This window comes from Rhinolophus ferrumequinum, chromosome 21 (genome assembly GCF_004115265.2).
Source record: "Rhinolophus ferrumequinum isolate MPI-CBG mRhiFer1 chromosome 21, mRhiFer1_v1.p, whole genome shotgun sequence".
NCBI classification, from domain to species: Eukaryota; Metazoa; Chordata; class Mammalia; order Chiroptera; family Rhinolophidae; genus Rhinolophus; species Rhinolophus ferrumequinum.
This window is the reverse complement of record NC_046304.1, coordinates 20,407,073-20,463,008: the sequence shown is the minus strand read 5'-3', so window position 1 is coordinate 20,463,008 and position 55,936 is coordinate 20,407,073. Positions and strand designations below refer to the sequence as shown.

Sequence of the window (55,936 nt, the reverse complement as noted above, 5' to 3'; positions counted from 1 at the left end):
AATTTGTGTAAAATATTTATTTGAAGGACCTACTTAGTATGTAAAAATGATTATCTTAACTTGCTATATACCAGCTACAGATTTTTTTTTAATGTGAATTTTTTTTTTCTTTTCCATTTTTTACAGTAGAAAAGTGGAAAAGCAAGTTTGGTATTTTTGTAAGATAATTTATTTGGGGATTCAAACTCCCTGTTAGACAATCATGACCTTTTACCCTTGCGTTTTTATATATAAGTCGTCTTTCACTTGTTTAGTGATTGATTGTTAAGATGTGCTAGAATGTAGATGCCTCCTCCCGCTGTCTGACACAAAATAAAAAACTGAAAGTTAAATGTGTGCATTTTTTTCTTCTGTGAGACTTGATAAATCCAATTTTAATCTTTATTTTTAAGTAGAGCGAGAAAAGCGTTTCTTGTGGCTCATCATTTTAATTCAGATATCATTGTAACTTGCGAAGTTACTTGTACTTATATTCTGTATCTGATACCAAGCATAGTAGCTGATACATAGTACGTGCACAATAAATGTTTGACTGAATGTAGATGAGTTATTTTCTCCAGAATGTCATCTCATTCCATTCATTCAGCAAGTATTTATTGAACATCTTCATTTCTTATCCTTGGTAGGAGAATGGCATCTTAAATTTATACCTATACAGTCTGCCTGTTCATAGAAGTGACTTAAACCTAACTTAATTTTAGACAGGAGTGGGTTTTAATATTTTGAACTCTGAAATTAATTTAAATATTGATGTTTTTTCCCTTGTAATATGAACTGAAAATTTTGTTAAAAGCCAAGTCATTCTGTTTAAACATAAAGGAACATGGCATTCCAAATCTGTGTGCTTGCAGGGACAAGAGAGTCTGGGTGACAATAATGGTAATAAGAATTGATATTTACTGAGCCCCTACTATGTGCTGGGCACAATGCTAAATTTTCAAATTATCTAATTTAATCCACATATCATACTAATGATACTGATACTTTCTACTTTACAGATGAGAAAACTGAGGCTCAAAAGACGTATACTATGCGTAATTTGTCTAAGGTCATGACTACTACTTAGGATTATAGCTCAGACCTGTTTCACTCCGGAGCCACAGCTCTTAACCATTGTGTTCCTGGAAGGAGTGGATACTAAGGGGAAAGCCCCAGATGTAGATAATAACCAACCATGGGATAAATACTAGAAAATGCAGGAGTAGCACTGAGGAAGGACTGACTGAGTCTGCCCAAAGATCTCAGGGAGCAAAGTAGATCTTAAAAGATGAGTAGAAATTTGATAAGCTCAGAACTGGCATTTGAAGCAGAAGGGAAACAATTTGCAGTCATGATGGAAGTAAGAGTGTTTTAGGGCATCTCCCAGTATCACGGTGGCGGCAGTGGTATGTGAGAAGGCAGTGAATGTCTCAGGGGTGCAAAGAAGTTGCATGTTTTCTATTTTTTTTAAACTGCCAAACTTATTTCCACGGGGGCTGTACTCTTTACATTCCCTCTAGCAATGTGTTCTTTGAATCCTCCCCGTATTAGTTGTCACTATTTTTAACTTTAGCCTTTTTGACAAATGTGTGGTGATATCTCATTGTGATTTTAATTTGCATTTCTCTAATGGCTAATGATGTTGAACATGTTTTTACATGTTCATTTACCATCAGTAAAGTTTTAATAGTTCTTTGTGTATTCTAGATATTAGTACATTGTTGGGATGTGGTTTGCAAATATCTTGTCTGTAGCTTGACTTTTCATCCATTACCAGACTTTTTTCCAGAGCAAAAATTTCTAATTTTGATGTTCAATTTATCAAGTTTTCCTTTTATGGATCAGACTTTTGCTGTCAAGTCTAAGAACTTTTTGTTTAGCCCTAGATCCCAAAGATTTTCTCGTTTTTTTCCCTAAGTTTTTATAGTTTAACATCTTACATTTAAGTCTCTAATCCATTTTGATTTAATTTTCGTATAAGATGTGAGACTTACGTTAAAGTTTATTTGGGAACATATCTGTTCATATAGATGTCCAGTTGCTCCAGCACCATTTGTTGCAAAGGCTGTGTTTCCTCCATTGAATGGCTTTTGCACCTTTGTCAAAAATCAGTTGGGCATATTTGTATGCGTCTATTTCTGGGTTCTCTGTTCTGTTCCATTGATCTATGGGTCTATCCTTCTGCCATTACCACATAGTATGATAACTGAGCTACATGTTTTTAAATCAGACTGATTCCTCTCTTAGTCATCATTTTCAAAATTGTTTTAGCTATTCCAGTTCCGTTGTCTTTCTATATAGATTTTAGAATAATCTTTATCTACAAAACATCTTGCTGGGATTTTGACAGAAAATTGGGTTAAACTTGTATATCAATTTGGGGAGAATTGACATCTTTATTATGTGGAGTTTTCCAATCCATTAACACAGTACATTTCTCCTACTTAGACTTTTGATTTCTTTCATCAGCATATTAGTTTCCAGCATACAAGGTCTGCACATTTTGTTACATTGGCGTGTGTGTGATGATAAATGGTATTATATGTTTAATTTTGGTTTCCACATGCTCATTCCTTATAGAATTGATCTTTGTATGTATGCTGCCAAATTGGTAAACTCACTTCCCCTCGCCCATCTGAGATTTTTTCGATTTTCTAGAAATGTTTAGTTTCTGAGTGTTTTTGGATCTTTTCCTGTTATCTTTATTATTGAGTTCTAGTTTGATTATATTACGTTTGGAGAACACACTCTGTGATTTCAGTTCTTTTAAATGTATGAGGTTTATGTCCCAGAATATAGGCAATCTTGGTAGATGTTCTGTGAGTACTTGAAAGACTATATTCTACTGTTAATGGGTGGAGTACTTTACAAATGTAGATTAGCTCCTGTGGATTGGTGGTGGTGTCGAGTTCTACTATAGCCTTTCTAATTTTGTCTAGTTGCTCTATCAATTCTTGAGAGGCAGATGTTGAAGTCTCCAATTATAATTGTAGATTTGCCTATTTCTCAGTTTTCGACTCACAGCTTTTGCAGCTTGTTTTATGAATACACACTTAGGATTTCAATATCTTCATGGTGGATTGTCCACTTTACCATAACGTCCCTCTCTGTCTCTGGTAATTTTTCTTGGCTCCAAAGTCTACTTTGGTAACCTAGCCTCTGATTGTTTGCATAATACATATTTTTCTATCCTCCTGCTTTCAACTTGTCTGTATTATTATATTTGGAGTTTCTTGTAGGCAACATATAGTTGGGTCATGGTTTTGTTAGTGTTCTTTTGTTTAATTTACTGTCAATCTGTTTTATTTGGTCGATTTAGACCATTTACTTATGATGTTATTGACTATAACATAATCTTAAGTCTGCCTTTTCTTTTTCCTGTTTGTTCTCTCTGCTTTCCTTTTTCTGCATTCTTGTGGGTTACCTGAACATATTTTAGAATTCCATTTTGATTTATGTATGTTTGTGAGAGTCTTTGTATAGCTTCTTTAGTAGTTCTAGGTATTAATATATACATATGTATGTATAATACATAATGTACATGTATACATTAATGTGTATGTACATTTATATGTACATTATGTATATTACATATGTCATGTATATTACTTATCCATTATATGTGTGTGCGTGTGTGTCTTTTCAGTGTATTCAGTGACTGGTGTCATTTTACCAGTCCAAGTGACATATAGAATCCTCATCTATCTTTATTCTTCCTCCTTTTACAACATAATTTTCTTTCCAAAGCATTTTCTCTACATAGATCTAGAACCACATCAGACAATGTAACTTTTGCTTCAACCGTATTTCAGAAAACTGAAGGAAAGCCTATTTTATTTACCTATATTCTACTTACCATGTTTTTTCTTCCTTCATGATTGTCCAAGGTTGCTTTTTGTATCATTTCCTTTCTGTTTAGAGAACTTCCTTTAGGTATTCTTTTAGGATCAGTCTGCTGGCGAAAAAAAATTCTTATTCTTTCATCTGAGAATGTCTTTATTTCCTCTTCATTCCTGAAGGTTATTTTCACTGAAGATAGGATTAAGGGTTGACAGTTCTTTGCTTTGAAAGCTTGAAAAATGTCATGCTACTTCCCATAGGTTTCTGATGAAAAATCTATCATTCTGATTGTTTTTCCTTATAAAGTGTCATTTTCCTCTGGTTGCTCTATCTATAGTTTTTAGAAATTTAATGATGATATGTCTTTGCATGGATTTCTTTGGGGTTCTTGTTTTCCTCAGCTTTCTGGAATCTTCAGGTTTATGTCTCTTGCCAAATTTGGTAAGATTACAGCCATTATTACAAGTGTTTTTTCAGTCCTGTCCTTTTTCCATTCCTTATGGGACTCTACTGATGTAACTTTTACATCTTTTGTATACTCCCACTGATTCCCGAGATTGGTTTTTTATTTTTTATTGGGGAATATTGGAGAACAGTGTGTTTTTCCAGGACCCATCAGCTCCGTGATGTCTTTTTTTTGTTGTTGTTGTTCAATGTAGTTGTGGGGGGCGCAGCTCAGCTCCAAGTCAAATCGTTTTCAATCTAGTTGTAGATGGCGCAGCTCACTGGCCAATGTGAGCATCGAACTGGCGACCTTGGTTATGAGCACTGCACTATTAACCACTGAGCCAACCGGCCACCCATTTATTTATTTCTTTAAGTCTGTTTTGTGTTAAGATTAGGTGATTTTTGTTTTCACAGTTCACTGATTCTTTCCTGTTACCTCCATTCTACTGTTGGGCCCATTTACTGAGTTATTTTATTGTATTTTTCAGTTCTAAAATGTCCGTTTAGCTCTTCTTTACATTTTCTATTTCTCTAAGACTTTCTGTATTTGCTAAGACTTTCTATATTTGTTGAGGCTATTCATTTTCTTGAAGTGTGTTCATCATTGTTCACGGAAATATTTTTATCATGGTTGCTGTGATGGTTAGTCTTCTATTTGACTGGGCCAAAGGGTATATCCAGGTAGGTAAGCATTATTTCTGGGCGTGTCTGTGAGGGTGTTTCCGGAAGAGATTACCATTTGAATCCATGGACTGAGAAAAGCACCCTCCCCAATGTGGACGAGCACCATCCAATGTGTTGAGGGCCTTAACAGAACAAAAATGCAGAATGTTGAATTCATTCTCCGCTTGCTGGGCTGGAACATGGATTTTCTCCTGCCTTTGTCACTCCTAGTTCTAGGGACTTTATGTCTGACTGGAATCTAGGCTCTCCAGCCATTGAATTACACCACTGGCTTTCCTGGGTTCCCACCTTGCAGACAGATTGTGGGACTTATCAGCCTCCATTATCTTGTATTTATTCTGTTTTTCTGGAGAAAACTAATAGTTGTTTTAAAATCTTTGTCATATAATTCTAGTATCTTTTTCAGCCTAGTGTTGGCGTCTATTGTCTTTCTTCATTCAGTTTGATCTTTCTAGTTCTTGGTGTGATGATTTTCTATTGAAATGTGTGGATGTTTTTGTGTTGTTGAATCTGGATCTTATTTAAATCTTTTGTCAGCTGACTTTCTGACACACCAGCAGAGGATTGAGGGGAGCGGCTCTGCCTCATTACTGCCACGTGGAAGTAGACATGTAGCTCCCACTCAGCCTCCACTGACAGCCAAGAAGAGATTGCTTGTTGCTGCTGCTTTGATATGGGAGTTCTGGCTCCCTATATAATCTCTACTGATGCTGCACTTGGAGTGGCCCCCACTTTAGGCAATGGTGTAAGTCATGACTTTCCACCAGGCTTTTTTTTTTTTTTTTTTTTTTTTAAACAACCCCATCAGAGAGGGGGACAGGTGCCTTTTACTGCTAGTGTGGGTGGAAGTCCAGGTTTCTCTGTCATCACAGGGTAGGAGTCCTCATCACTGTCTGCTGAGGTGAAGTTCCTGTCTGCCTGCCTGCTTGGACTGTAGGAGAAATTCCTAAAGATGGAATTGTTATGGCAAAGATTAAGTGCATTGTGGTTTTAATAAAGTACCAGACTACTCTCTCTAGAGGTTGTACCAATTTATTTTTCCACCAGAAATGTCTTGAGTGCCCATTTCCCCATTTCTTGCCAACAGTGTTATTAGCAAACTTCCATTTTTAACAAGTTGAATCCACCTTTTTTTATCTTATTCCTTCCATTTTCTGGTAACTTGTCTTAGGTCTTTTCTGTCTCTTCCTGTCAGTCTATAATCATGCTCAACCTTCCCATCTAGTCTCCCTGAAATTCTTCCTTTGCCTACCTCTTGCTATGGCCCCATGTTTCACATACTGTGATAAATCTCTCCAGCTCATTTTCCATTTAATAAACTCATTAAACCTGTTTTCTGTCACTCTACTCCCTTGAAGTTGCCATTTTATTCGTTTTCTGTGTTATGGGATGGCTTCATTTTTGACTCTTCTCTCTCGGCTTCATCACTGATTATCAGTGCGCTTTCCCTCCTTTATACTGCAACACCAACAATTACTTCTTGGGCACTACCTGGACTTTTACAATAGCATCCTAATGATTCTCCCTATGTAAAGCTTCTCCCCTCCCGAATTCTTATGGCTGTGGCTCACCTAAAACACAAATTTGTTGGTGTCATATCTGTGCAGTAAATCTCCAAATACTTCCTACTTCCTGAAATGCAAATTTTTAGCATGGCACGTAAAGCCCTCATCATGTCACCAACTAAGACCATTAGGCAGTACTAAGGTCAGTGAGGACTTAAGACAAGTGCTGAAAAGAAATGCACATAGTAAACTTTGGAAAAACAGGGGCATTCAGCTCAAAGAATACACAGCAACATGTGTACAGGCAACACACTAACAGCAGTAAATAAAGCAAGAACAACTGAATTGTCAACTCTTCTGTAAAGTTTTCCCCAACTCTTCTAGAGTTAACTTCAACTACTGATCTCATGGAATGTAGTATATAATTTTATTACACATAATTACTTTATAACTATCATTTGTATCCCACTCTATCCTGAGCTTTTTGAAAGCCAAGGTAAATTCTTTCATTAAAAGTGAAAAAAAAAATCCACAACCAAAGATGGAGAGCTGTTAACTAATATTGACATTACTCTGAACTATAAATTTAAAATATATATTACTATAAATAATATAACATACTAGTGGAAACTTATGTCACTAAAACTAAAAGCAGGTTTCACCATTTTTTGTTTTTGCGGTTTTTGTTTTTTTTTGGCTTAAAGCAAGACATTTATTTCTCACAGTTTTGGAGGCTAGGAAGTCCTTTCTTCATTTCTTATTAGCTCTGACCAATGGTTGTACTTCTGGATCCTTACAGTCCTAGACAAGTCAAAGTTTTAGTGTACACATTAACAATGCATAAGATAAAAAAAAAACAAATCAAAACAGAATACAGCTTTTATATTATTGAACTTTATGTACAAAATCATTTGATTTCAAATAAACATTTAATGTAAAAACAAACGTTCTTTTAAACTGAATTTTTTTTACATCTACTGTACCATTCAAATGCTTTATCATCTTACATGATTTCTTCAAAATCTCTTATCAAGGGTACATATAGAAAAGCATTTTTTTTATAAATAGAAACAAAGGGATTTTTTTCAGCTTTTATTATAAGATGACATAAAAAGTTTACTCAACAGAAGTAATTTCATTACTATTTGGGGGAGGGAATCACCAACTTTTTGTGCAAACAATGCTAGCCTTCTTTTAAGCATTAAGAGCATAACTGCTTAGGAAATGACATAAGCAATAATCTACACCTACATCTCCCCTAAAATAATCTATTTTTATTTTTTACATATGTGCACAGCTTTAGCAAATTAAAGCCCGAGAGAAATGCTCAAAATCCACTATCCAAGAGGCATGATCAGAGTTTACTGTAACTCATCATTTGGAGAGCTTACCAATCAAGGAGTCTGTAATGAAGCTGCAGTTTCCCTCTTTCCTATTTTTTTTAACACAAAAATCAATGACTAAGAACTTAATACTGGATGACAAATCACATCCACACTATTAGTTAAATAGCCTCACAGTTAAACACATCTTAAAGACCAATCAAATCAGTATTTACATTTTATAAATTTCTGAAGACACCATTAGAAAGCTTATATATCCCTTCAATAAACAAAATAGGGAACTGCATCTGATGGTGGTGGAATGAAATTAAAAAATTAAAAATACCTGTATTTACAGCAGCATTGATCCTTTATAAATAAAGAATATGAAAATGCAATTATCTTTAAGGATAATAAAAAATTGAGGTGATGTTACTCAACCACAGTGCTTGGAGTTGGAATAAAAATCTATTGGTGCTTGTTAATGTGCCAGTAGTGAAACCACTTTCTGTTGGAGAAAATCCAACTGCAAATATGTGCATGAAACACATACAACACAGGGCAAAATTACTCAAAACAATTCAAGTCAGCTTATCTGTATTGGATATCCTAACTGTGAAATACATTACAAAGACATCCTTGCAAACAAAAAGAAGTTATAACATTTTCTAGTTCATTTTTATAGAACATTTCTTCCCTTGAAAAGTGGCATCTTAAAAATCTCCAACTTGTCCTTCCCTTGGTTTACAATCCTAATGAAAAGATGTGGACAGCTTAATTTTCCATGTGCTTTCCTAAATGGGGGGGAAAAAACCAAAACAGCAAAACGTTCAAGTTTAAAAACACATACTGGGTGAGCAATACACTAAAATTATCCACATAAGAACAAATGGTAAGTAACTTTATAAACCAACGTGACATTTCACTGTTGAATGTGAAAAATTAACATCTTCTCAAACAGGCCTAAGATGAAGAAGTGCTACTTTAAAATTGTAAAATGAACTTACGCAATGCAAAATCTCTTGTGTTGTAATTTTTCACTTCCAATTGATAAATGATTTCAAAATCAAGGATCAAGGTTTTGATTGCAAATAGTAATGCAACATAATTTCACAAAAATCTTCAATTTTTAAAAAAGCGAATCACATTCCAATTTTCCCTCCCCAAGAAAATGTCTCACAATTACAAAGTAGAAAAACAGCCAGTCACAAATGCAAAAAACATTATAATATATGAAATAATTTCAAGATTAATTTAATATATTTCATAAGACAATTGTTGAAGTTAAAAATACTTTCTTTGAAGTATTGCTTTTCATGCTCAAACAAAGAGAATGTTTTAATGACATCAATAAAACTGACATACATGTAACGCTGCATAATGAAATAGAACCCTGATACATATTATCCTTGTTGAAATCATTTACTTCATCTAACAATGCCTGTTTGGAACCTACAATTAGAAAACAAAAACAAAACTCTTCTTAGAGGCTGAACTCCCTAGAATGCAATTTCAGTGTTTGTCCATAATATGGGTTTAGGCCTTTTCAGAGTTTTTGTTTCTTGCTCTGTTTTGAAACCCCTGAGACACCATCTGTTTCCAAAGCTTTCTCTTTTGAGTTAATTTCACTAAATCCATTTGCTGTCCCATTTTGTTCTTCAGTGATTTCTTCATTTGCAGGGGAAGCAGATTCTCCTTTTTCTAATTTTTGCTGCATTTCACGGAGCTTGGTGACAGCTTTATCTATTGACATTATACTAATAAGATTAAAGTCATGCATGCTGACTAGATGAAGCATGAAGTTTCGACATAAATTCTTCTTAATTATTTTCTGTCCATAGTTTTCTACAAACAGCATACAGGCATGATTCATTTGATTGTCAGCAATAAACCTATTTAATAAAAACAACACAAAATATCAATAGCGACACAAAGCAAAGCATTTTTGTCAAATGCAACAATAACCATTATAAAACAATAAGACTATATCCAAATCTAGTAAATGATGATTTAGCAAGTAGTAAAACTATAGTGAATCTGAGATTCTATCACCTGAATGATCTTACCATTTAAAAAATCTGAAGAGATTTAATTTAACCAGAGTTTAAATAGATGTCATCTGTTTTTCCCAATGAAATTACAAATGGCAGTATTAAAAGTATATTTTCTCTTGTCAGCATCACTTTCATTAACTCTATATACACACTATCCCGTTTACTCTCTCCCTTGATCTTGACAGACTTTCCTAATTCAGAAGCAGTGTTTCTCTACATTTTTAGTTCATGGTAAACCTCTAAAAAAAATGAACACATTACAACAAATGTGGTACAGTATGGTTGTGTTAGCACAAAGTGAATAGGGTGCATATGTGCATATACAATGAATAAACTTTGAGAGAACCAAATAGAAGAATGGCTGCTCAGTTACCCACTAGCGCAGAGTCTAAGAGAGTCCATAAGACCTGCTTGCAGGTTTTTAAAAATCCAAATAGTTTACGCAACTACCTGCCATTTTATAATGCCAGTATACAATGAACCCAATAGTTGTTGTGCTAACAGATTTAGATCAAGGAATTAAAATGGAACTCAAAAAGTAATTTATTTAAAATTCTATCTTGAAACTGGCACATCAGGACAAAAGGGAAAACAGATTTAATCCAAGCCTTCACATATATACTTTACAAATAACTTGAGTTCCCCTAGATAGGGGACCAGACAAAGCCTTTATGTTTTCTATAAAAGGCTAGATAGTAAATATTTAAGGCTGTGCAAGTCATATGTAATCTCTATCATTTTAAAAAATTTTTCAATTACATACAGTATCATATTAGTTTCAGATGTACAGCAAAGATTAGACATTTATATAATTTACGAAGTGATCACCCCCATAAGTCTAGTACCCTCCTGACACAGTGATTACAATATCATTGACTATATTCCTTATGCTGTACTTTATATCCCTGTTACTGTTTTTATAACTGGCAATTTGTATATCTTATTCCCTTCCTCTTTTTCACCTATTTCCCTAAACCCCCCTCCCATCTGGCAACCATCAAAATGTTCTCTGTATCTACTGAGTTTTTTTTTTTTTTTTTTTTTTAGATTCCATATATAAGTGAAATTGTATGGCATCTGTCTTTTTTACAACTCACTAAAAGTGTGAAGACTATTCTTAGCTCAAGGCAGTATACAAAAAAATGGGCCATACACCCAGACATCTGAACTAGAACTTATGTAACAACAACTCTTCACTCCCCAAGAGTAAAGAAACAGAAGTGCTCCCTCCTTCCCATTTATCTCACTTATCGAAAAATGAAAAAACTTTGAATGCTTATGCTAAAAATGAAAACACTTTGGATGCCTTCAATGAGGATTTAATAATGAGAAGAAAAATATGTGTATTGACAAGTAAATAGTTCACACAGGGAAGGAGGCAGATCTGCAGGAAAAACAATGCTTTGGAATATATTCTTAACCACAAAGGTACGAGAAATAGGATTGTTCTACCTTGCCCTCTCTGGAATGTTAGTAAGACATCAGAAAAGCTACTTATATTTTATTTTGAATAATTAAGCAATATTTTAAAAACTGTGGTAATAACTGTGATAAGTAATTTTCAGGATTTCCAGGAATGTAGCACATGGCATATTATTTTTGTATTCCCTGGCAATAAAAGGAATGAAAATTGGGTCATTGAAAAGAAACACACTAAAAATAAAAACCTGTTAGAGCTAGCACCTTCCTTATACATTCTTTGAGCATCACCATTTTTCTTTATGCAATTATAATAATTTGGATTAGGATAAGATTTCAGACATGTTATATCTAAATTAACGGAATTTTATAAGAAATTCTAACAGATAGATGTGTCGAATTTGAAGCAGCAAAAAGGCTATAAAGGAAATAGAATATTTAAATTTAGAAATACCGGGGGGGGTGGGAGATGAGGGTAAGGAGGGTCAAATATATGGTGATGGAAGGAGAACTGACTCCGGGTGGTGAACACAATGGGATTTATAGATGATGTAATGCAGAATTGTACACCTGAAATCTATGTTATTTTATTAACAATTGTCACCCCAATAAATTAAAAATAAATAAATAAATAAAATAAATTTAGAAATACCCTACCCATGCTTCATGACATGGAGATTCCATAGTTTCATCACTTCTTTCTCTCCTTCATTAACATCAGAAAATTCCTCAATTTGCTACAAGAAAAAAGAAAAAATACCGATTAAGTGCAGAATAAATATAATTGGTATTTCTAAGAAAAAATTGTGAGAATGTCGAAAAAGAATTTTTTGTAACTAAAAATACTACAACTTTTATACAGCAAAGTGGAAATGTTTCTTAAACTTCTATTTAAGCAGTAATTTTAAAAAAGGAATTCCTAAGTTATGAAATAGTTACCTATAAATAAAATAAAAGAAGAAAAATATTATAAAGTCTTAAGAAGAAACTGTATTTTCTTTACTTGGTAACTGTTTAAATGACACAATTATAAAAATTATGGATTCCTGAATTCCTTAATTTAGAAAAAGGTCCTTTAAGTCAAAAGTTCAATTTATATTAAACAATTAATAGTTTTCAAACAATTATTTCATCAAAAAATTCTAAAATCACTGTCAATGATGATGATGATGATGATAATTACTGTAATTGTTTTTTCTCTTAGCCATTCAGGATCTTTTTCATCTTCACTGTCTACTTCCATTTCTTGTGGACGGAGAGGTAAACAGGTATCACTATGGAAATATAGACGATTGTGTCCACTACTGTACGTTCGTTGCTGTTCCACTTCTCCATCTTCAGATTCAAGAAATTCAGACATGCTTGCCTTTGTTCGTTTTGGCCTAATGAAAAGAAATGTTGATGTAATATTAAGTGACAGGGATAGCGTTCCTTATATTTCACACCACCCAAATAGATTACATTCCTTTCTTAGGGGTTTCTACCTAGGTGCACACAGAAACCTCCACCAGAATTCTTTAATGCCCCTAACCACTGCAGCACTAATGGCATTAACATTTAGAATTCAGGAAAAAGCTGTAAGGAAGAAGTGAGAAAACCCAACAAAAACAGGAGCTGGGGAGGGTTATACAGCAGAACACCTCCCAGAAGCTTAGCTAATACTGAAATAATTAATGATTCCCACCTAAAGAGTGCCTTTTGTCTGGCTCCCCTTGATTCCTCCAACATTATTAATAAAAATCAGAGAAAAAACTTTTGTTGTATATGATCTTTTTACCTACCTGCACACAAGAATGTGTGTGATAGGCGTTCTCTTCACTGGTCCATTGCGACTAAAAGCAAATCCAGGTTGGCGATGAATATCCTGAGGATTTCCTGCATAGGAGCCATCATAACACTCATTGATAGAAACATCTATCCTAGCACCTTTTGGATGATACTGTAACAAAAATGGCAAGGTGTTTAGGAAAAGAAAATATTAATTATTCTACCCTAAATACCTAACCCTCATTTTTAATTAATTTAAAAACTACTGTGGGTTCTTAATGTTTTGAAAACTAAAATAAGCCAGGCATACCAGCATGGTGAACAGGAAGTCAGAGATCCTAAGAGTCATAAAGACCTGTGTTAAAATCCTGGCTATGTCACTTATTGGCTTGGTAACTTTTTACAAATTATGTCTTGTCTGAGCAAGGATCAGGAAATTACCACTTAACTCAAAGAACTGGTGTGGATTATGTGAGTCAATATAGGTGCACTATGCAAATGTGTAAACTCTGAATCATTTGTTGTAATTCATGCATAACGCAATCCATCATGCAGAAATTTTGGTATTTTGTACAAAGTACAATTTTTGAAAGTCAGGTTGTCTTACATATATTATTGGTAAGAAAAAAATGAAAAATTACTTACAACATAATTGAAGATAAATCTGCTATGGCAGAGTTTAAGATGCTTGAGTAAACTATAAAGTTTGCGGCAGTTCAGAGTGCACCAAGGGCAATGTAGGTCATCTCTTGCTTCAGTTTGTTGTCTTGTATTGTTGTTATAAAGGAACTTTAAAACAAAAAGAAAGCAAATCTCCAACTTACACATCTCAAAATATTTTGTTTCAATATCGCCTTTAAAAAGTTAAAACAATTTAAAAGAAAAATCAAATTAGAGACATATATTTAATATCCAAAATATTTCAGATGTAACATGCAAAACAAAGGCATTTCATGATTACTTAAAAAAGAAGGGTCAGCTATGTTTACCTGATAAAATATTCTTAATTTTTGTCGGTTTTCATTGGTGGTATCTTTTTCTTTTCTTGTTTGTAGATCTGTAGTCAATGATTCTTTAACAGCTGAAAATATATACTTCTATATTTAATACAAATTGCTTCTAAATAGTGATATAATATTATCTCGTGAAAATAATTAAACATTAAGTTTCACAGAATTCTACCTGTGTATTTAACACAATTTTTGTTCTCACCCTCAAGGTAACAAAAGGTAACAATCATCTTAATCAGCACACCCATTAGCAGATAGTAATGATCTTTATTGGAAGGAGCCATACTTCTTAAAAAAAACACCTCATGTCTAAATCATTATAAAAGTAACCTCAGGTATGTAGTCACTGTAATGTTTTTAACCACTTTGAGGTCATAGTGTGGTTTTGATTGGTCTTTATATTCCTAGGGCAAAGCAGTGAGCAGACATCCACAAAATGTTGGTTTAACAGATATTAAATAAAAAATGATTATATTAATATTCCAAACCCACAAGATAATCAGCATTAAAATAATTTTGACATAGTTCTTTAGATTTAATTTTTTTTATTTTCCCTAACGTATTTCATATGTACACTTTCATATAAAACTTTTTTCTGTTTCTTTTAAATTCTTTTACCAACTTTACTGGCTGCAGAGTATTTTGAGACGTGTTTAGACCACAATTTATTAGGAAATCTTTTTTCTGACACAGGCCATTTTTTATGTCTTTTTAATCTGACGCTTATAATGACGTGCACACAATAAATGGACATGAGTGGTCAATGTCAATGACAGCTGTTGTAAGCCTTTTGCCTTCTTTAAACAAACTTAAGATAAAAACACATGGATACTCTCAGGTCAAAGATATTGGTCCTCTCAGGCAGATACAAAATGACAGACCACTGCAACTTGGACCTTAGGCTCAGCAAAGCTAACGCCATTTGTAAATGTTTTCCTCTTAAATTACTGCAAAATTTAATCTGGTAAAATTCAGGTTATGATGAGCCTCTTTGAGTCCTAAAATTATAAAAACAACTCTGAAATATTGAATTCAGTTCTACAAATATAAACACATACAAAGTTTTACATGAATTATAAAAAGCATACAATCCCAAAACCCTATAAAACTGAATTCCAAAATCTAAAAAGCACTGAAAACCAATCGTTTTCTCGTAAGTCTGAGGCAAATTTATTTAGTGGAAAAACTTGTCCTTAATTGACATAAAGCTATCTACAGAGCTCATTTGGAGGTCATACAATACATGGCAAATGTATCATATCATGTTTCTAAAAAAAAGAAAAATTCCCCGATACATCTAACACAAAGATTTTGGATAAAGGACTGTTGATCTGTACTTTAACACAAAAGTTTACATTTAATATAGGAGCATCCTAACTTACCATGGCTCATAATTTCTCTCTCTACTAAGTCAAATAATACTTCCCAAAGAATAATTATGGCGCAAAGCCTAATTATTCTAAAGCCTAAGTCCTAACTCTGCAAAGCATTATTTTGACAGTCATGTTTTCTTACCAATAGTTTGAGTAGGTTTAACTGAACCAGGCTTGTTTTCTTGATGGAGACTCTCTGAATTTCTAGTGGCAAGAGGCTTGGCAATAGGAGCTGTAGATTTATCATTGGTCTCTCCTGTCCAACGAAGAGTGAATTGCAACGTAGGTCCCTGAGAAAATGTTTCAAATGGAGGCAGCCTCTAAAAAAGAAAAGAAAAAAGACAAGTGAAGACTCCACATAATGAATTGAAAGAATTTGTATAAAAATAAAAAAATAGTATTTATTATAAGTTAATGTGGATTTGATTTAAATCAACAGATTTTTTTCCTTGGAAACCTAAAATGCCTACAGAGATGGCCAGGCAAGTGAATGTATGGCACAGTAGAGACGCAGTACTGGAGAACCCAGGTTGTCTAAAAAAGGCAGTAACTTATCAGTAATAGCTGAATTGTTGCCATGTGCAAACATTAGCCTAGCACAGATTTTTAGATTTTTCAAAAGTCAGAAATTCAACTTCTAATGGGAAAACTTGCCTTTTTTATATGTTGATAATCAATTTAAAATGTCTTTAAAAACAAACAAAAAACTGTAGTATCCAAAGCCTCCCAGTTTGCAAACATTTAGATGACCAACTTATTTCTTTTTCTAAATTGAACAATCACAGCAATTAATTAATTTTTCTTGACTTCTCTTAGCTTTACTGATGACTACCCTGCTTCTCTTTCTTTGGGTTTTGGAACACTGAACTATTTTGGCTTTCCTCCTCCACCTCTAATCACTTATAAGACTACTTCCTCTTCTCTTGGTCTCCTTAATTCCTAGCTAACATTTAGCCATATGTCCCTATCTCTTGCCCATCTTCAAGGATTTACCTACCGTGTTTCCCCAAAAACAAGACTTAGCCAGACCATTAGCTCTAATGTGTCTTTTGGAGCAAAAATTAATATAAAACCAGTTATCATATCATATTATATAAGAACCAGTCTTATATTAAAGTAAATAATATTAAAAAAAAATTTTTGCTCCAAAAGACGCATTAGAGCTGATGGTCCGGTTAGGTCTTATTTTCGGGGAAACACGGTATTACTAGGCTGATGATCCCAAATGGATTCTCCACTCTTTATACTTGAGTTCTAAACCCAAGTATCTCCAACCACCTCTGGAACATTGCCGCTTAGATGTATCGATGTCACCTTAAACTGTTAGGATGCGAACTTTTCTTTCCTTCCTAGGTACAATTAATTTTGTTCCTAGCCATTATCAATCTACTAGCGACCCTAAGCTAAACATTTTATAATTATATTTGACCACTATTTTTCTCGTTTCTCTTATACAATCACTAAGTACAGATCCTTACTACTACCTTATTACTGCAGTTATCTCAGCTCTCTTTCTGTTTCTAATTTGTAGTTTTCAATCCATATGAGACCAAATAATCTTCTCAAAGACTACTTTCATGCTATTCCCTTTTATAGAAACTTTCAATGGGCTCCTATTTATTTTACTGCTATACAAGCCTAAACTCCTTCTACATCTTTATTACACATAATCCTCTTAAACTCTAATTTTAGACTGGAGTGAGGTAAAAATATAAACTGCTTTTGACACATTAAGTCCATATCTAGGAATTTCTCTTATAAAAATATTTGCAATGCACAAAGATATAAGTGCAAGTTATTTTTTACATTTTTGAAATTGTAAAAAAATTAAAATAATAGGAGTTACCTATCCAAGTAGCCTTGGTTTAGTAAATTATGGGACATACATTTAAAAGAACCACCACAGAATTTTAAAAGAGAAGCAAATCTATATGATCTGACTTAAAAGGATGTCCATTTCACATTGCCTTGAACAATTTCTTGGGAAAAACCAACAACTCACATATATATATATATATATATATATATATCTTTAATATATATATCTTTATTTTCTCATGGATAAACCTAACGAACTTTGAGTAAGAAATTAAAACATAAAGATAATAAGTTCCTGTAAAAAATTCAAATATTGTACATAAGTATACAGAAAGGAAATCCCATCACCTCTAAGTAACCACTATTATCATTTATTTTAGAAAATGTGGGAGCATATATACTATTATATAAAAATTAAGTATCATGGAAATGTTCCTGTGAAAATATTTTCCTTTTTAATGGCTTTTTAGATTTAAGGTGTTTCAATTTTTCCATTTAAAAATTCTTGACAAAACCTGTTATCTACATCTTTTCAGTTATCAGTTACTATCTTGTGACAAAACTGTAGAAATGTAATTGTTAATGACTATATACACAATTTAAATTTTTACACATATCGCCAGTATGCCCTCTAGTAAGGTTGTACCAACTTTTTCTTATATTAAAACATTGAGATTATACGTATGTGTCCTCACATATCCAACTATAAACTGTTAATCTTTTTAATTGTTGTCAAACTAGTAGTCAAAAGTATTATCTCTGATTTTGTTTGCGTGTCTTTGAATATCTTTTTGTTTGCACGGGTGAATATCTTTTTAAAAGCTTGCTGGCTGGCCATCTATATTTGTTGCTTTAAGAACTGCCCAATTTTCCTTTATCCATTTTTCTAATTAGATTGCTTATCTTTTTCTGATTGTTTTATAAAACTGTTTAATAATAGTAGCCTTTTGTAGGTTACAAATATTTTCCCCAGTCTATCATTTGTTTATAAATTTAGATTTTAGCAGTATAGAAACTATTCACTTTATTCATTTTTATTTTATGCTTTCTAGCCGTTCTATCGTAATTGGCTTTCTTCATAGCAAGATTATATTAATACCTACTTTTTTTCTGAAGTTATATACTGTTAATTTTTACCTTTACATTTATGAGCCTTCTGAAATTTATTAGATCTAAGTTTATTTCCAGATGGCTAGAGATCAGTTCTGTCACAGTTAATGAACAGTCATTCTTTCTTTCCTACACAGATCTAACACCTATTTTACCATGACTCAATTCCAAATGTACATGAAACTATTTCCGGACTATGCGTCAGTGATATGCTTGTCTATTCCTATGCTTATACCATGTAATTGCTTTCCATAATTTTCCTTAGTATTATTACATATTGTTCTAGGTTAACTTGAGACTAATTTTAAGGCTTAAAAAAATCCTTTTAGGACCTAATATACGTAGAAATAAATGATGTTATTCTGTTGAGTCTGCCTACTCAAGAAATGTATGTATGCCTTATTTGTTAAGTCTCTTAGAAGAGTTATTTTAAAATGTGCTTCACGTAAGTTCTGCAGATTTCTTGATAAATTATTAGTCTTCATATGTTATCTGCTGTTACTACGAATGGGATTTAAAATAGCAGTTAACATTTATTGAGCACTTATTTTATGCCAGGCACACTGCGAAACATATTTCATGTAAGCCATCAATTCTATGCCTCGTTTTATAGATGAGAAAACCGAGACACAAAGTTTGAGTAACTTGCCAGATGCCACATAGCTAGGAGTGGAGATCTGAACCTGGTCTGGCTCCAAGGATGATGCCTTCCATTACTCTGACCAGATAAATTTACTTGTGTTTTTCAAAGTATAAAAACAAAGGACTCTTTACTTTCAACGTGAATTTGCATTTGAGGAAGAAAACATCAATGAAAAATGGGAGTTCATAACTACAATGTGCTCAGCCTTCTAAGCAGTCCATACCTTCCCATCAAGAATAGTCTCCCATGTTGCTCTTTTCTTGCTTATTGGACATTCTTCCATTTCCTGCATGGCTACTTCATACTCCCCATCTAAAAGCTGTAAGCGCCTGTTAGACAAACACACACACTTTAAAGTAACCTATATATTATTATAAGTACACAAATTCTACATCTTTAGATTTATACTAAAAAGCATTTATTAAATTTACAAACTAGCTTATATACCCGACAAAATTTTAAAATATACCTATACTCCATTCTTGACAAAAGCAATTTTAATGATTTGCACTAATAACTATTATTACTAGAAAATTATTTCATTAATGTAGCTACTCAGATATAACTTTAAACATTTGAAGTATAATATGCCTAAGGTCTCAAAACTTAGCAAGTTTTAAACATTAAGTATAAAGCATGTGTGCAGGCTTTATAATTTAAAAACTGCGTTAACAACATGTTCCAATACTTGCCTTATGGGAACAGTAAGAATTATGACTTTGTTATTTTTAACTATTTTGAATACTTGAACTAGAATTCTTTACTTTTATACTTGACCAGTAATCTAATTTATAATTGTAATGAAGACTATAAGATTCTGGGGGCACCTGGCACATATAGGTGCTCAATAAACATTTCATGGATGAATGAATACAAGTTCAATCAAAGAATCAAATTATACCCATACCCACAGTTGTTTTAATATGTACGTACATATAAGTGTGCACATATATATTTTTTTCCATACTTTTAAGCACTGGTAACACTACTACCCTAAACACCATTCTTCAACCATGCTCAATAATTAATTGTATATAGCAAGAATTTGGCTTCTCTTCATCAATTCTGTTAGGTGATAATAGCTAACATTTATTGAGTGCTTACGATGTGCCAGGCACTACTTTAAAGATTTGCACAGTTCATTTAATCTTTCCAACAGCTCTATGAAGGAGATGCTATTACTCCATTTTTTTCAGAAGAGAAAAATGAGGCACAAAGAGGTTAAGTAACTTGCCTTAAGATAACACAGTAAGTAACCAGAGCTAGCAACTGAATCTAGGTAGTCTGTTTCCAAAGACAGGCTCTTAACACCAAATGATTTTGAGACTTAAGTATTTTTGTCTTTATGCTGTTAACTGAATTTATTCTACTTCAATGATACATCAGCAAAGCTATTCAATTTCATATTTCAAAAGGCTAATTTTATTGTATTTGAATAGGTAATACACTCATATACTTCTAAATTGAAAAGGAGCTTCCCTCATGCATTTACATGGCTACATAATATTCTATTTTATGATTGTACATTTGACAGGTTCAATCCAATTTACTCTACTACCTGTAATGAATGAGGAAGCCCTTTTTCCTCACAGCCTCGTCAGTAGTGCTTCATCAAGTTTTTTGATTTCTGCTAAACCGGTAAGTGAAAAAAATGGCATCTCAGTGTACTTTTATATTCAGATGTCTTACCTGTGAATTGTTTAAGAACCCTGTTTTTTTTTACTTTGTAAATATTTTTATTGTATCTCTTGCTCATCTACTGGGCTGAGGTGTTTCTCTTTTTACTTAGTATGATCTTTTTATATCAGAGAAACGAGATTATCTATCTATACTATAAATTTAAATTATTTTTCCAAACTTGTCATTTTTATTTTGACTTGGTTTATGATGGGTTTTATTTTTCGTTTTCAGAAATAGCTTTTTATTTTGCTCAATTTTTCACACTTTTTCTATCTGGCTTTTGAATTTGGTTATTCTTTAAGGAGACTTTAATTTCTCTGAGATTATAAAAAGAATTTTTACATGTCTAAATCCCTAGACCTTGGCTTGCAAATAACTTTTCCTCTACTAAAAGGAACCAAGACTCCCTGAAGAAATGGCCAATTCCAGGGCAGAAGTAGGAAACGGAGAATGTAAGCCGGGAATATTTTACAATCCCAGAAAAAAAAAAATACTGTACATAAGTCAAAGAGACACAGGAGGCTGCTTAGAGGGGCTCCTCCTGGCCAAATTTGGGACAATTTGAGCAGTAAAATTAATAACCACATGAACAGATTAAACCAGGTTGACTAAAAATGGAATCCATTAATCCATACTGATTTCTTTTTTTTAAAGAATGCTCTTCTTTACAGGAAACTGCCAATAAATGTGGAAGAAATGATAGAAAGTAACCAACTGGCAGCTGACATAGGACTAATTTATTCAAGCAAGAATCATCAATGGATGATCAACTACTGGATAAAAGGCTGCTGGGGGGAAAAGGACATTTACCCAGTTTCATGTATTACCACAGAAATTACACATTAATTAATTAAAGGGAAAAAGTAGTGTTACACGGAGAAATATGGTGAATACCACCTTAACCAAGGGATCAAACCTAATATTATGTGTTTGTGGTGTGTACAAAGAACACGTCACCATGTGGTGTTCGTGCCCAAAACGTTTAACCTGATCTATTCCTTAAGGAACCAACCACAAAAGTCCGAATTGAGAGACATTCTGCAGAACTACAGGCCTATACTTTTGAAGGAGACTGAACAGATAATGGCAACTGACAAGTAGCTACAGATCAGTCCACAAATGGGGGAATGGGAAAACAGCTTTAGGACATTATTGGGGTCATTTGGGGATACAGTATTGTATTTGTTATATTATGTTAAATTTCCTTAATATGGTAAGTATATTGTGATTACTTACACAAGGAAATGTTCTTGTTCTTAGGAGATACACCTTGAAGTGTTTAGGATGAAGTACAGTGTCACAATCTAACTTTTAAATGGTTCATCACAAAAACAAAATACTCACAAATAAAGCAAATGTGCTAAAATATTAACTACTGATGAATCTAAGTGAAGGGTATGTGGGTATTATTTACCTATATTGTTCTTTCAATAGGTTAGGAAATTTTCAAAAGAAGTTGGGGGAAAATTCTCCCATGGTTTTTTTCTTGGTACTTTTTATCATTAAATAAAAAGCAGTATTTTACATGTACAAAGAATATGTTAATATATACTTGGTTCTTTCTCCTATACCTGACAGTGAAGTGTGTTAACCAACAGCAAGCAGCCTGGGACAAGAAATCGTAGCATGTGATACATTTCACCTCACTTGCTGTCAAAAAGAATGCTGCATTTGCTTCCTAGGGCTTTTTTTACTCTAAGATGTTTCACTCCCAAAGGAAAACTGCCAAGTTTATAAATCCAAGTGTTCTTTGCTACCCTGGGCCAAATGCACACAGCCATACAACAATGATTACACACAATTTTCTTCCTTATTTTTTGTAAATACATAATCTCAAGATTTGCACAGGGCCCACTTCATTCAGGTCTCTGCTCAAATATTACTGCCTCAGAGGTTTTCCTCTATAAAACAACCATTTATTCTCTTTTTCTTCACAGCACTCACCACTAAGTGACAACAATTGATATAATTGGGGTGGAGGTGTTTCCTCCACTAGAAGTTAAGCTCCACGAAGGCAGGGATTTTCTTGCCTTCTTCCTGCCTAGAAGAGTGTCTGACAGACAGTAGCCACTCAGAAAATACTTGCTGAATAAACAATCTTAACCGAGCCATTCAAATACTTCCTCATCTATGTTTATTGCTTTCTATGTGATGAAGAGAAAAATTCAGTACTTACAAATTTGTTTTTTCAGTCATTAGAATAAAGAGAAACCAGGAAATAGTATCACCACTGTATTCTGCTTCAGAATAAAACCTTATCTATCTAAAATATTATGGGAGCCTTAGTTGTCCCAACATTACCTGTTTTTATCAAATACTGTCATTTGTGCAACAAATGTCTTTTCACCATCTTCTCGATTCCGTTTTCTTCTAGCTGGAAGTTCTTCATTGACATCTGAATTTGACAAACATTTCTCATGAATCAAATATTCAAGCAAAAATGTTAAATTTATGATATACGGTCCCTTAACATATTACATTTATCCCAAATGACGTACAAATTACACTTAAGTTGCAATATACTATCCAGACTTACACTCTTCAATTTTGTTTTTACAATATGTATTTATGTCCTTACTTTTTGACATTCATTGACATTAACTCCACATTTGTGTAAATGTTATTTTTTGTTCGGAATGTTCCTCCTCATTCATGGCTACTATTCAAGAACTGCAAAGGTGATTTCTTCCAAGGTGCTTCTCCACTGAACTTCACATTTACCTCTATTATGTGACTCCTCGTTTTGCTGCAAATATGATGGACGCTTGAGCAACACAGGTTTGAAGTACATAGGTCCACTTATAACAACCCCGCGCAGTTCAAACCTGTGTTTTACAAGGATCAACTGTACTTATTTTATGTCTATCTCTATACTCTAGGTTTTGAGTCTTTGGAGGATAGAACTGGATGTTTTAATCATCTTTGTATCCCCAGCATCTGTATGTTGGTTAAATAATTACCTCAAAGGTAGATTCAGAAGTATTGGGATAGACAGGTGATAACCAAGTGTAATAAAATACTAATTGTACAATATAAGTGGTGAGGTCATAGTTGTTCACTATAAAATTCTTTTGACTATTTTGTATGTATGAAATTTTCCACAATAAAATGTTGGGGGTTAGGTGAATTTATCGTCTACTGAGAGTCTTTCCTATCCAGCGTTCAATTTATTTTTTTACTACATGAAATATGTTTCATCATGTACTAATGAGAACTTTACCAATTAAATACCTAGTACAGCACAACAGTCCATAGTCTAAGAGCCGGGGCAATCTACCATAAAATTATCTCATTAGGCAATCAGAGATTTGCAAATAAAGGCCATGCTGTTAGAACACATGCAATTTCTTTCTAGTTCTGCACCATTTTTTTCCTTGGAATGGCAGTCTTAAATAAATTATTAAAATAACTCAAAAAGAGGGGTGCCAGTTAGCTCAGTTGGTTAGAGTGCAGTGCTCATAACACCAAGGTTGCCAGTTCTATTCCCACAAGGGCCAGTGAGCTGCAGCCTCCACAATTAGATTGAAAAAAAACCAATGACTTGACTTGGAGCTGATGGGTCCTGGAAAAACACATTATTCCCCAATTAACAAAAAAAAAAAAATTAAACACAGTAAAATAAAATAAAATAAAAAACTCAAAAAGAAATAACTTAGTACAAAATATGACTATATGACAATATACTGGTTCAGTCACTTTCACTGACCACCTTAATCTCCAATGACAAAATCTAGTAAAATTATTAAAATAAAAATTACCAATATTTTCATTGGTTTCTCCATTAATCATTCCATTAAACTCTCTTCTTCCCGGACGAGTCACTCTAAATAGCAATGAGTAAGACTTCACCATATGGCTGTTACTAGGTTCAAATTCATTACTGGAAACTGCAAGGGATGGGAAATTTCCAGGTTTTGTTTGATTGAGGTCAGGATTCAAAGGCACCTGCTTTTTACCTGTAGGAACTTGCCTTATTGGACAACTTACATCCTGTAAAAGTAAAGATTATTAAATTATATTTATTTAGACATATGCAGTAAGAATTACAATAAAATTTGTAATCACAGCTATGGAAAACATGGCATAGGCACAGCTATAAGAAACAAATAACAAGCCAAAAATCTGAAAATTGTGATGAAGTAAAAAGAAAATTTGGAATAACTATATTCTAAATATTAACAAAAATGATTTCTCTAATATATTGAAAATGATGATATAATATATCCAATATTTAGCTGATGGTCATCTGAGTTTTAAATTAGAAATATGGAATTAAAACTATGCTTAAAATGTTCAACTCGTGTCAATTAATCTTTCCCCTTAATTTTCTACGTTAACAAAATAATTGATGGCACCATTAGAAATGAAAAAAGATAATTATAATAACCCCACTGTCAACATTATGAAACAGTAAATTAATATATTTAAATGTTGTTTAATAGAAGCAATATTAATCATCTTATGAGTAATGTTCTGTAATTATATCACTAGAGCTATGCTGAAAGAGCATAGTTGAAAAATTAGAAGATGCATGAATCCTTTATAACAAAAAAATATAGCACATATTTTATGGTAGCTTCTTTTTAAAATAAATACATGTTTATAATCTAAAAAAAATTATATTCTATATAAGAGTATAAAATGAGAAATGCAAGTGTCCCCCATGCCCCAGGTCTTACACTCCAAAGATGACTAATAGTAGTACATCCTTCCAAGAAAAGGTTTACGCCTACCATTTCTTTTGAAACACTAAAAGGATCATATCATAGATACAGTCACATATTTTTGCTGTAATTAAAAAATATACCGAAGAATTTTCATATTACTGCTTGTCATGTGGGTATGGGGGTTGGGTGGGCGTGGGGAGTGATATTTTTTAACTTTAAAGCTTCTCACACATTCTACTGTTTCCTGTCACCACAGTCCACTCCATACCAACGCACTAGCACAGTTTTCAAGCCCTGTATCACCTTACCACGATTTTGGAAGAACATCAGCAATAGGACCTTCATATAGTTCATCCCTACTCTTAAAATACCCAAGGACTTTGAGGCTACTAAAAGTATTATCTGTTGGCTCTGGTGGATTGCCCAGGAAATTTAACCATCATGACACTTGTTTCTATAATGAAATGATTTCATCTTATAATGAAAATGTGAAGCAATGTATTAACAAGTTAATGGCTGATAATGCTGGCAACAGAATTTCTTTGCCTGAGAGTAGTGTTACAAAAGATAATCCTTTTGGGAAAAACTCTCCCTTAGCTCTTACTTAAAATTTCATGGGTACAATTATCTAAAACAATAAGCTAAGAGACTGGAGTGGTAGGGAAGTAACTGAATGTATGTCTTAAGATGCTAAAAGATAGTTTTTTCCCTTCATTGTCAGACTCCTATAGGACAAAGTTTTACACATATACCTAGTATAGTCAGATTAGAAAAACCATGAAGATCTGGAAGGTTGGCAAAAGAGGTTATCAGTTTCACAATTCAGGCAATATATTCAAAAACTTTCAAGGTTTAAAAACAGTATATATGCATGAACATATTCAATTTAAAAAATTACTTTATCTACCAATATCATTTTATGTTACCTTTCTTTTTTTGTGGCAAACTTTCACAAGCAGGACTTCCAGGGTAACAGAATTTTGTTCATTTTCTGAATTTTGTGATGGCTTATCTAAATAGAAAAATCAATACTTAAGTGTATTTTTTAAAAAATATAAATACAGTACTCATTTTCCTAAGAAGTTTAGAAATTTCAAACAAAAGGGACTTCCTATAATGAAGCCTCCTCAGAAGTTTATCCATTCTTTTCTTCCCAAAATCAGTTTCAAATATGCAGCAAATTCTTAAAAAGCCTTTACATATAAAGTCATTTAAATAAACCTTTCACAAGACAACTGTTAAGTATCTTTTTATATATTGTGATTTTCTTTTGATTCAAATAATAGGTCAATTATTTCAATTAAAACTAAAAAAAATTAACAATTACTTCTGCTATAAACATTTAACAATTATGATAATAAAATAATGTAGTAAATTGCATTTGCCTGTATTTGTCAAAAGTATTTTTAGTTCAGGAGAGACCACCACATACAAAATAAACATTTTTTAATTTTTTTCTTCTACAAATATCTATTACTAAAAAATTAGTTTAAGATACATTTAAACTAGTTATTACACATGTTTCACTTTTACTGCAGAGATGTTAAACTAAAAAATCTTTGATCTGACCAGGACTAATGAACAACAGGATAAAAAAAAAACGGATTTCAAAAATAGTAAACATTATCAAAGTTATACAAGCATATAATTTCACAAGAAAGATAGCTATTTTTCGACCTTTTCCCCAGAATTTCTCTAAAGCCAATATGAGACAGCAAAAATTAAGGTATTATTTACGATCTAGAAGAATCTCTTGGTTTACAAAGTTTAGTATTTTAATTTTAAATAATAGTCTATATTCCCTATATCAATTAACTAACAAATGCTTTTGAAAATTAAGGTTCCAGAATACTTCTCTATAACTTACTTGTCTTTAAATTCCAAAGGCCTTAATAGTTCAAAACTTTAAATATTTATTAATTCATCATTAAGTTTAAATTATAGAAGTACTATAATAGATGAATCCATAAACATATACTGAAATAAAATAATTTTTGTTCTGAGATTTTGGACAACACTTATTTCTATTTAAAAATTCTTCTTATGCAGGGTGTGTGCATAAAATGCATCTGAACTAGTCTCTTTGAAAGTTGTATCCAGGAAAACACTTTAACATAGCAAAAAATAATCCTAGTGTCTAAAGTGCAGTAACAAAAACTCTCTGAACAATACTCACCATGAATAGTACCCTAATAATCTTTGTGTATTCATTCTAAGCAGTTTCAAGTAGTAATTGCTAAACAAGTCTTCATTTAAAAACAAAAGAAACATAATCAGATTTTAGGGATCTTGATGTTGGTTTTCTATCTTTGTTTCTTAAAAAATATTATTTCTTTAAGCAATACATCTGCTTCCTTCTAGCTTCCACTAATTTGATTATAATAACAATTATTTTCTGGAAACAGAAGTGTCAACAGAGTTTACTTTCTCATTTACTTCAATAATATCAAGAAGGAAAAAAAACTGCCAACTGAATTCAAGCAATTTTTGAACTTTACATATTGCATCATGTAGACAGAAAAAAAGCTTAATCAAACTACTTTTCAATTAATTTCAACTTATTAATTCAAGTAAAATTAATTCAATTAAGTTAGTATTAACTAACCAAATATTAATTAGTAAATATTGTTCAATATCCATTACTAATTTCAGTGATAGATATAATTTATGTATGTTTTACATAAGTCCCTGAGAACAGAGTAATAAACCTACAAAATTCAAATAAGCTAAATTATCAGTCCACGTACTTTACAAGTACCACAGAACAGCAGATAATGATGAATGATTAGAAATAAGGACTTGATGATTGTAAATGATTTAGCGAAAAGATTAAAATGCTAATCAAGTTACTTCTATATAAAAAATGGACCAGATTTAAGGCAAAACTAGAAGTTATACTGGCTGCTAACAGAGATATGACCAGAGGTCAAATTTCTTACGAAAAAAACTGACTAATTATCAAACTGTTCTATTAAAACCTTTTTATTAAACTCTGTTTCTTACTAAATACCAAGAATGACCAACTTGACATGTTTTTTATGAAGGTTTTTTTTTATTCCATTGAATAATTAAAGGATATATACAAATTTAAGATGGACAAGCCAAAGGGCATTTCATCCATTCTGAAACCAACTGAAACTTAACCAGCATGCTTTCAAGTCTTTTAATGATGTAAATAAACATGTATATAATTTTCTTTGTATAATATCTAACATATTGATATATCCCATTGGTAGCAGTGGTTATTTCAGTTGTTTTATTACTATATTTTTTAAAGTTACATAATGTGTTAACATTAACTCAAAATGTTTATGCAAAAAGGGCTCTACTCAAGAGACTTCACCTATTCCAGGTTTTTAAGGCAATTAATTAAAGTTTTCATCATTAGTCTTTACATAAAGTTCAAAAACCACTGGAAATAAAAAATGGCAAAAAATCTAAGGAATTCTATTTTATGAAAAGATTTTTCTGTTATTTTCTACTTATGATCTCTGTAAAGATGTTTCTGAGTTGGGTAAGAGAGTATTTTACAGCCTTTTTTTTTTTAACAGCAATTATAGCCTAAAACAGTATGGTTTAGAGGGAAGAGCTGGAATTTCCTGTATTTAGTTATGAGCCAGATGAAACTCATATTTACCTTCAAGAATGATCAGAGCACTAATTAACAATTTCAAAATCTACTTAAAACGTCAATGGATAACAGGTAAGCAAGGAGACCAAACTACGAACAAGATCTTATGTATCAAGTCTCCCTGAAATTTTAAAAAACTTTTAAGGCAGCGTTTCTTAAAATTTGTTCCTCAGACAACCTATTTCTGAATTACCTTGGTGCTTTATTAAAACGCAGACTCCTAAGCTCTACCAAAACCCTACCAGACCTAAGTCTTTGTAGGGTCCAAGTATATGTATTTTTTAAAAAGCATCAAAATGATTCTACACACTGAAATTTAAGAACCACAACTTCTAAAGAGGTGCAAGTTACATTCTGCACAGCCCATCACTGACCACACAGAACAATAATGGAAATCGTTGGAGAGGTCAACTAACAAGAAGTTTAATGATCAGAATCAGCATCTTTTCCAATAAATATAATTTTACAAATTTACACACAAGAAATATTTCTTTTTTACATTCACAAAGGTGTTTTTTTGTTAGAATGCCAATATGTCTACTTTCAAGTACATACCATTTTTGTGGAAGAAACCAGTAAAGGTAAGCTGCAGATGAGCTGACAAGCTAAAAAAAACAAATAAAACATTTTATCACTTTAATGCTCTATAACAAAAATAGCCTAGTCTTTAAAATGTAACATTGACATCAAAGCTACTTCAGGTTAATTTATAAATATTTGATTTTCCTATTATTAACTATTGAGCCCACTGACTCCAAGCTTTTCCTCTTAAGTATGACTTCCAAAACAGTGTGTCTATACACATTAAAAAAACAACAACAAACCGCAGCACAAAAATAAAAGCATCAAAGGAGTAAGGCAGATAAAAACAGACCACCAAATGAGAGGTAAGATAATTTACTGTGGTTTAGTGTTGTAATTATAAAATGGGAATAAGTTTCCCTTTCCACCCCCAAAAATTTTTTTGTTAAGGGTAGCTGAATCTACAAAAGTGTCTGAATATTTTAAAGCTATGGAAATTCAACCTTCTAATAACAAATGATACAGAACCATCACTTTCTATTTCAATCAGGGGTGAAACACAGAATTACAAATCTGCTATAGATTTATAATTTATTGTTTCAACATTTCATTTTCACTTTTAGTTTTAGAAGCAATGGAAAAGGAAAAGGAAGTATAAATTTTAGTGATCCTTTTTGTTTTGAAAGTATCTACTAACAATGGAAAAACTATTAAGATGGGGTAAAATAAATAGAAACATCAACAGGCTTTTGTAGTACCTTCAAACTGCAAAAGAGAGCAATCTCTTCGTTGCTCAGGAGCCATTCATAACTTTCCAGAACATAATTTCTGTCGTGTGATAGACACCAGATTATAGAGGGCTATAGAGAACAGATGTTGGGGAAAGGGAAATAGTACTGATCCCTTACTCAAGAATTTCCCTAGTGTAAAGAATGAAAGTAAATGAAGGGCAATAGGATGCATAATGGGTCTATTTTTGTTGTGTTTTTTTTAAATTGTGACAATCTGAGCATTCTTATAATCAGAGGGGAAGAATTATATAAAGACACTGAGGGAAGAGAGTATTAAGGAGCTAGGAATGATTGGAAATGAGAATGTATTATAAAAAGGTTAAGCCTTTTTAACTTTGCCTGGGACGCCTCTTTTTCTTAGAGAAGTAAGAGGTGAATGAAATACTTCTATAGAAGACGTGAGGATGCCTCTATGTTCTCAGTGAGGTAAGCCATGAAATTGGATGCTAACAACCTACAGGACGGGGGCCTCAAAGGGCATTTTTAGAACAGTACTAAGAAAAGTATGCTAGGATATCATTAGAGGACAAAATGACTACGGAAGAGTAGAAATCTAAGGGTCCAAGCAGAGTTAGAAAGCATAAATATGAGGGAAAAAATAACATCTATAACTTAAGTATCTTGAAAACAAGTAATTCATGTGCATTACTCACTTTCTGAAATAAACCAGATACATTTTAAAAATACATCGCGAGTAAGGAGGGGGAGGGTTGATTGTAAAAGAGGCATGAGGGAATTTTTAAGGTTCTTTATCTTCACTGCCGTGGTTGTTACCTAACTATGCATTTCTCAAAACTAAAATATATACAAAATATATACCAAAAAGAGTGAATTTTACTAAATACAATTCATACCTCAAAAAATAAAAAAAAATTAAGGGGGCTGACTGTAAAGAAGCCCAAAGGAATTTTTCAAGGCAATGGAAATGTGGAAGTACATACATCTGTCAAAACTCAAAACTATATATTTAAGGTGAACGCATTTTATTTAATTTTAATTACATCCAAAGTTGATTTTTTAAAAAGTATATCTGCCATTTACAAAACCTACATGCCATTTTACTAAAAGATAACTAGCATTTTCCTATAAAATTAGTTCCATAAATGTCACCTTACAAAGCAGAATTAGCAAAACTGCAAAACATCACAGGAAGAGAGGAAGATTCTATAATTTCCACACCTTAGAAGATAATACATTAGTCACAACCAAGCTATCCCATTCTTAGTTGCTTCAGTTAAACGTACACACTAAAGCCAGGTTAGTTTTCTTAAAAATACCATTTTGTATGTATCATTCCTTCCTCTAAATTTTCTAATGGATCCCCAACTGCCAAATCTTTTCTCTAACTGCTGTCTATAATATGGCTCCCGTTTCTTTTTATCTCTACTAAAGCCTATTGAGGAAAATAGATTTGAAAGATCAAATAGAAAATCAAAGTTTGAATTCTGGTTCCAGTTATTATTAGCTGTGACCTGATATGTATAAAATGACCTCAGGATTGTGAGGCTTGCATAAAACCCATCAAAGTACCCTCTTCTACAAAAAAAAAACCATCCCCAACCATCTCAGAACTTAATGATTAGAGTTTCTTTTATAAGCACTTGTATTTACCATTTTTTGTCACCACTTTTCCACACAGGTTCTCTTTTAACAATTACTTTATTATACTGGTGTCCCTAGCACCTAGCAGTGTCTTATAGAAAGGCTCTCAACAAATGTTTTTCATAAGGATAACGACGTCCTCCTAAAGTAGTGAGATTTTTAGTCAAGAATCATGATCCGTTAACACTATAGTACTTATAGTATTATTTACACTGTTTTTATAGGGAATGTGGTTCTAACTTCTAACTTTGCAATGCCAGAAACATCTTGTATTGCTCTACCCCAGAAAATATTTTAGTGTTACTCAAAATGTAGTCTGCAAACTGAGTTCATTGGGAAAACTTATTCCACAAGGTACTAAAATGGAAAATAAGACTAATAAAAAATTTGAAATTGAAAACAAACAAAAAGGTCCTTGACCACAGAAGGTTTGAAACAGTTTTAAATGGTACATTATAAGTTAAATCAGATAGTAAGCACATTCAGCCATGATTATAACATTGTTTCTTTGAGAAGTAATTCCAAATTTCAATTAACCAACTTAAAAAATAACTCTGGGAATGTAAGTTGCTATGCACATTTTCTCTTCTTCCTCCCCCCCAAAAAGTAAATACTCTGATATGTACCTAGAATACAATGTAACAATGAGGCCTAGTTGATCCCTTCCACAGGTGGTCTCATCCTAGGAAAAAGGCCAGTTTTCTTCCCCTTCTTGATTTACCCTCTTCCCTCTTGTGGCTACTGTATCCACATCTTAACTGGTAAGCTGGATCAGAAGAAGGGAAGGAAAAGAAACATGTAGGATTGGTCAGGCCTATTTGGTTTTAGGCTGCACAGATCTAGCTTACATGATCAGTATAAGATATCACACAAGGATTTGGTTCATCTTTGTGGTATGTTTCCTATCGGTATCTTCTGAGGAAGCAAGCAATATGACAATAGGAAAGTAGCTGGGGAATTTGAAATTGTGGATAAGATTCCAAGCACAATTTTAAAGCAGTCTATGGAAAGAGGTTAAGTAAATTTAAATTCACAAGGGATTAAGATTTTGAGATGAGATTCACATAGGGAACTCAAATTTTAAGAATAGTCAGATCCCACAGGAGGAACAAAAGTTTTTACGCTGGAAAAAGTCCAAGTTTAGTGCCTCTAGTTTGGATACATTAATCTGACAGTGACAGGTATAAAGCTTGATTTCTAGGGTCAAAACTGTATTTACCTCAAAACAGGACAAGTCTGATAAGCTATATGGCATCTACATTGTTAGATGTTAGTTAGCCAACTTTTCTTTTTTTTTTAAGGAGGGCTCAGCTCACAGTGGCCCACATGGGGATCGAACCGGCAACCTTGGCGCTACTAGCACCACGCTCTAACCAACTGAGCCTACTGGCCACCCCCAGTTAGCCAACTTTTCTTATACATTTAATGCTATGATGTTTAAAGCTGAGGAACTAGTGACTATACCAAGCCCATTATTCTGGAATTCGATGTCTCTTTTGAGGTTCAGACACAAGGATGGGAACCCTCTGTAGTGAGAAGATAAAGTTGAGTAAAGGGAGGGAATCCATTAAATATAAATGAATCTCCTTCCAGAAGTATTGTAGCCAAAACATAAAGGAATTATTGTCAACCCCAAGATTATACAAGGAACATTTTAAAATTTGTTCTTAAACACTTAGATTTTCAGAAATCAGATATGCTTAGTGGTGATTGTCAAGACACCTTCAGGATTTATAACCGAGGTTCTGAAAAAGGAACAACTAAAATTCAAGCATGAAAAGATGCTGATTTGAAAACAACTTCAAAATGTACAGTAAAGACACGATTGTTAAAAAAAGGAAGAAAAACATTGGATCTTATTAATAATGGTGGGAAAAAAATCAACTTAAGCTGACTGAAGTTTTGAAAATGCAGCTAAATCTACAAAAGAGAAGAGTAGCAACATTAATGCGATATATTTATTTAAAATAATTTATGGCTTTCTTAGGATAAAGACCAATATCCTTAAATAGCCTACAAGGCTCTGCATTATCTGGCCAAGGCCATCTGCTCTAGCCTCATCTAATGCCACTTTCCCTGTCAGCTTACTCTGGCCTCAAGTGACGTATGTATAACATTCCCTTTATCTAGAATCAGCTATCTGCTCACCCTCTCGTCCCATTTTACTCATATTATCTTTCAAATCTTAGCTCATTTCTTCAGGGAAGCCCTCCCTAACCACGACTATTCCCAAATCCAGTATCTCAAACAAGAGCTGGTTCTCCTGCGTTATCCACTCATAGTTTCCCTATACTTTCCCTTTCCCAGCACTTACTTTATAATTATACTTATTATACAAAAAGCATTAAGTCTTTTTCTCCTAAATGCCAATAAGCTCCATAAAGGCTGTGTCTTCATCTGTTTTGCTCACCATTATTACATCCCCTAGGATTTAGTATAGTGTCTGGGACATAGTATACTAAGTAAATAGGAATCCCAGAAAAAAATAAATCCAGGCCTTCTTACAGTACAAAAAGATGCTTCAAAAGGGAAGATTACTAATTTAAAAGCTTAGGTTGTAATAACAACAAGTGATGAAAGGCACCTTACCTTACTAACCTACTAAAAACACAGGCTTGAAAACATCCCTAGTAAAAGCTTTAGTTCAGGTATCTTTTGAGGGGATTTCTCCAGCTACTAACACTGCACCAGCAATGCAAGATGATTAAGGGGAAGAGAGAGGAGACATTCTGCTTCTCATTTGGCCTCAGGAAATACTTTTGAAAGCAACTCCAATTTGGAAATCTTTTCATGCCGACTTTTCAGTTAGTGGAGATGAATTTAGAAGTCAGGAGACATGACTAGTAATTCCAAAATTGATAGGATTAATAGTGTAAGAGACCCCTGGGATCCTGCTAGGATAGAAAAATACAGAAAGACCAGAGATTTATTTCAATAAGCCATAAAGCTTGGTCAAAACCCAAAATAAATTCAAAACCCACAATAACTTGGAGTGCCAAAAATGAGTTGGAGAGAGAATAGGATATATGGCATTATATCAGACATTCTAAAAAGAAAATAAAGATATTTTAAATATACATAATCACACCAAAAAAGCAAGGAGAAACATCAGAAAAAACTTGGAGACTAGAAGAGAGACTACTACGAATTTCTAAAATTTGCTCATTGCTGTGGAATTTGCAGAAGCCATTCTTCTAGAAAAGAAACAATCTTCATGATGGTAGGCTTTTTTTATTGAGTTTTAAGTTTACAAATGACAATTCTGGTCTATTGTTATGAACTGATCAACATCTTAAAAAAGTAAAAACCATGAAATATGCCATGTTTTTCTTTTTCCTATCAACTCCTTCCCAGTAAGTTTCTGCCATTATCTGTGACTAAGAAGACAACTATATATCTAGAGTATAAACTACATAACAAATTCTGGAACACCAACTTCATTTGGCACAGATAATGCTGAGGATTTTGTTTGGTTTGTAAGTCACTACAAATGTCATTAATAGGTCAGCCATTTGATTATTCTAACTTTGGGGCTGTAGTACTATGGTATTTTTGTGTATCTTGATATTATCCTGGACCTTTGGAGCTTTTTTGTGTCTCTTGATACTCCCCTAGAACTTTGGAGCATGAAATACATTGGGTTTGGCAGTGGAGCTACTATAACTTTGGAAGTGCTAAAATAACATGAGGAGAAGACTCCCAGGCTATAGCTGTTGAACAGATCCAGGATCCAATTAAACTGAACAAGATTTCTACATCTGAAATGCTACAGGATAATATATTAATAGGTGAAAGAGAGGTACTTTTTTGTATATGATTTAAGATTTTAACTTCTACTAATTAATGTCAAGGAACAACAAAGATTTATTCTCTTAAGATTTGTTCTCTTGTAAGAGAATTTGACCAGAGATTTTATAAGCAAAGTTTTGTAAGTGCTTGCTCTACATATTGGTGTTTAAGAAACATCTTATAATCCTATGTGAAAATTTTAGTAGAATAGGATTATGCCTTATTTGAGATGAGAAATACACTGAATTCATTTAATAGAAGGTCTTGAGGGTAAACTTAAAATGAAGCAATTTCCCAATTTATTTTACAGACTCTGGAAGCAACACTCAGATATTCATAAGATCTTGGGGCGTGGGTGGGGGGCGTTGAAGCACCTGGCACAATAACTCAATGTGCCTCCAGGGACTAAGGTGCCTTGTTGGGTATTAGCTCGGTCAGCTCAAACACAGAGTTAGGTTTTTAAAAAAAAAATCTTAGGGGGTTGAAATGGTTAACTCACTGGTCCCAGCTGGATCGCAAAGACTGAAAAAGTTGTTTTTCAAAATTACAAGCAGGAATTCTATGCAAACCTCTAATGTTTCTGAGTTGGTTAGCAACATCCCTATTACAGTACTCGCTTGCCTGTTGAACACATTGGGTCAAAAGGAACAAAATTATTGGGGGAATGATTATTCAGAGAGCATTGACCAGTATGTTCTACCTCCCTCACAACAAACACTCTAAGGGAAGCTCTCTAATATTTATCAAAGCCAATGTCACAATGAGATAGTAGTAGGGTTTAGCAGTAATGCAGAACCTTGATAGAAAAGATGAAGAAGACGGTTTTCTTCTTTTTTGTTCATTCTTCCTTCTCATATGAACCCTGAAAGACCTGGAGGGCAAACTATTGAAGTGTTCAGGAGAAAAGAAGCAAGGAGGTCCCATCAGACTCTGACTACAATTTACACTTTAAGTAAAAAAGGCCCTGAGGATCCCAAGACCTTTGTCCAGGGCAGGTGACCAGACAAGGATCTGGAATAAAAATTCAAGCAAAGACCAGAGTGCGCAAGCACTGGGAATATTCTCAGTCCTCTAATGTACACCTTGGGCAGTAATAGATGGAGTAAAGATTTGGGATCTCAGCTTCTAGAACGAACTACACCAAAACTTATTTACAAGTCAAGATAGGCTAGATATGGAACTAGAAACTATACTTTGGTCCTCCAAGATTGAAAGATATAAAATTTAAAATGTGATTTTACGTTCAAGTAACAAAATAACCTAATTCAAAAGCCAAACTTTAAATGTAAGCATCTGCAAAAATGACATCTTATACCAGTTGCTAAAATGAGAAACCATACATGAAGCATCATTAAGTCAGTATATATATAACCTATCTAAATTGGTAAAATATGATTTAAAACGTCAAGAGAAAAAAAACATTCCTTGTGGCAATTTTTTCAACTCCATTCTTAAAAAATCTAATATTTTCAGTTTTGCATTCTCCCAAAGAGTAGTCAATAAATAAATACCACACAACCTCTTGTTTCTTTTTAGAATAGTATGGAACTTTCTTTAGTTTACATAGTAAAGAATAAATAGAAGCATACTGTCTAGGAATGGAAGCATACTGCTTAGTCTAGGCAGATATTAAGCTAGTCAGGACATTTAAGGATTAGTTCTGGGTATCATGTTTGAAAACACAGTAAGTAGATTCTACCCAAAGGGTCAATCAAGTTTATGACACTATCATGTGCTATACATATTTCAAATATAAATAGAGTTAGGAGTATTTTGCCTGGAAGATATAAATAAGGGGAAGGAGAAAGTGGAAAAACAGAGAGCTCTGAGATTTGAAGAGACTGATGTTGAAGAGACTGATGTGATGTTGTGAAGCCCCTGGCCCAGCCCTAGCACAGAGTAAGTGAACCGTAAGTATGAGTCTCCATTCCTCCTCAGTTGAGGTAGTTAGATTAACACCAATTGCAGAATTTACAGAAACTTGGATTCAAAATGCAAGAAACTGGGACTAGGGATGAACAATGAACACAGCTGCCTTAGAAAACAGTGAGTTCTCAGCAATGGAGGTATTCAAGATGAGGCTTAAGGATTTTTGCAGGGATGGTACAGAGGAAGTAATTCCTGATTTGTGTATCAGTTTGGACCAACTGACCTCTAAGGTTCCTTCTAATTCCTTATAATATTAAGGTAATCACTAGGGAAATGATCACTGTCATTTTTCCCTCTTTCCTCAAATATGTCACTTAATGTAAACTGATAGGTTATCTTACCTATGAGATTCTTGCTCTCCTTTCATTTTCTCTACTTTTGATAACATATCATCAACTTTAAATGTTTTCCTGGAAGAAACAGATAAACAAAATAATCACTTCTCAACTGGGAAAAACAAACAGATTACACTTTATTGTCACTATAATAGGCAAGTTGGAAATCTGATTATTATTTTTAATTAGATGAATTATGGATGGTTAGCCATAACAATGAATACTATTGAGACAGTGTATGTTATAATACAGCAGACAAGCCTTCAAGCCCCATCTCAAATGCTAACTTTTCCATGAAACCTTTTGCAATTATTCCCAAACCAGAGTGATTTCCCCTTACCTATGGCACTTGGTTTATATTTATTTTAACATTTAGTTTCCTAACTGTGAAACCTGCATAAATATTTTATTTCTCCTGCTACATTATAAGCTCCTGAAGGGCAGAGACTGTGTTTCTTCAAGAAAAGCTGCACAGTGTTTGGCATAGTGCCTTATACTTGGTAGGTACTCGAGCATCTGTTGGACTAAGCCAAACAAATGCAAATTATGTATATTTTGAAACATTCATACTTTTATTAACTAATCTGACAAAAACGTGCTAGCACTATCACATAAAAATTAATAGTCTATATAACACATCTAAAGTTAACAAAACATCCTCAAAGATTATTAGCAACGGCTAAAGTTAAATGATATGTCATTTTAAAGAGATGGTTGTCATCATCAAGAAAAATTTTTGAAGTTTAGAGGATATACCCATCAAATGATAATAAAATTATTAGCTTTTTAACTTGACAATTTTAAGAGAAAAAAGTAATTTTTCCACAAAATAGAAACTTAAATTAATAACTCCTCCCACCCATGCAATTTAAGAATGAACAGATTCTAAAGCCCCGTCTTCTTAAGTTGGTCTATTACACATCCTAGAGATAGAGGCTAAAAATCTAGATCCACATGTTAATTGGAAACAAATATTTCTTTTTATACTCCTATACTCTCTTCAAATTTAGGACTTGAAAAGCTTAATGTATTCTGCATTAATTAGTTTGTAAAGCTTTAATTCAGATACTAGAATTTACTAATACGCTCATTCCTCAAAACCAGCTATTGTACTCAATTTCTATAATAAAAATTACCAGTAGAGAAATGTTAATGTAAATGTGTTACATTACTGATAAATAAAATACTGACAAACATAAAATACTGATAGGAAGAGCAGAATTGATACAATCTATATTTCAGGTGAATAGCCTCCATTAACAAAAGATCTTTTAAGAAAATAAAGCTTCTCTCTTTACCTTTAGAGTTACTGAAAACTTCAATATTAAAGTTTCATCCAATAGAGCATAGTAAGTACTTTATGAAGGATGGCAATACATTTTCAATCTCCACAGATAAGAGAGAAGAAAGAAGAAAAATGTAAGATTCCTTTAAGCTAGTCACAAAGAACTTTTCAGTATAAACACTGAAATGTACTACTGAGAAGGGTTGTAAAATTACTGGAAACTTTTAAGAATAATGTTTATTCTTTACGTAATGATCAAGAAGAAATCCTGTCTGTAGGAAGAAAAGTTAAGACTGTAAGTCACAAAGTTCGTCTCTTCTAAAATTATGGAGTTGTGCACAGAAGTGCATAGAACTGAATATTAACAACAATTTGAAATAGGTAAGATTATAAAGGCAACCTAGCCTTCCTTAGGAAAAAAACAATAACCTATAAGCAACTATACAAAAGCAGCCCCAAGTCCCCATCAGCAAGTATTTCTGTTCTTTAGAAAGGTACTGTTACTATAGCTCAGGTTTAACAAGCGAAATAGTTAATCAGTCATCAAAAACGAGAATATTTTTGAAATTTAGGAAATTTACTTGAAAGGAGTCAGAAACAGTTGACATGAAACTAAAATGGACTCAATAAAAGATGCCATTCTCCTCACCAGTATTTCCATTGTGTCAGTGAAGTGTTAGCCTACAGAATTTGAATGCCTCTTTGATGCGAGACTACAATACAAGGCAAGTTAAACAAATATACCAGAATTAATATAACTGAGTGTATGACTTCAAGAGGATGATATGTTTATTCCAACAATGAATATTATGTTGTAATAATAAAAAAGGAGTTCCAAAAACATTTTCAGCAAAGGCATAGTACTAAAAGCAATTTTGTAAAAGGAGTTCCAAAAACATTTTAAACAAAGACCACGATTATTGAGATAAACACCACCTTCAAAGCCACCAATTATTTTGAAAAAGACAGCGCTCATTTAAAGATATAAGTTGTGGCATAATTTCTCAAAAATTAGTCTTAATGTCTTAGACAGGCCAGGCGTATAACAAAAGAATTAAGTGATTTCTAATGCATTTTTGTATGGAAATAAACTAAGTGGCATTGATACATTTCTTGGCCGGAAAATTGCTTCGAAACTCCCCCAAAAGACAATTTTTTACCTAAAGGGCAATAAATTAAGAAAATTAGTTTCTACTACCAAGCTTTTAAAACTGCATCCACCCATTAGCAGATAACAGAAACTTATTCCACAATGAGACAAATAGTCTAATAAAAAACATTACAGGAAAATGATGAACTTAGATTTTAAATGTATGTTTTCAAATTTGTTTTGAAAAAACTTAATCACTTTTAAACATAAATTAGGCAGCATCCTAGATGATAACACAACTGATCTTCCATACTAAAAGTACTAAAGACAAAAAGTTAACCACTACTTAATCTGGCCTACTGTCTGTTTTTACACAGCCAACAAGCTAAGAATGGTTTTTACCGATAAACATTTACAATTGATTTGATGATAGAGAACACTAACTTTAAACCCCAGTTAAGCTGAATGTTATCTCCCCCACTCCGCAAAAATAAAAAAATCCCACCTCTCACTAGTAGGCCTGTATTACAAAACATTGTACTCTATTATTATATTTTAAATTTCATCAATAAAAAATTTATGGACATTCTCTCTTTTTGTGTAAGTACCTACAGCCTACTTAATATCCTCAAATCTGCCTCCTAGAACACAAAGCCTAAAAATTTACTATCTGGTCCATTACAGAAAAAGTTTGCTGAACCCTAGCATAGCTAATGGAGTAAAAAGGTAAAGAGCTGACAAATTTAATTCTGCTGCCTAATTCATCACCCTCTTCTTCCTAGTAGGTGCTTATTAGCAAGTTTCACCTATTAAACGCAAAGCTCTCTCTAGAGTCAGAAAGATTACCAGAAGATAAATAGTTTTAACATTTCAATCCTTCAAAATCTACCTAGATATATCTACAAAGCTGAAGTATGTCTTGCTATAGAAAAGATACTGCTTACTCAGTAACCAGTAGGAGCCTCCAAAGGAGTTTAGTTTCAAAGTCTATTGAGATAGCATAATGGTTTTACCAAGTAAAGACAATACCTAATGCTTAGCAAAAGTTCTCTCCTTTAAATTTAAAATTGTTCATATGATATGCTCAATAAATAACTTTGCATGTAGGACTATGAACTAGCATTCCTTAATTACATATGGTTAAATTTAAATATTACGAAGTAAAAATAAGCTCTGTCCAACACTTCCAGACTTCACTTTAAGAATAGATGATTACGAATTCTTCTTTTAAGGACCTTCATCCCACTGACTTCAAAAGCATTTCCCCTTTAGTAAGACCACCACCAAAGACATAAAATGAGACTTTCGGAGACTATCATCATAGAAGCGAATTCTTTGTTAGAACCGATGAGAAATATTCAAAAATTAACTTTTACATTTATGTATCAAAGATAGTTCCCCTGAGCCCTTTGGTAAATATTTAAATCATCAACTTCTACCAAACTTGAAAATAACCAGTAGCACAGAGTAAAAACTATGTCAGTAAAATCACTTTGTTCATTTCACTACTAAATCATTTCTATTAGGAAAAAACGTAATAAATGGGGATTTACAAAAATGATACTACTAAAATTAACACTTTGCAATCAATTCAACTTGTCAATATTTCACCTTGGTTTTCATATTTAACCTTCAATTAGAAATAGTACTTTAAAACAAAACTTTACAATGGTTTGATCAATTTGAAATAAGGTTCATAAAATGTACCTTTTGATGTTTGTTCTGGAGTTTCGATGAGACATGTAAGTAAGAGTTCTGTGCAAAAATATTGGCTATAAAAAAAGTTTTAAAATATTAAAATCAAATAAGTGAAATTCTAAGAAAAAAATAACATTGACGTATTTTATTAATGACTTACCGCTATAAGATTTCGAGTTCGAAGAAATCTATAGATCTGCGTTGGTTCTAAGTAACAGAAAACAAAATTCAAACATTATCTAAATTTACTTATTATTCAAGATGTCAAAAGAATACCAACCCAGCTCATGTTATAACCAACATAAACCAATCACCTGTACAGAAATGACTAAACATTTACATTAAGAAAATCAGTATGCACCATAAGATCAAAAGGCACTGGATCTATGGCATACATTCACAAAATTCATCTACATTTATTTTAAACTTACAATGCTCTAAAATCTTGTTCTTAGGCCTTATATTTTTAAGGTAGCTACTTTTTAAACTAGTCTGTATGTAAAACTGAACTAGTTATATTCACTTAATTTAGCTAATTTACACTATTTATAACCCATCTCCTTCCAAAAAGTAGCTGGAATTAGGTAGCTAGCTGCATGCAGCAAAAGAACTACTTATTGGTGCCAAATAACAAAATGAAATTTCCACTTTTTAATTGGTCTTTTTAAAAATTTGTACCGTAGTCAGCCAAAACGGAGTAAGTTTCCTACGTGTCCTAATACAGATAAGATGAAAGTAGTAATATTGAAAAAAATCTGAGACACAAATTGTAATTACATTTTTCAATAAACATTTCTAGTGATGAACAGTTCAAGTTTTTAATCTATTTTACTCAATGTAAATATTGTCAATATATAAATACTACCTCAACACTTATTTTTAAATAGACTGATTCCCAGTCTTTTTAGGCTGAGTTTAGTTAAAATTTGTTATAAAGGACTTAGGTTATACATAAAAAATATTTGAATACAATACCAGCGTATCAGTTACATTAATGACCTATTAATATCACGTTTCTTTAAAACAGTACCAAAATGAACTAAATGACGATATTAATAAATACATCAAAGTATTTAAACTCAGAAACAAAAATAATAGAGAAGAATCAAGTTATGTGATCAAATCTAGTTCTTTATGACAGTTCACTTCTCCAAGGCAGACTCAACAGAAAGCAAAATAGCTAAAACTTTCTTGGAGGACTTGTCTTCTCATAATATTTAGAAAGAATTTTTAAAATATCCACTTAATCTTAGTTTTGTTCCAAATAAACTAAAAGGAGATGAGGTATTTTAGAAGGGGTGCAAATGTGTATGTTTATTGTTATAACTATGCTTCAGTTCTCCACTATATTTCCTATTTAAATCATCTCGATTTATGAAAATATATTAAGCAAAAGTAACAATAATGTGAATCTCAAGCAGGTTCAATATTTGTTTCAATAAAAACTGAAATTCCTTGTATTAAATTCCAATTAGAATTTCATGAAGCACGGAGAGAGAATGAAAGAAGGTATTAAACAATGTAATACGTGTTTCCAAGCCCAGCTGATACCATGCCCTTAACATATGCCAAGGAAAAATGGTAAATAAGACATTCAGTGATAGAACTGAGTTTATTCAACTTTCTGTAAGATATTTAGTATTAAAGATCATCCAAATTATAACTTCCACACAAAAGCGAAAAGGGAACCAATCAGGATATAATATTAATTAAAGAACTATAATTATTTATAGTCTTTTTTTAAAAAATAAATTCTATTGTTTCCAGACACCTTGCCAATTTTTCCCAAATTAACTAACTGGTAGTTTTGCCCTCAAAACAGACCTTGACATAAGAAAATATTTCGGAATTAAGACAAGTACAATGGAAAGATCTCCAAGATCGTCTCCAATAAAATACTAAAACACTACCTTGTCTCAGTTAACGTATCCATGAAATGGGTGGATAGATTTGAAAGGTTTAAAGCATCAAAAGGTGCCATGTTAATATGCAGCACCAAGTTAGTGCGAAGGCATTTCAGACGAATGACAATTTTGTCGATTTTACCGCATTCATCTCTTCACAGGTTTAATTTTGCTCAAAACCTCCAACCGAAATCCTTGTACTTCTAGAGTACGAAAGGCACGAAAGAAAGCAAGAACTAGTCGCGGGATCTGACTGCAGATCTGAGACCGTACAGATCTATACTCCCAACTGTAACCTCCTCATCTGAAAGAAGCCTGCTCTTAACATGGGGCCCCACTGCCTAACCTCTTGTGTACATCTTCGGGGAGTCAAGACCCTCACCTGAACCCCCTATTCTACCTCTCCCAAAGGCCCTTGACTTCGGGCCCCCTTGAGTCATAAACCCTGATGGGGTAACAGCCCCCTCAATTTCTCCCTCCACTCCCAAATTAAGTCGACTCCCAGCGAGGAAGGGGGCCCAGCACGAGTGTCCCGATCCCCGAATGCTGGAAGAGTGGGTATTCCTGCCCTCAAAGCCTCAAACACACTCACTCTCAAAGGCCTGGAGGAAAAGCTCGTGGTCAGCCTGGACGTGCTCCATTTTCGGCTTCTTCACGGGTAACACCGCAGCCCCCGCCGCTGCCGCCGCCGCCGCGGAGGAGGAGGAGGAGGCCGAGTAACTGCCGCCGCCTCCACAGCCCCCGCCACTGGATTTGCCGCCCGACGCCGTCGCCGCCGCCACCGCCGCCGAACCCCCAAAGCTGCCTCCCCCGGACCCCGCGCTGGGCCCCGAGCCGCCCCCTCCCCCACCGCCGTGCTTCTGAGGCGCCATCGCGGTTCCTGCCTCCTCCCCCCGCCAGCTACCCGCCGGGCGGCCCCGGAGAGTAAGAGCCTGCAATACCAACCGCTCGCCCCAGCAGGCTCCGGCGGACCGAGGGGGGAAGGAGGAGAGAGGGGAGGAGAGGGGAAGGGAAGGGAGGAGGAGAGGAGGGAAGGAGGGAGGAAAAAAAAAAAAGTGTCTCCTCCTGAGAGCCCCGCTCTGCTCCGGAGGCCGCTCACCCTAGCCTAGCCTGGCCCCGCCCACTTCCCCCGCCCGGCGCTCTGATTGGCCGGCGGGAGCGCGCGCCGCCCTGCCGCCCAGCCCGTTGGCCCGCGGATTCCCCCGTCAGTCACGCGGAGGCGCTTCTCGCGGAGGCGCGGCTTGGTTGGCCCGTGCGCGCTGCCGATCGCGGGCCCGGCCGCCTCTTTGAACTGAATTCGCGGGAAAATTAGGGGTCGGAGCGGCCTTCCTGCTGGCCCCGGTGCATTGTGGGGAGAGAGGGACCCAGCAAGCGGCTTAGGGAGCCGTTTCTCGCCTTCTGAGCGTCGTCAGTCACCGCCCCCAGGGGGTACAGGACCCCTGAAGAGAGGCGGGCCTCTGAGGAACTAGGGACAAGGAACCTGTTAAATGAACTGAGATCCATTACTCATCATCAAGTCTCTAACTTCACAGGAAGGGGCCTGCCTGGGGTTCGTTGGGTCCCTTCTAGGAGGGTCACCCGGTGCGGAGATCGAGTCCCCGGTCTCCTCGTAACCACGTGCCTCAAGCCACCCATGGCTGAATCCCACCAGCAAAGTCCTTGAAAGGAATGGTGGCAGCCAAGGGGTTGCAGCTACTGGTCTCGGACGCGACTGGGCTTCACTAAAGTGAGCGATTTATGTGTAACAGGAATGTCCTGTAAAATGAGGAAAACTATTTTATGTAGGTGCTGTGGGACTTCAGGATCCTTACTAAGAGAGGTTGTGGCTTCTCCACATGTTAGAAGCAAAACCTATTAGATATTTGCTTAACACCACCACCCCAGAAACCATAAGAGTGATCAGAGGGATAAGTTGGATTTCTTAGAAGTACCTGAACCCTTCTTGAGAACCTATTTTTTTATTAGTTTCAGGTGTACAAAACAATGTAATAGTTAGACATTTATACCCCTCACAAAGTGATTAGCTCCCTCCCCCAATCTACTACCCCTCTGGCATGGAATACAGCTATTACATTTCCACTGTCTCTATTCCTAATGCTGTACTCCACTTCTTGTGACTATATATGTATATAAAATTATAGTTGACATTCATTATTGTTCAGCTTCAGGTGTACAGCGCAGTGATCAGGCATCTACATCATCCCTGAAGTGGTCTCCCTAATGAGACAAGTGTCCATCGAATACCCTACAAAATCTTTACATTATTGATTACATTCCCCAAATTGACTTTCTTACCCCCTGGAGAACCTATTAATTTTGAATCTTGTGTTTTGTGGATATTGCTTAAAAAGTAGATACATAGGCCCAATTCAGTCTTCTGGTACAGACAGGTTTGGAGTTGAGCTAATACTCAAAGAATTGAATATCAGGTTGGGCAAGGTGATCTCTAAGGATATTCTTCCAGTTCAAATCCTGTGATCTAATATTACATTAAAATAAAACTTTATCTTCAAAAATACCAATCTATAAACAACCATTTCATACTTTCAATAACATTTTTCAAATGTCTGCTTTGGTCTTTATAGTTAGCTTCAAAACACTTTATAAAACAATTATTTTTGGAATGCTTATGCAAGTTGTTTACAAAATTAGTATCTTTGGAATGGTTTTTTCTATATCTGAAATACTGATTTTATCAAAGCATTTGATACTTAAGAAAATGAGCTCTACAAATGATGCCTTTAATATAAAATTTAGTATTTCAAGAGCACATCTGAAATTAGGTATACCTGTTGCTGATATTTAAATACAGCGTATATTTTTTACTCAGACAAAAAAAATTCAAAAAGGAGGGTTATTTTTTCTTTTTTAGATTTCTGAAAAAAGCCCTTTCTGATTTTATACCACCCCTCAAAGGCTTTTGGGGTTTTAGGCCTTGGTAAACTGCTCACCTTTAGCTTTACTGGGTTAGAAAATGAAGTTTCATCAATTCAGTCAGGAACTGGAGAATTAAATCACACTAAGCAGATCACAAAATATCAAGTTATAAACCAAAATGTTATTAATAGACAGTAAACATAACTGGCAAAATTACCAGTCTTCATCATTTATACAGGGTCCTCCCTTTGGGAGGGAGTGTGGGGGAACATGTATAGTCAAAGAAAAAGAACAAGTTGCAGGTTATCGTAAATCTTTGATGAACAGAAATGAAGTGAAGGGATTTGGGATGTTCTTAAAGTGTATCTTTAAGAATGCCGTAAAGTGAATGAACTAATCATAAACAGTTTTGGAGACAAAGAGGAAAAACTGAGGGTTGCTAGATGGGCGGGAGGGGTGGGGGGTGGGGGGGAGGGTGAGAGGATTGGAGGGCAGTCGGTGACCACAGGATGGCCACGGGGTTTGAAAATTAATCTGGGGAACGTAATTTAGTGGTTACCAGAGGGTAAGGGGGTTGGGGGTGGGAGATGAGGGTAAGGGGGATCAAATATATGGTGATGGAAGGGGAACTGACTCTGGGTGGTGAACACACTGTAATTTATGGATGATGTGATACAGAGTTGCACACCTGAAATCTATGTAATTTTACTGACAATTGTCACCCCAATAAATTTAAAAAATAAAAAATAAAAAAAAAAAGAATGCCGTAGCTAGGCTTCAGCATGGCATGATTTTAACATACAGTAGCTAACCAGTACCTGCCAACCGTGCTATGGGAAAGGCATAGAAACAAATACTTTTTGTATACTCTTATCTAGAATGTATGTAGAACACTAAAAAACCTTGTTATCTTAGAAAAGTCTTAATGAGATTTTATTCTGTAGGTGGAATGTTTACAGATCATCTCAGGGTTGGTCACTTCTGTGGCCAGGTCATTTATTTTTTGTTGTTATTTCTAAATTTGGCATGGCAACTGTTTTTTTGGGACTTGTGGCGCCAATTCACAAGTCCCCCACCTCACACTGAATTTGAATTGCTTTCTAGGGTTTTGTTTGTTTTTGCCTTCATACCATATCTGGAATTGGTAAACTCCTAAAAAGCAAAGGCCATTGTCCATTTCTTTTAGATTTCCTAGCACAGGACTAGATATGTATTCAAGGAAAGAAGAATAGCAATTGTTCTAACCTTTACCGTTATCGATATGTTTTTATGTTTATTATCTCACTTTGTCATAATGATTCTATGAAACTGGCATTATTTTCATTTTGCAGGTGAGAAACTAGCCTAGGAGAGGTTAAGTGACTTGCTCGGTTAGTGGCAGAGCTGTGACTTGGAACCAGGTTTTTAAACTCCAATTTCTATGCACTTTTGCAGTTCAGAATAAAGTTATCCTTAGTATCTCAAGTTGACTGTTTTTGTTTTAAAAAATAAGGACCACCTAGTTTCTCTCACCAAAAAAAAAAAAAAAAAAAAAAAATCATGTACTCCTCCCTTTTGTGCACTCTTTCATTGGTGCCCCCACCTTGCCTTCCACAGGGTTCTGTGGAGGGATTTTTTACCTTTCTTGAACTATGGACCAGTTTAGCGGTCTGATGAAGACTATGGGCCCCTTCTTTTTAAAATGCACAAATGTCAAATTTATCAGATTATAAAAGAAACCAATTATAATAAAGTATCATTACCAAAATAGTAAAAAATAGAGTTGTGATGTAGTAATATAGTTGCTTCTTTTTGAAAGTGCAAAATAAGATCTAGCAACAGGTCAGTCTGATACCATAATTTCAAAGTAGTGATGAGGGCCAATAATGTTTTGAGATACCTGCAAGAACTGTAACGTGATATGAAATACCTGTAATTTATCTTGGAAACAAAGCCTCAGACACTGCTGACACTACTGTGATTTGTTGCCTATATTAATAGTTGAAGGAAATGGTAAATTTCAGTTAGAGGTTAATGTAAATATTTAATTTTTTTCTCGTCTAAGTTCATGGACTCCCTGAATCAAATTCAAGTTAACAAACCCTGCGTTATAAGCACCAGGTCTTTTTCTTTCTACGTGGCTGTAAGCTCTTGGGGGCAGGGATAATGGGTGATTTGTCTTAGTAACTTAGGTGGCTATCACTGTGCCTAGCATAGGATAGGCGCTCAGACAATGAGGTTTTTTCCCTATAATTTTTAATTTTTTAATGGATACTCTGACTTCCTCTCACATCCAAAGAGTTTTGATGAATAAGGATGGACGTCAGTGCACAAATATAAATAATGATAATAATGATTAAATGCTCACTATGTGCCAGGCAGTATTTTAAGTTTTTAACATTTTTAACTCATTCAATCCTCACACAACCCTCTGATGTAGATAACTATTATTTTCCCCATTTCATAGATGAAGAAACAAACGCAAGACTTGTTAAGTAGCTTGCACAAGGTAAGTAAAGGAGCTGGATTCAAACTCAGACAGTCTATCTCCAGAGCCCTCACTCTTGACCATCATGCATGAAACTAGAGAGTTTTAGAGACATAAGATATTGCACATGTTGTTTCTAGGTCAAGAGAGAAATATTGCCTCTGGTACACTGGAATGAATAATCATCAGTATTGATTGCATTTGCTGAAAAATAACCTAGCTATCAATTTTCCTTTTTACTTGTACAGTGTCTTTCTTCTATTCACTCCCATCACCTTAAGATTAAGGTCTGAGACTGTTAAAATAAACCAACAAATGCTATGTCTAAAAAAATATGTTTAAATCTTGCTTTGAGGAAACTAAAAATTTATATTGTTGATAAGTTCTGAGAGAAATATAATCAAATTTGATTCTAAAAAAGGAATGGACTCCGAAGTAAAAATAGTAATGACCTTCCTAATAAGTTAGTGTGAAGGAACAATTTTAACAGTCCTATTTGAAATTTAAAATAAAAAGTTTACACATTTTTGTTTCCCTTCTTTGGAAGAGAAAAACATGAGAACCTTGGATCATTTATTGTGTATTATGGGGTTTTCATAACAAACCACTGATGTGTGTGTGTGTGTGTGTGTGTGTGTGTGTGTGTTTATCTAGAGTTAACTAGATATAATAAGGATGGTAGTAAGGCATAGTTAGAACCCCTGGGACAAGAAGAAACTTGACACTAATAACCTGAGGGAGGAAAAATCACCTGAGACAAATTGGAAATACCTAAACCTGAATTTTGGGAGGCCTACATCTGGAGACAGCTACTATGCCATTTTTTAAAATGTGAGACAAGTTGTTCTAAATTTAATTTTAAACAATATCAGATGTGAATTGATCTTTATTGAGTATCCTATCCATACAACAATCATAAACAGTAATGTTAGTTACTATTGTTAACCTTTCACACCTGTAACAATCTCAAAGAGATTAGGTGACTCTCACAGCTTTTAAGGGGGTGAGCTGAGATTTGAACCCAGGGACTCAAAACCCCATGTGTTTTCCAGTACAACAATGGTATCCAAATTATCATCTTGGAAGCCCCAGAGTTTCAAGGAGCTACCTCAGGGAAACTGGCGAGACTGCAATATGGTGAGCTCTGCATCCCCATTCAATCAGAGCTGTTCTGCTTTACAATTTGAAAATAATGGTTCTACTTGCTAAAATAAATAAATAAATAAATAAAAATTAAAAAAAATTGGAAAATAATACATTGCATTTTGTTGCCTTTCTAAGTCTAATAATGATAAACAATGAGCTAAAATGGCACTAATGCATTCTGGGCTATCCTCACCCCAAAACTTGACAGCGTTAAAAACAAACCTATGTTAAGAGTAATGAAAATTACTTTATTTCATAGTAATGAATAAAAATCAGTCTCTGTCTGTCTCATGCATGCCCTGCACAGAAAAAAAAATTTGGTCTTGTGTTGTTAACCTCCTATCTTTTTGTGATCTTATTGTTTCCAAAATAAATGTTTCCTTCATTTTCTGAGGAAAAAAGGGCATTACTATGTCTCTGTCCTTCATAAATCGTGTCACTATTTATTATCACTAGATATTATACTACTTCCATAATAGTGGATTTCCATTTAAAGTTTATAAATTCACTTTCACGTCACCTTCATAATTGCTAATTACTACTGTTATTCGGAACAAATTAAGAGATTCAGGCCTTTATTTTAGCTAGTTGTGGTTTTTTTTTTAAGTTTATTGGGGTGACAATTGTTAGTAAAGTTACATAGGTTTCAGGTGTACAGTTCTGTATTACATCATCTGTGTATCACATTGTGTGTTCACCACCCAGTCAGTTCTCCTTCCATCACCATATATTTGAGCTAGTTGTTTTTACAAATATTTTTTCCATGATATGATTTTTTGAAGGATATATTTAACAATTACTATTTACGAATTAATTTATTATCTGGAAACATTTTATAGCTAGAGGAAACTTTGATAGTATCTAGTTTAAGCCTCTTTTTACACACCTGAGGAAAATAAGGTCCAGAGTTTAAAGTAACTTGCCAAGATGACACAGGAAGCTAAGTATATACTGAGAGAGAATCTGTAGGGATGAACGTTTATGGAAGAGTTCTCTCTTAGCTTACAAATTCAGTGTTCTTTAGGATGTTTCATGTACTTCAAGAAATACCTTCATCCACCTTCCTCTACTCAGGATTTTATTTCTGCTTACACATTATTCAGTGGAACTCATTCTTGGGGAAACTTCGCTATTATTCCTGGTTGAATTCTTTTTCTTCATACTTATGGCTTTCAATCTCTTAACTTTAACCTACAGGGAGTTTCCCTTGGACATAGCAACTTAAAATTTGCTATGAATCCATTGCAAGACATTGTCATTCCATATTCCCTGCAATTATTAGCACTCTAACAATTTTTAGCATGGAAGAGTCTAACAATAACTTATTCATGTGACTAGTTTGAGAAAGTTGCCACCTTCATAGTTGAGCTGAATAAGAGAGGTATCCTGAAGAGAATGATTCAGCTGCTGTTTTTGATAGAACAACACAGGGCTTATCTGTTGCCACTAGGATAGTTTGTACTCTATGTGCCCGGAAAAAATTCCTTGAGATTATAAAAACATTCAACAATAGAATTCAGAATTGTGTAACCATTTTCTATCACTGTAAAAAGAGAGAATGATTTCAGGAGTAGGACATCTATGTTATATCAAGATAAATTAGGTTTCTCTACTTTTAATGTATCAGGATCAAATTAACACACAAAGACCAAAGAATTTGAGTTTGGTGGGAATTTCTTCAGAGAGCACTCTTCAAAGAGGGTTCTCTTAATGGGAGAGAAGTGCTTCTGGCTCCACTTCTATTTTTAAAATTGACTTTTCCCTCAAGTTCCACTTTGCAACAAACTTAGGAAAAATGACATTATTTTATGAATCAAGACTTGACTTGGTCATCAATTCCCATTGTAAGTTTGAGAAAGTTATTCACATTTTCTAATATCAGTTAACTCAAATATAAAATTAAGTTTTGATTTAGACCAACCATTTTTGACCATAACAGAATCCCTAGGAGTTGAGGGTGGGTCCTATATAATTTTGAAAATCATATTCAATGTTGTAATTTTAGTTTTGGAAAGCAAAAACAAAGTTCTTTTTGTAGTTTTTAGACTACATTGACTGAAAATAAAGTTCTTCATCAGTGGACATATAAAGACATAGACAGTCAGCATTTTTAAGGCACATCTCACTGAAGAGATAGACGTGGATTTCCAGGGTAGCAGAATAGGACTTAAAAAAAATCAAATTAGATGTCGAAGAAAAAAAAAGAAAGTACAAGAAATACTGATGTAGGTTGTTGTTCAAGTTATCTCAGTTCTCTAAGAAAATCACAGAAATCACCTTCCAGTGTGCTATACCAAAGTTAAATTCATACTAATGTTCCTTTTCTATAAAATTATAAAACTTGGGACATATTTTTGTTTTCTGAGTGATCAATAAACAAAAGGTAAGTAGTATTTTCTTTTCTCCAATGGAGGAGAAAGGGGTTACAAATTCAGCTCAAAATATGTCAAATGATGTAGAAGAGTTTCCAGTAAGAAGGTGAACTGCACAATATTTAAGATGGGAAATAAAGAAAAGGAAATTTTATATTGCACTTACCATGCAAGAATCTGAAAATCCTCCTTCACAAATTAAGTCAAAAATATAAGAAAAATACTGAAAGTACAAAAAATTCTGAGCAGTCAAATAACCCACAGACAGGCATGTCAAAAACAAAAGGTTTCTTTTGGTGTTCCATAATTTATTCAACCAATATCCTACTAATTCTGTGTTGTACTATGGTAAGGGATGCGGGGGGCAGGGGGAGAAAGGCCTGTATAATTTCTGTTTTTGATAATTTGTTGAGATTTTTTTTCAGGGCCTAAAAAGTCAATTATTTTTAATGTACCATGGATGTTTCAAATAATATGTATATTTTCTGTTGGGTACAAAGTTGATTGTCTATGTCAATCCACCTATCTATCCATCGATCACCCAGTATAACACACTACTTTTTGTCCTCATGTCTCCTTAGTCTCCTCTGGTCTGTGACCTGTGACAGTTTCTCAGATTTTCCTTGTTTTTGATGACTTTGACAGTTTTAAAGAGTACTTGTCTGGTATTTTATAGAAGGTTCCTCAATTTGGGTTTGTCTGGTGTTTTTCTAATAGTTGAGTGGGGTTGGGTTTTGGAGAGGAAGATCACAGAAGTATTCTCTGTGCCATTCTCATCACATCATATCCAGGGTACATACTATCAAGATGGTTATCCTGGATGATGTTAATTTTAATCACCAGACCAATTTAGGTTTTGTCAGGCTTCTCCACTGTGAAGTTACTTTTTCTCCAAGGGGACTTGAGGCAAGTCCCCAAGTTTAGCCCACACTCAGGTGTGGTGATGGTGATTGTGGTGGTGAATTAAGCTTCACCACCTTGATGGGGGAGTATCTATGTAAATTATTTCCAATTCTTCGGTATGGGAGATTTTTCTCTTCTCCCTCATTTCTGTATTTATTCAATCATTTATGTGTATCAGTATGAGTTCATGGATCTTTATTTGATACTCTGGGCTATATCCAATGCTATGTTATTCATTTCGTTGTTCAAATTGTTCTTGCGTTAGCTATTGGGAGAGCTTTTAATTGGCTCCTCTGGCCTTTTGACATGGCCCCATTATTGTGTTTTTTGTTGCTGTTGTTGTTGTTCTTTTAGCAATTCCTTACTTTCTTTTTTTTCTCTAGCATTCTACAATTTTTAATATTTCTTTTTTTTAAATTAGAGTTTATTGGGGTGACAATTGTTAGTAAAGTTACATAGATTTCAGGTGTATAATTCTGTATTACATCATCTACAAATCACATTGTGTGTTCACCACCCAGAGTCCTTTCTCCTTCCATCACCATATATTTTCCTTACTTTCTTGTACCACAAGAAGTGCCAACCTCACTTTGTATGGTCCCTACTTCAGACCTAGATCAGCTATTTCTCCAACCAGCCATGTTTTTTTTCTTTATTTTTTTAAAACTTTTTATTGGGGAATATTGTGGAACAGTGCATTTTTCCAGGATCCATCAGCTCCAAGTCAAGTCGTCGTTTTCAATCTAATTGTGGAGGGCGCAGCATCCTGGCCCATGTGGGAATAGAACCGGCAAACTTGGTGTTATGAACACTGCGCTCTAACTAACTGAGCCAACCGGCTGCCCCTCTTTAATTATTATTATGATAAAATGATAGAGAAACCAACATGTGGGAGCTGGGTGTGCTCACTGTTTCTGAGGTGTCATTGTTTTTAGGCCCTCTCAGTGGACAGCGCTAGGAGTTATGTGTATGTATACTAATACATGCAGACACACAAATCTATCATTACTTCTGTATCTATCCATTTCTATCTATAGTAAGCTAAACATGAGTTTATACTGGTATTTCTGATTCTAATCCTTTTTTGTTCGTTTGTTTGTTTTTTAATGAGTAGTCATATTCTTTTCAAGCTATCTCTCTCTTTCCTGGGTATTTACTACAAGGGCCCCCAATGGGTGCTGTTAATACAATTACTTATGTGTTTAACAAGTGTCACCATATTTTAATGAGAACTAATTTTGTTTTCCTAGGAACCTTAAAATGTTAGGAAGGAGAGCGATGACAACTAAAACCCTGAGTGAAAAAGGAATGGTGGAACTGCTCATTGCCCTTCCCAGCAAATGCTGGTGGGAGAAAGAGGCAATGAGGGTAGCAAAAGAGTTGAGGTTTACAGTACTTAACAGTGATGGTTCCTCTTTACTGGCAGAGCTCACTCTCCAGATTGGGGACTTCCTCTTTACTTAAACATGAGTCCCCTTCCTAAGGGGCATGTTTCAGGTTTCTCACTTTAAGGGCTCCTAGAAAATTGTAATATCAATTTTCCTTTCTGTGATTTTAATTCTGTTGCTTATGTACTCAATTAAAGCAGAGTTCCTTTTTTTTCTTATCAGGAGCTACTTTTCATTTCTTAGAAATCTTAAAATTCACTAAGGTGTCTGAGCAAAAGAAAGGAAAACAGCATATATCATGGACAGAGAAAATGAGTTCACCATAAAACTCCCAAACAGAGTTGGGGAACTTGTTTTTATTCTGGACTAAATGTTTCCTGACATTGTGCATTCAGGAGTGTTTCAGACAGACGGATGGCATACAACAAGTAGTTTGGAAAGCCATGAATCTTGAAGACATTTCAAGTGCCTAAGCTACTGATTCTTGATTCAAGTAATACTATGATCGACCCCTTTGCAAAATGAATGAATATCCCTAATTTCTCAGGTAAAGACCTTGCAAAGTCAGAGTCCTTTCTACCTTCTTATCTCATTTCTCTCTATTTCTGGCCATCCTGTCCGCTCTCCAGTCATACTAATTTCAGCATTATTCCATGATTATTTCTGCACTTTCTTAACATGCTTGGAATGCCTACCCCCATTCCCTCATCAAAGTTTTATACATTCATCACTTCAACTCACATGTCATCTCTGACATGAAAATATCCCCCAATCTTCCCAGATAGAATAAACTACCCACAATGTGTGTGCTTGCCTATCCTGTTAGTAGTTAATGTCTACTCTAGTTAATGTATCTCTGAAGCCTATTGTAGAGTAGGCATTCAATAAC

General features: G+C 34.1%; 1 protein-coding gene across 2 annotated transcripts; it reads right to left on the bottom strand.

The window, feature by feature from the left end:
* Nucleotides 1-7,327: 7,327 nt before the first annotated feature.
* On the bottom strand, nucleotides 7,328-45,007 carry SUZ12 (SUZ12 polycomb repressive complex 2 subunit). 2 transcript variants are annotated; one of them, XM_033090116.1, is made up of 16 exons: nucleotides 44,487-44,972; nucleotides 42,151-42,197; nucleotides 42,000-42,064; nucleotides 37,924-37,992; nucleotides 29,505-29,554; nucleotides 26,245-26,330; nucleotides 24,410-24,641; nucleotides 22,953-23,046; nucleotides 19,195-19,300; nucleotides 15,543-15,720; nucleotides 14,007-14,098; nucleotides 13,663-13,806; nucleotides 13,032-13,189; nucleotides 12,434-12,632; nucleotides 11,908-11,987; nucleotides 7,328-9,669 (listed from the first exon to the last, which is right to left on the bottom strand). In XM_033090116.1, exons 1-16 carry the CDS (start codon nucleotides 44,764-44,766, stop codon nucleotides 9,324-9,326), a joined length of 2,226 nt encoding a protein of 741 aa, XP_032946007.1. In that variant the 5' UTR covers nucleotides 44,767-44,972; the 3' UTR covers nucleotides 7,328-9,323. The 2 variants fall into 2 exon arrangements, with proteins under 2 accessions (XP_032946007.1, XP_032946008.1); XM_033090117.1 differs by lacking the exon at nucleotides 37,924-37,992 and having other exon boundaries at nucleotides 44,487-45,007.
* Between the last annotated feature and the right edge of the window lie 10,929 nt (nucleotides 45,008-55,936).

What these genes read in the sequence shown, in the direction of transcription:
- SUZ12 (XM_033090116.1), bottom strand. Translation starts at nt 44,766, where the DNA reads ATGGCGCCTCAGAAGCACGGCGGTGGGGGAGGGGGCGGCTCGGGGCCC. An exon ending in TGGTTTCTTCCACAAAAATG is followed by an intron (nt 26,331 to 29,504) that starts GTATGTACTTGA and finishes TTTTCTATTTAG; the next exon opens with ATAAGCCATCACAAAATTCA. An exon ending in TAAACCTACTCAAACTATTG is followed by an intron (nt 14,099 to 15,542) that starts GTAAGAAAACAT and finishes ATATATTTTCAG; the next exon opens with CTGTTAAAGAATCATTGACT.